The sequence below is a fragment of the Cryptomeria japonica genome, chromosome 2, assembly GCF_030272615.1.
Source record: "Cryptomeria japonica chromosome 2, Sugi_1.0, whole genome shotgun sequence".
In the NCBI taxonomy this organism is placed as follows: domain Eukaryota; kingdom Viridiplantae; phylum Streptophyta; class Pinopsida; order Cupressales; family Cupressaceae; genus Cryptomeria; species Cryptomeria japonica.
The window spans coordinates 259210747-259282835 of NC_081406.1; positions in this window are offsets into that span (position 1 = coordinate 259210747).

Here is a 72089-nt window from a genome sequence, read left to right on the forward strand (position 1 = left end):
CTCTGCCGACAGTCAAAGAAGTCATTGGTCGAAAGCTTGGTATTCGTCGTAATTTCGATGATGATCATTTTTATAAAAAATAAAATAATTATCATTGATATAAAAGAGCCATTGAAGGAAGGAAATGCCGAAAGGACTCACTGAAGATCGACAAAAGATATCGAAGAAACCAGAGAGGGTCTTCATCAACGGGAAAAGTTCTCGAGGAAATAATACTATCGGTACAACATAAAAAGGACCCACCAAAAGGAGCATTTTCATCGAAAGAATAATATCGATCAGACAAAAAGAAGCCACATCGATAAAAGATATCAATGAGGATATAGGTTTCGAGGAGGTTAAACTTCATGGACAAAAGATATCGAAGAAAGTAGAGAGGGTCTTCATCGACGGCAAAAGTTCTCGAGGAAATAATACTATCAGTGCAACATAAAAAGGACCCACCGAAAGGAGCGTTTAATCAAAAGAATAATATCGATAAGACAAAACGAAGCTACATCGATAAAAGATATCGATGAGGATATAGGTTTCAAGGAGGTTAAAAGGCATGTTCTCGATATGCGTGGTTTTGCCAATGTAACTTTATCGATGAAGAACGATAAGGGAAAATAAAGAAAAGCTTTGGTGAGATAATAGACTCATTCATCGACGGGGCATAGTGATATCGATGAAAGAAGTATTTCGATGGAAAAATAAAGGAGGAAATCGAAGCCCAAGGTTTCTTCGACATAAGACCCAATGGATATCAGATATGTTTCAATAAGGAGACAACCATACTATCCGAATACAGTATTTCGATGAAGGGAAAAAATACATGATCAAAGTAATATTCGAAACAAAAGTATTGTCGATAGAAACAAAGAGATCGATGGAATAAAGAAACAAATGATTGAAAGACATATCCTCATCGAAATGATTATTGATTGCCACAAAAATCATAAACAAATCCCAGGGAAGGTCACATCACCATTAAATTCAAATGTGTGCTCGAGTGACCATTGTCCAAAGCACCATTACTAACTGATTAAATATGCCATAAGTAGTGGATTAACCATCAAAGGACACAACATTAAGGAATTCATAGGTGATGAACTGAAAGCAGGAATTGGGTGAATTCACAGATAAAGCTCAGTAATTCCAAGTAAGTTGTTTGCACAGAGACCTCTTTTTCAAAATTCAAATGGAATCATCATCTAAAACTAATAAGACCAGAAAGGGAAAAGAACCTATCGCTGAGAAGAAAAACCTAAAAGACAGAAAAGGGAAGGGTGTTCTTTGGCCTAGGACCTGATTGACCAATGCCCATCATCCAGTTTGAGGTCCAAGAAGATTAGAGCTGATGAGGAAGGCTTGGAGGACCGGTTTGAGGATCTTGGAGACATATGGATAGAGTTGAGAGGGTATGAATTATTCATATATGGGTACAATAGAACTGTTGCCCCTCAACCTATCAACAATTTATGGCAATTGAACTTAGGAAGGTTAGCTGTGGCTAATGTATTCATGAATGTGGAGCTCATGAAGGCAGTGGCAAACAATTATGACCCTAAAACCAGGACCATATATAACTACATGGGTGAGCCAATTCTTGCAATCACAAAGGAGGTTATTGACACCGTGTTTGAGTTGGATTGGGGATTTGAATAATTGATTTACCTCAAGAAGTTAACAAGTGAATATTTTAACCTAGAGCACATTTACAAAATGTGGAGACTCCCTATACATAGACCTAGGAATGCAGGGTCCTTAGTGCCACTAGGTCAGGATGACAAAGCTCCCTATGATGTCAACTCTTTCCATCCATATTTCAAGTATACCTATTATAGTGTTGCCCAAGTGCTAGGGATAAAAGCCCATCCTTTGATGGATATTGCAGCCATGGTGATTTGTGTCGATTTGCAGTCTAAGGACCCCCGCTTCTTTGATTTTTCTACTTATTTGGTTGAGGTTTTGAATCATGGGTTAGAAATGTTAAAGGGGGATATCATCAATGTTCATTTCAAGAATTATTCCTTACTTATGCACATGCTATTGTATGTGGGCCAAGATGAAGAGTTATGGCCAGAAGAGTTATGTGTGAGGACATATGACAATGCTGGAATGAGAAAACCAGTGCAAGTATGGGTTTCTTCATGGGACTAGAGGTATGTGAATAATCAATATTGGCATTTTGAGGAGTTCTTTGTCAAGCCATTATATAGACTATTGGGATGCTCGTGCGATCATGCCCTTGCACCAAAGGTTCAAAGATTCCTAAGACCAAAATATTTCGCTGAAGATCCCTCAATTGAACACAATTGGGGAGATTGGTATTGTTTTTCAGACTACACACAAGTCAGGGTATATGGGTTTGAAGGGAGACCATACTTACTACCACTTACACTCCCTAATAGAGTGGCTTGTCTAGAAATTGTGAGGCAACTATCAATAGTGAGTACATAACATTTGACAAGCCATGGAAAACAATCAATTGTACCTAGGTTGTTAGTATTTTTAGATTTTATTGTGAAAAGTTCAAAGAGTTATGGCCTACTGCAGACAAAATTGGATTATTATGGCATGGCTATGGGGGGTCCAAGGCCCAATTTTGATCCTGAAGGATACATAAGGATAGCCCGGTCATCACAAAAGTTGAAGGCTGGAGAGCATAAATCTTACCTACCAGATGACCTCATTAAGAACATTGGCAGAGAAGAGGCCAGAGTGAAGCGAATAAAGTTTGAGAAAGCAATGCAGGCTTATAAATGGAAGCTTTATAGAAGGAAAATGGATGAGAACGTGCTACAAAAGATTAAAGACCCCTTGGAGTTGGCCAACAAACTTGTGGAGCATGAATTGGAAATACTTGAGGGAGTCCCGCCTCATGTTTTTAGGGATTACATTGATACTATTAGGAATACAAAGCCTTTGGCTCATATTTCTCCTGCTTCCACATCTGGCATCGTTCCATTCACTCCTCGAGAGGATTACCCCCTGGTTATGCAAAGGATTGCCCCCCTAGTTATGTAGAGGATACACCGATAGACCTGACAACAGGACAATTGAATGTCTGAGAAGTGGCTGACATCAGATTCCTAGAGCATGAGGATTTCATTGTTGATAGTGACTTCATTTCTTCCAAGGAGTTCATTGCATTCCTCTATCAACATAAGGGGTCTCAAATTAGGAATAACATGAGAAATAGTGAAGAAGAGAAACAACTTCAAAAGTTACAAGAGGAGATGGATCTTGTGATGAGAGAAATGACACCTTAGAAGAGAAGACAGTTGCTTAAGGAAGCTAGTGTGCTATTATACTCTAGATGGGACATGAACTCTACCTTGTTGTTTGATGGATTCCTCAAGAAATAGGACCCAAGTAGGCAAATGATGCCAAAAGAGATTGATAAACTCTTTAGAGGATTAGGAATGATCCAGATCAGAAGGCTCTTCTACAGTGGGCTATCTATCCCAAAGATAAAAGACCTATATTGGTTGATACAGAAGAAGCTTTTGGACATTTGATGGTGCAGCAGGTTGGAAAGACTGACCCTAGAACAACTGCCAAACTAAATTTGGATGTCGCTAAACTGAACCAAGATCAGATAGAGTTTCTGGTCTGAGAAAATTGTACATACAAAAGCCTATATGAGAAAACCAATGAAGAAAAATAGAGGCTGCAAGCAAGATTGCTTCAGATTGATACAGGTACCAGTCAAACAGGGATGACATACGGTGTTGACAGAGATGCCATGGAAGCCTTGACAAATGCTATGTATTGGAGGAACAGGGCTAAAAAGACATCTCGACAACCAAAAAAGGAACAACAAAAGATGGATAAGTTAGTTCTTGAGGTCATTGACCATAGATTCAAAAGTATGATGTAGGTTGCATAAATCTATTGGAAGACATACACTGGAACAGTCAAAGCTATGAAAGAGCATGAAAGGCTCAAGTCTCCGTTGGAAGGCTTGATGAATGACAATAGTCTGATGAATCCAGGTGAGAAAATTGAAGTCGAGGCTCACTTGAAGTCCCATGATGAATTGGCAAATCAATTAAGGAAAGAGCATCAGAGGCTAGACGATGGGAATACCCCTAGGGTGCCCTCTTTTTACAGTAATGGTGAGTTAGTATCGTTGGAACAGTGGAAACAAGAGTTCAGTGATGAGAAGAATCGAGCAGTAGTAGAGTTGGATCAGGACAAAGATTTGTCACTTTGTGTTAACAATATTCTATCCAATCATTTCCAGATAGAAAGCGACATGAGGACACTAGACAATGATGTTCTAATGTATAAAGATGATAAGTACATTGAACACATAGGAATGCTGAACTTGTTTATCTTCCAGTTTGTTAACAAAAGTTATAATTAATAGTTATGTGCTGAAAAGCCACGATGCTTGATGACAATGTATACCCTCATATAAATGAGGGAATTTTTGTAACAATAAGGATCATTAGAGAAGAAGTAGAATATAGCCTCAGGCTTACTATTGTACTATTTTGCGAACATACATAATATAATCAATCGTCTTTCCTTTGTGTATATGCTGTGGATTACTGCATCTTTCTGTAGGTAGTTACTTGTGATATTATCTAAAGGAGATAAGGTTAATTGTGTTCTTCCAGTAAAACTCTGTGTTTCATATTGTGGATTTTAATAAAAGATTTACTTGTGAATATAGTTTTGTATATAGTGCACATGCATATTATCTCAACAATGGTGCGCCTGCATATGTATATAGTTTTGTTTATAGGTGGAAAGACTGAAGTTCAATGTCGAACTTGGTTGCTCTGATACCATATGTAATATTCCATTAATTCTATACTTAAAGAAAATAAATTGTGATCTATATTAAGATAAAAAATTGAGCATTTCAAAATAAAACATAACTACTTCAGTTGAAGGAGAAAACTAACTAAATGTTCTTCAACATTATAAGAATCTAACTAATTTATCTAAAAGGAAGGTAATCTTTTAATGATTAAAAACATTGAACAAATATTATTAAGCTAATCAATATGAGAAAGGAATTCAAATGACAAGTTTCATTTTTGAGGGAAGAGATAAAGGTTCAGAGGTTACTATTATCATTGTTTAAAAAATGGGTATTCTTTTCCATAATTGGCCAAGTCTATGAAATTATTGGGTCTTGTATGGCCTTGTGACTTCTATTGCTTTGGGTCCTAAGGAGGGTTTAGGGTTTAGGTTTAATCACTTTCAAAATGTTTGAGAAAAAACCCTTATAATTCTATTTCCATGTTACTTTATTCACATAAGTAATGGGTCCTTTTGTCATGCAAAGTGTTCCCCCTGTTGCTTTTTACCTAGGCAGTCCTTTTAAATGTTTTAATTTTTATTCGCCTTTAAATTACCTTTTCTAATGACTGTTGGGCCTTGTAATTGTCGCGCAACTCTTAGTCAATCGGATGGCCCGTGTGGATTCGCGAACTCAACATGCCCGAAAGTTACCTATCGCGAAGTAGCAAAAAGGTTTGGTGGGACCCAATGATGAGGACTTCTTTCTTGGCTAAAGGGCAATCGGTTTGGAAAGAGATCAATGACCTGCATTGATTCGCAACCTAAAGATGCTCGTGGTTTACAAGTTGTGAAATGGCAAAAAGATGGTGGGCCCAGGTGAAGTGGTTAGTAGAAAGAGTAACATCAGTGCAAGTCCTTGAGATCTGACGCCCCGCATTGTTTCGTGAGATAAAGATAACCGAGTTTTACCCTTCTACGAAATAGAAAAAGGGTTTGGTGGGCCCAACATCCAAGCTTCATCTGAAGATTAAAGACCGATCATGTTCTATCTGATCGGATGGCCCTTGTTATTTCATGAGATCAAAGCGCACGTGTTTTAACTATTGCGAAATAGCGAAAGGTTGTGGCAGGTCCCAGAAGCCTGCGGGTTTTCTAACGAGTAAAGAGTGAGTGGTTCAGAGAATAATCAACAGCCTACGTTGATTCGCAACCCAAAGATGCTTGAGAGTTAGTTTTCGCGAAGTGGCGAAATGACATGGCTTTCTAAGTGAGCAGTCCAGGAGGTAGGGATCGCAAATCAAAAGGTTACAGGTGTCCTCCAGATCATGTAAAACAAAGAACAAACTTGGCGACCAAGTGGTGGGCCCAACAAACAGAATGATATAAACTAAAGACAAAGAGGTGACCTGTCAGGCACAGGTGGCATTTTAGAAGTGGATCCCACTAAAGTCTTTCAGCGAATAGGAAGTAGACACGTCAGTTCAAGAGGGATCGAATGCCAAAGTGAATGGCACTAATTCAGAGGGCCCACGTCTGGCGGTTCTAACAGGTTGTTAAAGGAAGGGCATCTCAAGAAAAATCTAACAGCGGGCATTATTTCACAACCTTTAAATGCACGATGGTTACCATTCACAAAATAGTGAAAACAGTTAGTGTTAACCATTTTGAATGCGGTTAGTGATATAAACCACCAGGTTAGGACAATATAAAGATCGATCAAGTTTCAGTTGATTGGATAGCTAGTGCAACTTCATGAGGTCAAGATACAAGATGGTTACCCATCGCAAAATAGCAAAAGGATTTTCAGCCTGTTGCCAAGCAAGGAAGAGTCAAAAGGGTAAAAGTGGTGCAAGTTCTATCTGATCCAAAGGTTGGCATCTTTTCACTAGATGAACATGCAAGAGCTTTATGCTCTGCGAAACAGGGAAAGAGCAAAATGAAAAATACTCAGAGCAGTTTTGATCCGTTGGAGCCAAATTTTTGAATTCTTTCATGAATTCAATTCTGAAGGGACAGTCGAAGCGTGCGGTGTTAATGTCACAGTTAAGGAGCCAAATTGTTGTATATATCCCTGCATCAATTGAATGAGGGTATCATTTCACATAAGAATTTGTAGAGAGAGCTAGTATAGAGAAGAAGTTTGCAAACTAAAATCAGGTTCTCTTGCTCTTTGTTTACCCATTGCTTAAAGATTGTTGAATTGTGGTCTTGCCCTATTAGAAAATTGCTTTGATCGATAATTGGCTTAGTTGCATACTCCTAAAATGGGACACAGAAGAGAATTAACAGGGAAGGTAAATTACCAGGACCGAAGTATTTGTGATGACTTTCTTGAGCAGTTAACCATGTCGACCAATTTCGGGGCTAGGGCCAAGGAGTTAGTGCCAAAAAACCCCCATTTGAAAATTGGAGATGGTTTATATGATAAAGGAAATTGGTTGAGGGACCCTGAAATAGGGATATCCGGTCTCAGTTTGTTTAAAGTGGATTTTGGTAAGAGACATGCCCCTTCCCCTATGAATAGTATCTAGAATTTAGATGTAGGGAAGCTTGTGGTCCCAGGTGTTTTCATGGATGTAGATCTGTTGACCCTAATTGCGCAGAATTATGACCCTGCTGCCAGATGCATTAGAAACATAAAGGGATCAGCCCTTGTCGAAATCAAAGATGATGAATTTAGGAATGCCTTCAAGCTTGGTGAAGCTTCCAGCTACCTTTAGCCTATTGATTTTGAGGCATTAACCCAAGTTTACAATGCCCAAAGAGATCATCTTAGGAGTGGCCCATTGAGAGAATTTTTTATCAAAATAGGGGATTAATAGTCATAGGCCCTAGCACAATGGAGCCATTTTCCCTGAATTTATTTACCTTGAGAGCTATGGGTATGTACTGGACACTGTGTCAAATTTTTGGAGAAGATGCTGAGAAAAACATGCCTTTCCATTATATGTTAATGATTGCCCAAATTTTGAACCCTTCCCTGGCCATAACATTTGACTTCGCTCCTTTCCTCTCTAATGCTATCCATGCAGGCTTAGTAGGAATAAAGAATGGTAAGGTAGACAAGCCATTTGGATGGTATTCCAGGTTGATGCATATGTTTCTATTCAAAGGGGCTGATTATTTTGCAAAAGAGATGAACTTGGTTAAGGTCAAGGATAAAGAGGAGATACCAGTGCAATTGTGGAGTACTATTCTATCTTGGGATAGAGATGATGCAAGTTATCTGAAGTTTGATAGATGCTTTGCATCTAAAATTAGAGTTCTCTTGTGTGCAGAAAACCCTAGGATTCCCAAGGCTCTTTTGGAATTCCTTAGGCCCAAAGAATTTGCAGAGGATATCAAGATTGTTCATAACTGGGGAGATATGTATCTATATCCTATTTCTACTATTTTTAGAGTGTTTGGATTTAGGGGTACCCCTTATCTACTGCCCTATCAAGTTCCATTAAAGATAGGGATTGCAGAAGTATTAAGACAAATTGGAGGAGTGCAGGAGGCTGAGTTAACTAACAGGGGTAAAGGGACAATTTTCCCAACCATCACCATGGCTCATCATTTTGTAATTACCAAAGGTGGATGGAAGTATTTTGAAGAATTATTTAAACCATACATGTTATCAGCTGCAGTGTCAAGGTGTGCTGACCTTGAAGATTTCTTCAACAACATGTTCAGGAAGAGAGCAGTTTGTAAAATCAGGCCTCACCAATTCCAATTCCCTGAAGATTTGATCATGAATGAATTTAGTCTAGATGAGCAAGAGTTGAGGAAGGAGAAGTGGATTTCATACAGAAGAGCCCTTGACTTTATCTATCAATTTGATTCTAGTTATGATCCTCTCTCTAGTTTTAACCCTTTTGAAGAAAAGGTTAAATTCTTAATTCTTTATTTTGAAGATTTAATGCAAACCCTGAAGGAAAAAAGAGAAGCCATAATGCAGAATGATCCTGATAGGGCTAAATTGGTCCTAGCCAAGTCTGCCTTTGCTAAGGCTATTCCACCAGGTGATTATATAATGCATAAGAGATCTCAGTATACTGTAATGATGCCAGTAACAGGTGAACCTTCTACTTCTAGAGGGAAGAGGGCCATTGAAGATACTATTGAGATTTAGGATTCACCTAAGGGATAGGGGACAAGTAAAGATATTTAAACTGATGACCCTTAGTACTCTCCATCTTAGTCCCCTATTCATATAGGAGATGAGCAAGTGGTGGCTGAGCAATTGATACAATTGGGGAGTCTGGGTGAAATTGCCTACACCTACAATGAGACTCAAGAAGGAATGCCAAAAGAGTAACCCTGTGCTAAAATGGATGTAACTGATGGTGAGATACAGGGAAAAGAATTTGACATTACTGTCAAAAAAGCTAGTGAAGAATTCCTAGCTGACAGTAGTTTTGTCGCATCAGGAGCTTTTATGCAGTTTCTATGGAAGAAAAATATTGATCAATTCAAGATCAGATGTGAGCAAAGGGTAAATGAACAGCCTTTGAAGGATGCAACCCAAGTGGAGGAAGAGGTTAAATAAGAAATGATGACTGAGTTCAAAGCTATCACTCCTGAGGTTGGAAGAGAGATGGTGGATAAGGCTGGTGTGCTAATCCTCCCTAAATGGGATATAGCTGATGCGTTGGTTCTTGAAGCAGTCAGAAAGGAAAATAAGCCAATGAAGGGAGTGGTATTCAGCAAAGATGATGCTTCTCTAGTTATGTGGTCCCTTAAAAGAAATGAAGATAGAAGAAGGAAAGATACCTCATAGTCTAACCTTCTAGGAGATATGATAGTTAGAAGAGTTCAGGATACAGGGGTAGTGGAAGCAACTAGTACTGTTTTAGAGACTTCTAAGTTCAATGTAGTAGTAGCAGAGAAGGAAGCAAAAGAAAAGGATGATCTCCAAATTAGGTTGGAAACAATTTTAAAGGCTTATAATGAAGCCAAAAAGGAGGTAGCTAGCAAGGACACTATCATTGCCAAACTTCAAAGTCAGCTAATGGGACAATACCAAGGAGGTGAGTCCTCTACCTTGGCAATTTCTTCGTCTCCAGCAAGGCCCCCACCTACTAGTCCCATCATAGAATTCCCTCCTTCTCCTATGCCTTCTGGTTTTCAACTAGCTGAGACTTATCAACATGAATTGGAAAAGTTGAAACATGCTCAGACCTTATTTGCAAATAAGTATGAGGAGAAGATAAAGGCTACAATTTTGAGTTTTGTTGATACCGTTGATGCTCCCATGGTACATATCAATATGAAGAGAATTTTTGACACTCTTTGTGAGTTAAATGAGGACAAGGCCATTCTAGAGCCTATTCTAAATAAGTGGATCCTGAGGGAAGTAGATTTAGAATTCATGTGTGTATCTTATGATGAAGCTGGATCCGATGCCACTATCAAATCCACATGTGAATTGACCAAAGGTTTGACAAAGTTGGTAGAAGGGAAAGCCAATGTGGAAAGGAAGGATAATTTATATAGAAAAGAGTATATTGAGCACAAATTTGAACTGTTTCCTGGAGGTTTTGTCAACCAAAATCAGATAAAGGACAAACAAGTATGGCTGGATGAGTTAGGAGCTAATCTGTCTCTAAGGATAAATGAAATAATCAATAAAGATGACACCTCACTGTTTGTTAAAACAATTGAGGAAATAGAAAAGATCAAATCACATTATGGTTTCTTGGAGTCAGAAGTGAGGAAAATAAGGAACTCTTGGAAAAAGCTATTAAAGTTGAAGAAAAAGATTATTGGCTACTCATGGCCTACCGATGATGTTTTTCAAGAGTGGTCCAAAAAATATGCAGTGCAGGAAGAAGATGCTTTGGAGTAGTTACAAGAGGTTGCAACCGATCAAAAGTGCAAGAGGCCAAAGATGCTGAAAAGGACTTGTAACCGTTTCTTGGGGAGTATTTTTAGTTTGTAACAAACTCTTTTTGAAAAGGGGTCTGAAGCTTGTATGCATTCATGATTATATAAATGGATACCAAGACTAATGAAAAGGGGGATTGCAAGAATTTGTAAGAAAACTCTGTAGAAATATATCTGGGATTTTCTAGTCTTATGGAGGATACTCCGAGTTTTGTAATACTTTTCAAAATTAATATCAATATACAAACTATGAACTTTCGAGCCTAGATTTTGTGTTGTCTTCTAGTTTACTTTCAATAGTTTATTAGTTTCAATTTTGAGTAATTTTAACATTGCAAGCACCAATGCGTTGTTAGTGTTCACCTCCCTTGCTCGACTTGTACATCCAATTCTTGAGCTCAACAAACTCACTAGTTACCAGCCATCTAAACAAGCCATCTGCTTAATGTGTACTAACAATAATGGTTATTAATGACCATCATATGATAAATAGCATACACTTGAGCCAACTAACTCACTAGTTTACTAACCAACTATCTAGTGAACTGCTTAATGTCTACTAAGAATAACGTTCATAAATGACCATCATAAGATAATTAACATACACTTGAGTCAGTTGATTCATTGGTTACATAACTTCTAGGTTTAGCTGATCCAATTCGTTACATAATAGTCTCATGTCTACTGACATTAACGGTTTACAAGGACCTTCATGGGATTCTGACATAACCTAACAAGCCAACTACTACAAATCCCCTATCTCTAACAAGCTTCAAATGTCATCATGGAATTAAACCTAATACAACATTGGTTCCCTTATTTAGCTAAATTAACACATCAGATTATGACTCAACAAAAAATACGGTTCTAATATATTTTTTTGTCTTTCTATATTCCCAAAAGTATGTATCTAATTGATGATAAGAATCCTTCTTCAGGTCTTGCAACCATGGAGACTGATATAATCTGATTATAACCGATGTGCATTGATTCCAAGATGAACCATATTTGGTTGAACTATGAGTTAAGAGTGGAAAACAAATAAACATAGAATACCTACAAAATATAGCAAGGTATTGTGACTATAAGATAGAAACCATCCTAAGAGCCTCCAATATATCAAAAGTTGAGAAAGTAGCAAGCTTACTGTACAAAGAGACTGATCACTATAAAGTTGTAGTCAAGTTCAAAGCATTGATTTGTGGGAACAAAGGGTTTCATATGGGATAGAGCAGTCTCATGAAATATCATGACAGTCATAATCATAATCTAAAGAGTAGTCAAATCTTCAAGATAGATTGGTGATAGTGCAGTCATTCTGTTGAGCATCAAATCTGAATTAAGTAAAATATCTTGATTTGAGAAATTAAATCATAGAACCCATCTCTCTTTGGAAGAAATCATTATTTTCATTGATAGCATAATAACCCATAAGTTATCGAACAAGTCTAAAAGCATTCTATCGAAGTATCTAAGATTTAAACAGTATCGTTGAGACCCAGTGATGTCTCATCGATATAAAAGGGGCATCGAAGAAAGCAAACATCGATGAACTTCAGAAAGGACTCATAGAAGACAGTAACTCCATCGATAAAAGATATTGAGGAAAGTGGAGATGGTTCACATCGACAAGAAAAGGTCTTCGAGGATATAACACTATCGGTGCAAAAAGACTCACTGAAAGGGACGGTCCCACAAACAAAAGGTATCGAAGAAAGAAGAGGTGGCCCCCACCGATGAGAAAAGGCTTTCGAAGAAACAATATCATCAATGCAAGATAAAGAAGATTCACCAAAAGAAGCATTCTTATCGAAAAAGTGATATCGATAAAATAGAAGAAAACTACATTGATGAATGATATCGATAAGGATATGAGTTTCAATGGGAGGACAAAAGAAGTCACCGAAGTCCAAAGTCTCTTCAACATGAAACCCGATGGACAACAAAATGATTTTGATGAGAATGAGTTTCAAGGAGACTAAAAGGCATGTCTCCGATACACATGGTTTCATCGATAGAAGCCATCTCTCTTTGGAAGAAATCATCATTTTCATTGATATAATAACCCATAAGTTATTGAACAAGTCTAAAAGCATTCTATTGAAGTATCTAAGATTCGAACAGTATCGATGAGACCCAATGATTTCTCATCGATATAAAAAGGGCATCGAAGAAAGCAAACACCGATGAACTTCAGAAAGAACTCATCGAAGACAGTAACTCCATCAATAAAAGATATCGAGGAAAGTGGAGATGGTTCTCATCGACAAGAAAAGGTCTTCGAGGATATAACACTATGGTGCAAAAAGACTCACCAAAAGGGATGGTCCCACCAACAAAAGGCATTGAAGAAAGTAGAGGTGGCCCCCACCGATGAGAAAAGGCTTTCGAAGAAATAATATCATCGATGCAAGATAAAGAAGATTCACCAAAAGAAGCATTCTCATCGAAAAAGTGATATTGATAAAACAGAAGAAAACTACATTGATGAATGATATCGATAAGGATATGAGTTTCGATGGGAGCACAAAAGAAGTCACCGAAGTCCAAAGTCTCTTTGACATGAAACCTGGTGGACAACAAAAAGATTTCGATGAGAATATGAGTTTCAAGGAGACTAAAAGGCATCTCTCTGATACCATGGTTTCATCGATACAACTTTATTGGTGGAAGATGACAAAGAGAGGATAAAAGGGGCTTCGGTGAGACAATAGACCCATTCATCGAAGGAGCATAGTGATATCAATGGAAAACTATAGGAAGTCACCGAAGCCCAGGGTTTCTTTGACATAAAAAGGGACCAATGGAATATAAAGAATCTGTAGCCCAAACAACAAAGAAAGGCACTGGTCATCTATAGAATACAATTCATCAGTTCACATTTCATTTTAAAGCAATAGGAGTAGTTGAGTAGGAAATATAGAGTAGACTAGAAATAGTGTATATACATAAATTTGAAGCACATAAATCGAATAATTTCTACAACAACAATCTTGAACTCATCTTCTATATCTCCATCCTGGGAATTTATGCAATTCTGAGATAGGAGGAAATCAGATCAAGATACTTAATCTGCTATAAAAAGTATTAGTCATTGAAAACAACTAGCGAGTAGGTATACCCTCCTAGGTCCTGCAGAGCCTAAAGTGAGAGAGTTAGTAACCAAGTAGGTTCACTCTATAAGTTGGCCAAGTCAATTGGAGGGTTTGATCATAGGAGTTGGCATTTCCTTAGAACCTATCCAATCTATTGATTTAAGACCCAACACATTCATTAATTGTTTTGGACATTTCAAGCTATGTTTTCCTAAAAGATGGTCAAGTATAGAACAACAACACTCAGAAAATACAGTCTAGAGAGATTACAGTCTACAGTAAAGCCAGTAGGCAGTCATACCTAGTACCAAATAAAATGACAGTAATCAAGTCTATTGAGTGAAAAAGAGCAAGGTATAAGTTTCTAAAAGGTCTTTTCAAACCTTAACAACAAATAACATGTTATTGTTGCAGCATTGTCAAAACTTGACAAGAACAACACCTTATTACCTCAAGAGGCATAGTAGTCATAGGGCAACTCATGTCAAATGTGTAACTCAATACAATAAATAATCTTAGTTTGTATCCCTATAGCATCATAATGCAATCCTTGACCAAGTATGCATACAAGAAACATCTAGTTCTATTAAGGCACAAGCATCAAAGTCAGAGGTTATGACAACTAGTCGAAAACATCAAGTACAAAAAGTTTAGTCTCAGTCATTGGAACACAATTTGCAACATGCATTAGGAGTTGTCCACCTTACAAATAGTGCAACATTAAAAAGGTATTATCAAAGCTACAACCACAATTCAAAGAGGAAGCTTACAAAGATACGACAAAGCTAGGTACAGTCATAAGTCAAGGCAAATACATAGTTGAAACTCAGTCCAAAATAGTGAAGAAGTGCAACAAATGACATGAGAAGTCTAAAGAAGTATTATAGAAATCATGAGTCAAGGATTAATGAATAGATTTTTTGCATCCATGATACAATCCTTAAAAGCATCCATGATACAATCTCAAACACACTTTTTACCATTCTCTTGGTGATTGTGCCCAATTGTGTATGTCTTGCTTATGTATGAAAATGGCATTTTGCAGCTTTCCACCGACCATGTATTTGAGATGTCTTTGATTTACATATGGCATGAGCTTAGTTGTAGAGTGAGACTAGGGAGTTGGACCATCTCAACCATGGTGCGCCTGCATGTGTATATAGTTTTGTGTATTCATTAAATATTTTCATTTAATTTTAATCAACTAAAGAGTAATATTCATGACTTACAAGTAATAAAAAAACTTACAAGGATGAGGCATATTCAATACAAACAAGTAATAAAAAAACTTACAAGGATGAGACATATTCATAACTTTTGCAGTCCCACCTTGGATATCAACACTAGAAGCAACTCATATTGTTCATGTACAAACAAGACAATATGGGAGTTCATTATACCCAGCAACTTGTGGTGTTGTTGTTCATGTTGGCTCTATTGGACCTTGCAATTAAGATTCAATATACATTATTCAATAAGATTAACTGTGCAACATAATAAAATATTGAAAAGTGCGTTACCTTGTTGAGCTTCGCTTGGTTTCGAGAATAGTTTAATATTCTCTACTTAATAGGGCCAACCATGTGAAGGTGGAAGCTCATTTGGTCCCTCCTCCCCCTAACATCACTCTAAATTCCCCATTAACATCTTATGACATTCATTCATTCATTCTTTCTAGCATTAATAAAATATAGCATTCATTCATTAATATCACATAACATTCATTAACACATAACATTGATTAACATTCATTAACACGAAACATTCATCAATATTAATTAACACATATCATCCATAACTGTTAATTAGCACATAATTACATTCACTAACACATAAAAATCAGTCATTATCAATAAGTTAGATTACAATCCTTTCTTTCTTTGTTTTTTCTTTGAAGCTATGAAAAGACTAAGTGGAACATCGGTTTCTTCATCATTTCCCCCCTCTGCAGATGTTCTGCCAACTGCTCATGATCTCAATGTATGCCTAGTCCTATACTGAGTACAAGGACGCTGAAGCGAAGGGGGGTCCTCTCTAATAACAAAGAAAATGGTTAAATTCAAAAAAAAAAAAAATTATTGTTACAAGTATTTCATTAATTTAGAGAACATAATTGTTGTCCTCTTTACCTGATGGGGCCACATCATTTTGTGTAGCCTCAACCTCAACATACTGAACACCCTCTAGATCATCTGGAGTTGAAATAGTAAAAGTTACATTAATGTTGAACACCAATAGCAATTATATTTGTTTAAAGCAATAACAGTGGTCCTCTTTACCTAAGTGGGGAACATCACATTCTTGATGTTGTGTACATAGATCATGCTCAACTTGCTCACCACCGACTACATGCTCTAAAATATTAACAAAAAAGGTTACATTAATTGCTACTCTAATTACAAATTAAGATGTTTAATTGTATTAATAGCTAAATAAATAAATTTGAATAGCAAATGAATACCTCCACTACTGGGATGCACATTCGGACCTTCATGTGCAAGTGGTGTTTCACAATTAGCAGGTTGCATTCCAATGACATGCACATTGTTATCATTGCTTGCTTATTTAAAACAAATATAGTCACTTTATGTTGGAACTCAACATCAATTAGATTATTGGTAAAGTATTCAATTTGAAACAACTTCCATTTAGCATATTTACCTGTGTGACGGATGCACTCGAATGTTGTGTATGCCCACTCAATTCTCGTAGCTGATTAGCCATAGCTGAATAGCCTTGCTGGTAGCCAATTATCTTGTCATCTTCTGTGGGCCCTCTATTGAATTCAGAGCGCTGCATTTTTGCTTGGTACCGTGAATTTTGCTTGCATTGTTTGATAAAAAAAAAACATTTGCAATTTATTAATATTTTGATGCAATATTTCGTTTACATGAGATACTTACAATTCGTGCAACAAGTTTCATGTAACCACCAGAGCCGAGTTTGTGTTGCCTGTGCTTTTCTTGCCTTGCCTTGGTTTCCTTTGACGTGTCACTCAGTCTATAAAAAGTTTGAAATATGTTAGATTATATAAATATAAAGAGTAATTAATTAGTACATAATTACATTCTTAATAGTATCTCATACCTTCTTTTGGCGTCTACTGGTGTATTTCCTTTTTTCCTTTCAATTCTCTCCTTGGCATCCAAAATCAGGTCCTTCCACTCCCTCTTTGGAATCATGGGGGTTGCTCATACTTTAGGTTCCTCTCCAAATGGATCTTGTATTGGTCCCTCACATACTTTAGATATGTGCCAGCTTTTTCAAGGAGCTTGGTTTTGTCAAAGGTGTCATTTCCAAACCACTCAACCATTTGGTTTGTCAATTCATCTTTTAACTGTTTTTCTTGGTCATTCCACCTTTTAAAGCAAAAACAAACCTGTTAGATTTAGAAATGAACTGAAGCTACATTTATTACACTTCAAGAAATGGATCAAAGGAAAAGTATTCTAGCAATGATATGAAATCAAAAGTGGATTAGGGTTAGTTCACATATGATGTACCACCTTTTACATATGGTGGGCCCAAATATCTGCAATGCAGTGTCACTAAGATGTTTATAGAAAATATTATTGCTTGCAAAAAATTCATGGGATCATTAGTCCAAAACGAGTGATCATAAAATAATTTACAATTAGGGTATATATAATAATAATTTTAAAGTACCTGGAACCTTTTGTATCTTTAAGGGAAGCATTTCTTCATCGCTCACCACCAATGTGGCTTGCAACGTTCCCGTACTAGCAATATGAGAAGATCCAGGAAATGATGGTATGTTATCAGTAGTAGTCGCCTCTGACACATCCTCATGTGCATCTTCTCCTGCAAAAAATGAATCCACTATGAAATGGCGTAAGAATTCAAGAAATAATGGTTGAAGGAAAATAAACACATGATAGAATATAGAGCAAAAGAGGGATCTACCAATGGTGGGCAGGCCAATATGACGTGCAATAGAGGATGTTTGCATGCTACATGTTGCCGACATTACAATTGGCAATACAGGTGAGGGTAACCTTTGATGAGGCGGCATCGACATTTGCACAATAACATTGACAACACCTAAAGAATAATAAATTAAATATATCAACCATTAAATATATGAAAAGTGCAAGAATTGTAAACAAGGATGAACCTTTATTTTGAAAATTGACAGTATCAAGTATGATGTGTTTTGGGTACTCAGAGTGATAAGCCAAGCAAATGATAATACAAGAAAATCGTCATCACCTGAAGATCCTGCAACACCCTGATCGTGGGAACGACTTTCATGAGGGCGGATAAATTTCTGTAAAAACAATATGTACATATTTTAGTTAATGACATAAAAGAGAATAAAATATAAACCATCATTGAACTTTTATTATAATTAAAGCTTTCATTACTGCTTACTTGCAAGTTTTCTACTGTCTGAAACAATAATTCCACCCTTTGTTGTATCTCATCAGTGGTAGGATGCACGATTGCCAAAGAAACAATCTCTTTTCTAATTTTTATAAGAGGCATTTTAAAGAATTTCACAAGGTCTGTGGGATCTTTAGGGTCATCATTGCTTAACCCTAATGATTCCACATCCCTAGAAAGGTGTCCAGGTACTGCAACTCCCTTTCCCTTTCCTCAAACATTCATCTGTGTCAAGAATATCATTAACAAATACAAAATTAGTATATATCGCTAAAAAAAAGAACATAATAATGTAATAGTTTTCTTCTACCTAATTTGTACAATTACAATGAGGTTTACCTACTATGTAGAAGTGTCACAAGGTATATCTCTGTCTGCGATATGTGATGGATCCATGTTGGCCCGTGACAAAGAAAAAATATAAAAACGTTAGCGGAATTACATCGTACACAACATGAACAACATGAACTTTGTAGACAAAAAGAGTATTAAATAATAAAAAGATGTTGTCATCAAAATCATTGTAAATTTTTTAATTCCTTACCTTTAATTTATGTAGACTATGCAGGATCCTCAACTAAATGGTCACATAAATAGTCACATAGCTAATAAACAATCCAATTTCCATAAATAAACACAGTTTAAAAATTGTCACATAAATAGTCACACTCCCTATCTCCATCTCCATATTAAAAGGTGCATCATAAATTAATTATGTAATGGCATTAGAATTCAAAATAGAATGAATTAATTATGTTAAAAAAATTCTATCAAGAAGTCAATATTAAATAGATAATATACTAATCGCATACATCATACATTTCATTCTTCATCATCATGAACATCAAGGTCATCATCGCCATCATCATCATCATCATCATCATCATCAGTAGGTCCCGGAGACAATTGAGAGGGGGGGGTGAATCAGTTGTCTAATAAATTCAACCCAAAAACTTATTAACCAACTTAATGCTTAATATCGGTAAATTAGTTAAGTATGCCGGTGGACAATGTTAACAGAAAATTGCTGTACCGGTAAGAATTAATGCATGAAACATAAGCACAAAGTCATCCACAACACATGACACTAATATTTGTACGTGGAAACCCTGTAAGGGGAAAAACCATGGTGGGAAACCTTACCCACAATCAGATGATACTACTGCAGATAGTAAGTGTACAAGAGGGGTCTGCACATGCAGAAAGGCCAACAGCCTAGAGCTCACTGCTTAATCACAAATGGGAGTCACACTGACTACAGTTAGATGGTTAAATCCAATGAGAATGTACTGCACAAAATAGCATCTTCATATGCTAGATTCAGTACCAGTGTAATGCTGATATGCTTCTACAAAAACCTAACTTCACCTTCAAATGATGTCTTCGTGTATATCCCTGATTGATCTTGCATATACCTTTCCTTAGATCTTTTTTGCATTCCACACTTGATCTTACAAATAAGATCTTACATTTATACCATACCCTAAGACCAATTTTAGTAGGTCGGCTCTACAAGATATTACAATAAAAACATTTTACAAACAATACAATATCCGATGCAATAACTGATTGAACATGTTGGCTTAATGCATTTACAACAATAATAAATCATCTCCATAGCGTGCCATGCTGATCTGGAAAAGATAAACCTGCCGGTGTAACCCTAGATAACCTGGACCTATTTGTCGGTAAAAGAAAATATGCAAATGAGAATATACCAATGATTATTACTTCAAATTAAAGTGTCCACATGATGTCTTCGACATTACCAAGTGTCTTCCATGTCAATGCAAGTACCGGTGAACATTATATCCTACCGGTTAACCATATATCGGTAACTGTTTGCACAGTTTACTGTTTGCCAGTGAATGTTGGTGGATCTCCAAAGTAGGTGTATTTAGCAGGTGTTGACATTAATGACAAAACCATACCAAAATACCAACAATCTCCCCCTTTGGCATTGATGGCAACACAAGATGGAAAAACCATCAAAGTGCCAAAACAGAAATGCCAAGTACAAAAACCAATTCTCCCCCTGGGAGTAATATGTGTTTATACCAATCTCTCCTCAAAAAGATAATGCATTTTTCATACATCTCTCCCTAATGTTTTTCCATATATCTCTCCCCCTTTGACATCAAATGTCAAAGTCACAAAAGGTCAAGTTCATACAAAATACCAACCAAGTCAATATACCAACTACTCCCCCTAGGAGGTAGCTTCCTCCTCAAATACCGAAATAAAAGATTTGTCCATTTATTTCTACCGGTTGATGACAATCATCAACTATCTAAGTCTCTACCGGTGGAGGTAAGACTCCGAGCTGATTTCTGAGATACTCAAAAGTTTCCTTAGGCAAAGGTTTTGTTAAAATATCTGCAAGCTGTTCTTTAGTATTCACATAAACCAGTTTTATCTCTTTTTCTTCAACTTTTTCCCTTAGAAAATTCAGTTTGATAGAAACATGTTTTGTTTTAGAATGTAATATAGGATTCTTAGATATATCAATTGTTGCAGTGTTATCACAATATATAGTAATAGGTTCCTTGCATTTTACCTTTATGTCTTTCAAAATTTGCTTAAGCCAAAGTACCTGTGTACGGTTTGTTGCTGCTGCAACATATTCTGATTCTGCTGTTGATAAAGATGTACAACTCTGTTTCTTACTTAACCAAAAAACTAATCTCTTTCCAAGAAAGAATGCTCCTCCAGTGGTGCTTTTTCTATCATCCACATCTCCTGCCCAATTTGCATCTGTGTATGCATATAGATCAAAATTTTCATCTTTAGAATACCATAATCCAAGATTTGTTGTGCCTTGTAAGTACCGAAAAATCCTTTTTACTATTGATTCATGATTTTCCCTAGGATTACTCTGAAATCTAGAAACTATATATATTGCATTCATAATATCAGGTCTGGTTTGTGTCAAATACAGTAATCCTCCTATTATAGATTTGTGTCTAGTTGGATTAATAGGTGTAGATTCATCCCTTTGAGATAATTTGTCATTTGTAGTCATAGGTGCGCTTACTAGTTTAGAGTTCTCCATCCCAAATTTCCTAAGTAGTTCTTTCAAGTACTTAGATTGACTTAAAAATATGTCTTTATCAGTCTGTAAAATACTTGCATAATCAAGATGTCATCATTAGTTACTTTGTAGTATAAATTGCTATCTGCATTTCCTTTAGTAAAACCAATCTTTAAAAGATACTTATCCAGTCTTGCATAACAAGCTCTTGGAGCTTGTTTTAATCCATACAGAGCTTTTCTTAATCTGTGAACCATATCATTGTCATCTGTCAAGGAAAATCCATTAGGTTGTTCAATATAGACTTCCTCTTCAAGATCTCCATTCAAGAATGCACATTTAATATCCATTTGATAAACTTTGTAATCCTTGTGAGTTGTAAAGGCCAAGAATAATCTAACTGCCTTAATTCTGGCTACCGGTGCAAAGGTTTCATTGTAATCAACTCCTTCTTTCTGAGAATATCCCTTACACACTAGTCTTGCTTTATTTCTGACAACCTTAACATCTTCATTGAGTTTGTTTCTAAATACCCATTTGGTTCCAATTACATTTTTATTTTCAGGCTGGGGAACTAATGTCCAAGTATTATTTTTCTCAATTTGTCCTAATTCTTCTTCCATAGCTTTAATCCAAAATTTATCTTCACATGCCTCATTGATAGATAATGGTTCAATTTGAGAAATAAGACATACCTCTTCATTCACCAATCTTCCTCTTGCCATGACTCCTTTAAGTTTCCTTCCAATTATCCGATCTTCAGAATGATTCAGTCTTACATACTGGGGTGTCTTAGTCTATTGTTGTTCTTCAATTACTGTGGAATCCTCTGATGATACCAGAGTAACTAGATCATCATTCTGTATCGGTGGATTTACTGTTGGTTCATTTTTCATAATTTCTGTTACCAGTTCAGAGTCTATATACCTTGAAGTTCCTCTGAATTGTTCATCAATCTTTACATTTGTACTTTCAACAATTTTCTGTAATCTTTTATTAAAACATCTATAAGCTTTACTCTTAGATGAATAACCAAGAAATATTCCTTCATCACTTCTAGGATCAAACTTGCCAATATACTCATCTCTTCTAATATAACATTTACTTCCAAAAATTCTAAAATACTTAAGAGTAGGAGTATTACCAAACCCTAGTTCATGAGGGGTCATAGTGGTTTCACCTTTGATGTGAACTTTGTTGAATGTATAGACAGCAGTGCTTACTGCCTCTCTCCAGTACACATGTGGTAGATTTGCTTTAGATAACATACTTCTTGCTGCATCCAAAATAGTTATGTTTTTCCTTTCAACAACTCCATTCTATTGTGGTGTCTGAGGTGCTGATAACTGTCTTTTGATTCCATTTACTTCACAGAATATATTAAAATCTCTAGATGTGAATTCTCCTCCTTGATCTGATCTTAAACATTTAATTTTCTTACCGATTTCATTTTCAACCATTGCTTTGAATAGCTTGAACTTCCCAAGTGCTTCTAATTTTTCTTTGAGAAAAGTAACCCAACACATTCTAGAATAATCATCAATAATTAGCATGAAATATCTATCAACTTGTAAGCTTTTAGTTCTAGCTGGACCACATAAATCAGTGTGAATTAAATCAAGAGCATTATTGGATTTTTCTGGAATACTTTTGAAACTAGCTCTAACTTGTTTCCAAACTGACATTCCTTGCAAATTGTATTATGAGGTTTCACAATTTTAGGTGATCTCTAACTGCCTTAGAAGTACTGATTTTTATCATGCAATCAAAATTTACATGACATAGTCTTTTATGCCATAACCAACTTTCATCTATATGTGCAATTAAGCATGCCTTTTCACTATTATTCAAATGAAAGATATTACCTCTAGTCTGATTACCGATTACAATTTCCAAACCAGTTCTATTCATGATTTTGCATTTTCCATTTTTAAATTGTAACTAAAAACCTTTCTCAACTAATTGACCAACACTTAAAATATTGTGTTTTAATCCTTCAACATAGTAGACATTGTTAGTGTTATGTTTACCATCAAGAGATATTGAACAGGCTTTGTCATCTCCGAATCTTACTAAACCTCCATTGTATTCTTGAAAGTTCAAGAATTTACCTTTGTCTCCAGTCATGTGATGTGAGCATCCTCAGTCAATAATCCATTCATCCTTGGATTCAACTTTAGCTGCTAGGGCTTGTTCTACCGGTTGAGAAATAGGTACTGGTTGATCTTCTGTTATAGCAACAAAGACCCATCCATTGTCTGCTGGATCCTCATCAGAATCATCAGTCACACCTTCATCATCAATGTAACAAGATTTATCTTTGTTTTTCTTAAATCTATATCTCTGATATTCAAGATTATGTTTGTGTGTCCTTCTAGCTTCTTCTCTTAGTCTAGCATGTCTATCAGGGCATCTTGAAGCCATATGACCAATCTTATTGTAGTTGAAACATTTAAAGGGTGCTTTACCTTCATACTTACTTCCAATTGGACCTTTTGGCATTTTTCTTGCAAATAGTGCTTCAAGTTCTTCAAGCTCTTCATTCTCCTTCCTAGTTTCTTCAAGTTCTCTTGCATAAAAGGCTCTCCAGTCTGATTTGTCGAAGGATGGAGTAGATGATGTTGATGCTTTGAAGGCCAAATCAGTTTTTATAGTAGCAACAGGACCAAATTCTTCAATTTCAAAAGCTGAAAGTTTTCCAATCAATGTATCCCTAGTTACTAATGTATTAGGCATTGTTCTCAACTCATTTATAGCAGTAACATTCATTTTGTATGCCGGTGGTAAACCTCTTAAGATTTTTGAAACAATCTCATCTTCACTCAAGGTTCCTCCACAACATTTGATACCCAAAACAATTTCATTTACTCTTTCCATAAAAGCAGAAATCCTTTCATCTTCTTCCATTTTCAGATGTTCATACCTAACTCGGAAGTTTTCAAGTTTTGCAATTTTGACTATGGAATCCCCTTCATTTAGTGTTTCCAAATGATCCCAAATAGATTTTGCAGTGGATCTATCTAATAATCCCATGATTTGTTGATCTAATAATGTGCTCAAAAGTGCTTCTCTTGCTTTGCAATCATTTTCTTCATCTTTGGCTAAAGTAATGGGAGCAGTCTGACCAGCTACAGTAGCAATATAACCATTCTTAGTAACTTCCCAGATGTCTTTACCAATGCAATTCAGATGTGTCTCCATTCTGATTTTCCATATCCCATAGTTGGTTCCATCAAGTTTAGGACTATCCTTTCTGAAATAATTAGTAGACATTGGATCTCCTCAAGTTGTTAAACTTCTGCAAAAAGAGGACTAGGCTCTGATACCAATTGTAGGTCCCGGAGACAATTGAGAGGGGGGGATGAATCAGTTGTCTAATAAATTCAAACCAAAAACTTATTAACCAACTTAATGCTTAATACCGGTAAATTAGTTAAGTATGCCGGTGGACAATGTTAACAGAAAATTGTTGTGCCGGTAAGAATTAATGCATGACACATAAGCACAAAGTCATCCACAACACATGACACCAATATTTGTATGTGGAAACCCTGTAAGGGGAAAAACCATGGTGGGAAACCTCACCCACAATCAGATGATACTACTGCAGATAGTAAGTGTACAAGAGGGGTCTGCACATGCAGAAAGGCCAATAGCCTAGAGCTCACTGCTCAATCACAAATGGGAGTCACACTGACTACAGTTGGATGGTTAAATCCAATGAGAATGTACTGCACAAAATAGCATCTTCATATGCTCGATTCAGTACCGGTGTAATGCTGATATGCTTCTACAAAAACCTAACTTCACCTTCAAATGATGTCTTCATGTATATCCCTGCTTGTTCTCACATATACCTTTCCTTAGATCTTTTTCGCATTCCACACTTGATCTTACAAATAAGATCTTACATTTATACCATACCCTAAGACCAATTTTAGTAGGTCGGCTCTACAAGATATTACAATAAAAACATTTTACAAACAATGCAATAACTGATTGAACATGTCGGCTTAATGCATTTACAACAATAATAAATCATCTCCATAGCGTGCCATGCTGATCTAGAAAAGATAAACCTATCGGTGTAACCCTAGATAACCTGGACCTATTTGCCGGTAAAAGCAAATATGCAAATGAGAATATACCAATGATTATTACTTCAAAGTAAAGTGTCCACATGATGTCTTCGACATTACCAAGTGTCTTCCATGTCAATGCAGGTACCGATGAACATTATATCCTGTCGGTTAACCATATACCGGTAACTATTTGCACAATTTACTATTTGCCGGTGAATGTTGTTGGATCTCCAAAGTAGGTGTATTTAGCAGGTGTTGACATCAATGACAAAACCATACCAAAATACCATCATCATCATCATCATCATCATCATCATCATCATCATCATCATCATCATCATCATCATCATCATCAACGTCTTCGCCATCATCATCACCATCATCACCATCACCGTCATCATCATCATCATCATCATCATCATCATCATCATCATCATCATCATCATCATCATCATCATCATCATCATCATCATCATCATCATCATCATCATCATCATCATCATCATCATCATCTTCTTCTTCATCGTCATTGTGAAACTGTTGATCGTGATCATCATCCACTTCATCTTCTACTTCTTCAGTATCTTCTTCTTTAGTATCTTCTTCTTCCATCACATTATACTTTCTTGGCCTTCCTCTTGGATCATGTCTAACAATAAATGACCAACCCGGTTTTTGTGGAACCTCTGAGTAATATACTTGCTCACATTGGCTTGGAAGAACATAGGGCTCATCCCCAACTGGTTCAAATGACCTTGTATTTAGTATTATAAAACCATTGTCATGTTCAATAATAGTTCTATCAGGATCATTTTTATTCAATCGTAGCCTGTACCATTTGACAACGAACAAAACTAATTTGAAGGAATTAAAGTCACACTCAAGTATATCATCCAAAATGCCATAGTATCTATTTTGAGACTATTGAGGATGAATGTCATTTCTCGATGAAATATTTGTCACCTCAAAGACTGCAGTGATGCCAGAATCACAAGTTTTCTTCGTGTCATCCAACTTTTTTATGCGAAATTTATGACCATTGCAGCACATAGCATTGTGGTGTTTTACCTGCGATATGTCAAGCATGTAAAATTTATTGCATTGTGAGTTGATAAACATATGGGTGATTAATAAATTTATTCATACTTGTTTATCTCTTAAACCATATGCTAAATCAATTTCCCTTTGCGTAACATTGGAATCTCCATTCCGATGTGCTTCTTTAACCAATGAAGCCACACCTTCCCATGTTAATGTGCATCCAGAATGTTGACAATGTTCAATCCATACCATCATCCAATTAAGATTGTTTGCAATATACAAATGTAGTGCATCCCACTCTCAACCAACTGTACAAAAAATAAATAGACGTCTTACAATCGATTTATTTTAAAGATTAAGAATTAATTAACTACAATAACATCTTATAATTACCTCTCACTTTCCTCAATCTACCTTTCCCCATCAAGTACTCCCCTTCAAATTTGTTAATGGTGTTGGGATCCCAAATGCAATCCACATGGATCTTTGTTGCAAACTTAGGAAGATATTCAGAAATGTACACCATAGTCTGGTATACCATATATACCTCCACCATAAAACCCTCAGGATGTGCTCTTTGTCGAACCAAAGCCTTCAAAAATTTCAAGTGCCTCTCAACCATCCACATTGACCTAGTGTGTACAGGTCCACACAATTCAATCTCCTCAACTTGGTGTATGAGGTAGTGTTCTTGTGCATTGAAAAAAGTTGGAGGTAGACACTTTTGCATTTCACACATTAAATGAGGAATTTTTCTCTTCCAATATTTTATATCATCTTTATAGATTTCTTTACATGACAACCACCTACAAGGTATTCAAGATGCAAAAAAATATATGACATAAGAAGTAAAACAAATCACAAATATAATATCTATACAACGAAATAAACAAATATCACTACTTACCTCATGTATTTTCCAAGATCATATATGACTTGCTTGACATTATTGTCAAAGTCGTATGGGAGAGATAGAGGTAGAACGTACTGCAACAATTATAAAATTATCTTTTCATTTTTTTGTAACATAATGAAAAGTACACATACACGTAGTACTTAAATACATACTAAAAACACAAGAACATGAATTACCTTAATGAAGGTATGCCAATCATGCATTTTCATCCCTGGCCCAAATTCATTTTTCTTTGATATGAGATTGTTTATGTTCGTAGCAAATCCTATGGGAAATCGAATTTTTCGTATGACTTCTTTTATAGCATTGCTTTGCTAGTCTATTAATAACAAAGGAAGCTCACTTATATTAATCTGGTCTCCATGGCTATTTGATTGAATGACATTTATCATTGCATGATTGGAATCCTGAATGTCACTACATATTTTGACAATTTTTTCTTTGTCACGCCTTCCATCCAATATTTTCCATAATGTCTCTGTTATATTCTTTCCAATATGCATACTATCAAACAAATGAACAATTTGTTACTGCTCATAGTAGGGCAACCTACTAAATTGTTGGGGATAACTTTTTATTCCCTTAGGAAGGTGGTCATTTATGCCTTCACGACCTTCATGATCATCAATCACATCATCAGTAAACAAAACAAAATAGAAAAGATGTTTTATGACAAACCAATAGATGGAAGGGCATTACCTTGATGATTAATTCTATTATATTCCAACTTCCATAGGTGAGGTGTCATTCTTCGTGTCTTTGATGTATTCTCTTCTTTCCCATTGAAAAGATGTTTTTTCAGTATTTCGATACTTGTGATTTTTGTGCAGAAAGTGCCTATACTCATCAAACACCTACTTTCCTAAACTTTTTGAATGACGAGATTTCGTCTTTGGACCACAAACAAGACATGCAAATTTTCCCTTTATTTGAAGACCTACAAGATAATGTATAATTGGATTAAATATGATAATTTTTTGAATTATAATGTTCATGCACAACTTAAACACTATAACATACCACAAAAATGTGTTAGCCCTGGGGCATCGTGTATTGTCTATAGAAGCATCGCATGGAATTGAAATTGTCTTTGTCCTATTGGTCTAGAGACATCATACATAGTGACACCATTCCATAACTCCAACAACTCATCGATAAGAGGCTCAATATATACATTCATATCTTTAACTTGGTACTTACCTAATCGAATGAACAAAAACATTACATAATTATTATGACCATTTTATTGCAATATTTATAATTAAATTTAGACGACTATATTTAACTGATAAAATACCTAGAACAATCATTGCCAACATTATGTGCTCCCTCTTTATTGACATCCATGGAGGAATGTTATTATTGATAACAAAAACAAGCCACACTGAGTAAACAGATCTCATCTCTCCAAATGGATTGACACCGTCCACTGCCAATGAAAGCCTAAGATTACGAGGTTCTTCTTTAAAGTGTGGCCACTTTTTCTCTATGTCCATAAATGCTGAACCATCCACAGACATTCAAATAATGTCATCTCGACTTCTATTGCATGCATGGTAATCCATAAATTGTACCAAGCTAGTGCGCTTGAATAATCGTTGCATCCGTGGAATAATGGGCATATAGCGAAGAACCTTGCGAGGAACCCTTTTTGTTATTTGATCTATTTGATATCTACTGATATGACATTCAGGGCATTCAGTTCAAAATTCATGTTGTTTGTGCTATATAATATGATCATTGGGACAAGCATCTATTACTTGATACTCCATTCCAATATCTTTCATAACGGCAGATAATTCTCGGTATGAGCGAGGTAGAATATTTGATGGTGGTAACAAAAACTCACCTATCAATCTACAACAACAAAATATAATTTGTTATAATAAAGAATATTAATGGTACAACATGATTCACAGTTTATTATGACATATATGACATGCCTTAACATACATGACATTGTTATGTTGGATAAACCATTCATAACCTTCAATTTCACCAACAACAATACAACAAAGAGAAGAGTTGCCTGTGAGCCTTCGTAAAGGGCCTCAGATGCCTTCTTAAGTAGAGGGACATCATGAACAACATCAAGGTCATCTTCATCATCATGATCAGCTGTGTGAGTGCTAAATGAGTCATGGATCAATGTATTTGTACCATCATCTTCAATTGTGTTTTCTGGCTCATGATCGTCATCTTCCATGGGATCATTATCTTCAGCTTCAATATTCACACCTCCATGTTTGTCCACTTTGAAAACCATATTCTCAGGGTTTTGTTGATCCATACCATGTGCTTCGGGGTGCTCAACCTATATAAAATTGATATACATAAATAAACTGTGATCATGATCTCATCATCACGTGATTTATTATGTATATAAATTATCAAAACAATATAATGAAAAACTCACCAATGGATGATAATCATGTCCACCTTCAATGTGACCATGTAGCCTACAATGTTTCTTCGCCGTTTTGATTAGAATTCTTCTAGTCTTTAACCCCTTACAAATTTTGCACGGACAATAACATTTTCCATCACCTTTTCTTTTCAAGTTAGACCACAATCTAGCAATTGTCTCCTTATTTTGTTGTCCGTTGATATTGTCTGGCATGGTCTTTCTTCACAAGCAAGAAAATAGAAATTATTATCTGACATGGTCTTTCCCTCAGGAGCTGGCAGATCTTGCTTCCATACTTTAATTCTGTTTTCTCAAAGGACAATCCTAAAAATCCATGCATTGAAAACAACTTTTTACACCTTTGTTGGTTATGGTGGCATCACAGAGAGTTTACATCAATAAATGAAGAACATGCCAATGCTTTTAATGCAGCAGTAGAAATCTATCTCTTATTCAATATCTCTAGTGAAACCCCCATGATCTTTTGTTGGAGTAGAATTTGTTATATTCTAGAAAGGGTCTTGTCCTTTGTTGATGGGATAGTCATCTACCTCAAGAAATAACTGTTCTTTTCTCCAACAAGAAGTGGAACTAAATGAAGATCTAGCACCATGAAATGAATCCTCAAAAGGATTACTATAGTTAGTTTTGGTAGATAATGATCTGGGTAAAATACTAATGTGTCTTTACGAAACATTATGTACTAGCTTAGCATACTCTAACAACTTTGATGCAACATGCTACATCCAATTAAGTCTCCATCGGTATCTCTATTGTGTTTATGGATTGGGATTCAATGTACTCTTTTTATACACAGATTTTACTTTCAACTGAGGAGGTTTGTATGTACTTACTTGTCTTTCGATTGTATCCCTATTTCAAGAATTTCTTCTATCAACAAATCATTTGTTTTAAGTTGTACAAGTGGAAGCTTGAACATGCCTTCCATGCTAGCCTTGTTGATACGTTCAACACCATCTTGTGCAACAAATCTTTAGAACTCCATTTTTCTGAATTGAAGAGTGAGTAGTAGGGACAATCTAGGACACTTACAAAGGTTTTGCAAGAGAGATAAATAGACCTAAATATTATGGCTTAATAATGATCAATAGGTAAATAGATAAGAAACTCTCAATATCAAAATGACTTTCTCAATTGTCTTTACTAGAAATGGATAGATCTGCTAATAATGGCTTTATGACTATATGCCAACTTTAGACTCAATCCAAGAAGAGCTAGAACTAATATGTGATATCTAGATTTATGATCTCTATAATATAACGATCCCATAATTATGTTTCCACGCATCTATACCACAACACAAACATCATGCTAGTGTTCAGCCATAGCAATTGATATCCTAATTATAGAATGTGAAATATGCACATAACTATGAATAAAGATTAAGAAAAACAAAGAAAGATGCTTATTGCAAACATAAATGACTAATGGACAAGAATTGAATTCATTGTAGATAGTTTTGAATATCAAATTCACTTATTTGTGTGCATTTAGTAACTCATGTACTTGTGGCCAACCATTTATCTCTTTCATAAATTCACACTTATTAATAACATTAAATGGCTGAGTAATTATGTTTTAGTTGAAATTGAAAATAAAATATTTTTTTTCAGGACAACTCACACTATTCCCTATCATATTTTAGACTCTCGGTTTTGTTAGTAGTAGTTTGATGTCTTTGGAGCTGATCATTGCATTTCTTTAGTTATGTTTGCTAGCCTACTGCCAGCCTGTGCCAAAATGGGAGGTTTGGAACAGGGTATGGACATCCATCAAAGCATAAAAGATAGAGGAATTTTGTCAGATGTAGTTGCAACTGCACAAAATGGATTTGTTGAGAAGACTCTAGAAACTTTCAAGCAAATGCAATCAATAGGTGTAAAGCCAAATTCCACGACTGTTGCTACTATCCTCCCTGCTTGTGCGAAAATGGGAGATTTGGAATAGGGTATGGACATTCATCAAAGCATAAAGGATAGGGAAATTTTGTCAGATGTTGTAGTTGTAACTGCCCTGGTAGACATGTATGAAAAATGTGGAAGCATAGACAAGGCACGTGAATTGTTTGATAGAATGCCTGAAAGAAATGTTGTCTCGTGGACTGCAACGATTGTTGGATATGCACAAAATGGATTTGTCGAAAAGGCTTTAGACACTTTCAAGCAAATGAAATTGGAAGGCATAAAGCCAAATTCCACAACCTTTGCCAGCATCCTCCCTGCCTGTGAAAAAATGGGAGCTTTGGAATAGGGTATGGACATCCATCAAAGCATAATGGATAGAGGAATTTTGTTAGGTGTTGTACTTGCAAATGCCCTGCTTGACATGAATGCAAAATGTGGAAACATGGGCAAGGCTCGTGAATTGTTTTGATATGATGCTGCAAAGAGATGTGATCTCATGTGAACAATCAACATGCGCGTATATGGGAGGAAGGGATTGCTGATACAAAATTGAAGGCTCACTCCTTAATCACAGTTCTATGGTTTAACGAGATTAAACTAGGACAATTAACCACCACATTTATATTTTTTGCAACAAGAAATTAAAAACTAGGGCAATTTGAATCTGCCTCCTGCATGGGATTGCCTTCGACGCGGGTTTGATGTTCTTGGGGGTTGAAGTATCCACGGATGCCTACGCAGGATTGCAATTCACAAATGAATTCCTCACCTCTTTTTTTATTTTGTAATGGCCGCTTTCGTCAGAATTACGATGAACTCAAGCACTTTTTTGAAAAAAAGAAAATTCTCATTGCTAATGCCTTCTTTGTCAAAACCAAATGGGTAATTTCCGTCAAAATTATGACGAATGCGAGCATTTTTTCAAAAAAAATCAAATTTGGCCACAATATACCTTCTTTGTCGGAAACCTCAGTCGAAAATCTAGTCCAAATGTATTAGTGTCACTTTAATCAAACTCTGTTTAGCTTCATCGCTTCAAATCAAGCTAAACACCTCGATCTTTATCTGGTTCATGATCAATCAAGTTCAGAACTAGCATTTCCTAGACATCAACTATTCTTTGAACCAATGCATTGTTCACACATTAATTCAAAGAGGGGCAAATGTAATACCCTAAAAATGGTCATCTAAAACATGGGCCCCTAATCTCGACAACATCACCAAGGTCCTAATCAAGGGCAATTAAATCAATCTTGAGCACATTATTAATTCTTTAATCATCAAATGTCACATGGCAAATCAATTACTCAATATTAATTAAATATTTATTTAATTAATTGAATCACTCCAAGAATATCATTTTGATCAATTATCCTATTTATTTTATTAAATATCCTTGCATATTTAATTAAATAAATAAATTTTCCATTTAATCATGCAAAAAAGGAATTAATTTATTACAAAAGATGAATTAATTACAAAGCAAAAGTTAAATTGAAAATAAAATAAAAGAACTGAATTGAGAGAGAAATCAAACTTGAGATATGATTTCTTTTTTCTAAATTTAGAACTTGAAACTAGAAAAGCAATTAATTGAATTATTGATTATTCTCTAAAATTGGAACTCAAAGCTTTTTAGAAAAAGAAGTTCAGTTGCATTGAAAAGACTCTTTTCTTGAATAAATAAAAGAATTATCTATTTTTATCACAAATTCATGGAATTAATTTAATATTATTTTCTAATGCAACTTGAACTTCTTATCTAAATGCATTTCAATTAAACTATAATTGGAATCTATCTCAAGGTTAACCGAACCTGATTTCTCAATTATTTAAATTAATCCTAAATTGTGCTTTTTCATCATCTCTCTTGAGAATTCTCTATAAATTCAGTATTCAGCTCTGATTCAAAAGCTACCTCAGAGATTTTTGAGAACACGCTTGGAGATTATTATTACGCTGATTTTTGCTCTGGAGTCATCGAATATATTGTGCTTTTTTAGATTATTTGCTTCCATATTTAGTTTATCATTATTGTTTGAATTCGTTATTGCTTGAATTTTTCATCCATCTTGCATCCATTTTAGCTTAATATCATGCTCATATAGATTAAATCCTTCGTCTTGGTGTAGTCTATTCACTGGTATTGCTTATAAAAATCTGAGAGTAATCTTATACTCGCATCTTTTAGAAGGCAATTGGTCGATTTGTTATGGTTTTATTATTTATGCTTATATATGTCTAACCATACATGTAATGACTTAATTGAAGTGTTGTGTCCTATAGATACAGATCCTTATTTCACTTTTTCACACACACAGGTTCCTTATCTTTTGTTTATTTTCAGCTTTTGAATTTCTTTGTGTGTTTGCTTCACGTTTGATAATGCCTTCCGAGAGTTGGGTAGAATGTTCCATTTTATATAGTTTTTTAAGGTGGTATTTAGATTAATATATGGGTTTAAACTTTATAATAAATAGGTGTTTGTATAGTGTATTCAGAGAAATATTTAGTCTCCTGTATATTGCCATTCACGGTATTGAGAAGTCTAGATTCATGGTTTGTTGTTGTGAATTCTTTGTGTTTTTTTTAGGGTTGTGCATATGGTGTTTTTTTGGTGTGGTATTGATTTTATTTGTTGTTGGTAGTGTTACTTGTGTGATTTAGACTCAAATGGAGTCTATGTGTGTGAGTTCTGGGTCTCATAGCTATGGGATAAGTCTTGAGATTTCTCTTAGTGATTTATTTAACTTTAATCTATTTATTCCTTCTTGCTTGTCGGGTCTAGGAGACCTCTTCCATATGATTTTCATGGTCTTTCGATCTGAGTCCAATTTTAAATTTTCACTGCAAGTTTTTCATTTTTTTTTTGTGCACATGCGTGAAACTAGAAAATGCGTTAACCCTGTAGAGATATGCGTGAACCTATTAAATGAATGAGTGAACCTTTATGACAAATGTGTTAACCGAATTTATATATGCATGAAACCTATGGTAAATGCGTTGTCTTGTTAGTCAAATACGTGATCCAATTAGACAAACGTTATCCAATCAAGTAGAAGTGTGGTTTCAGATTGTAAACGCATTGTCCAGCGTCACAAGGGCGCGACCCTCCCCATCTTAAGTGTTTTCGTTGTTTTGCCCCATCAGATTTGTATTTTTGGGTTTGGTTTTATTCTAGAGGCATTTTGGGGAGTTTGTAGATGTTTTCCAATGATAGTTATTTATTAGTTTGTTGCAATTTTACATTTTCTATGCTTTGGAATTCTTGCTTTGATTATTGTTGAAGATTTGAGTTCTCTTTATATTGATACATTGCGATTGAGAAGATTGCATTGTTGTTGAGACAACAGGTTGATATATTTTATAGATAGAATACTTCATATTTGATATTCTATGGATTTCCACATTGAGGCTCATATTGCTTTGTATTGGATGTAAGCCCTTTGCTCTCTTTAGCCATGGTTTTCCTTGTATGTTTATGTATTGCGTGGCTGCATGATGAGGTTGTGGATCTCTTCTTGTAACTTTGAATTGGAGCCTCTTTTCCTTTGTTTGTTTTCAGAGCATGTAGGGGGAGTGGGCTTTCATATAATGACTGAAGTCACGAGAGATAAGAAGTTAAGTTTATAAGCCTTCTGTCTACACTACTAGGGAACATGGGAGTTTTACTTTGTTTAAACAAGTGATAACATTAATAATGAATTAGTTGGGTTGCGTAATTAGGAGTCATTTAAATAAAATAATTAATTGGTTGGACCTCAAGACTCGATCCTAGGGAGGATGTTTTAGGATGGGCTTGAGAAGACCACTACGGTGGTAAGTCAATCTCCCTTGGTTCTCTCATAGGGAGATGACTCCACATGTATATCAAGTGATTTTTTTCCTAGAAGGGTTGTTTTGGCTATTGGTATTGGAGGATGGCATGTGATAACACTCCACTCCTACATGTGTCCTTTGTTTACTGCATTTATCCTTGTTCATTGTTATGCCTCTGGAAGTTTGATTTGTGATTATTTTGTGATGGTTATTTAAGCTAGTGTTGTGATGTTCTTGAGATTGAGTTCCTTTGGTAGATAAGTGTCAAACTGGGTCTAAAGTACATGTTGGGACCTTGTGTCATCTCCTAGCACGGGGGGTGGTTCCTTGTACGTTCCACATTGGTCAGGTGGTTGGGGCTATTTGCCATTGGGATATATTCTTGTTGGTGTTCTTCATGTGTGGATGTGGACTTCTTCTCATATGGATGTATTGCAACACTTGGATGTATCATATTGCAGATTTATGTAATTGTATCTTATGGTTATGGGATGTAAATACTTGTAATGAAAGTAGTTGGAAACTTTTTATGTATGTAAATGGAACTTGTAAGGAGTTGAGCTACTCAAGATGTAATATTAATGTGATTGTAAATGTATATATATGCTAGTTAATGCCTTAGAGAATTGATGTAGGAATATAAGTGTTATGATAGGTTATGTGATGAGACTATCTTATAATGATTGTTGATGTGAATACAGATTAGATTAATGATGCTCATTTTGTAAAGTTTATGTAATTCCATGGTATTATGTGTCTTAAGGAAAAGGTTTATGATTTGAAAGATGAATTGAATAGTATAGGAATATATGTATTTATTTTCAATGAGAATGCTTATTTGGTGATCTCATTGTGATTTACCTTGCATGGTTTCATAAGAAGTACAATCAATATTGTGAAAATAGAATGTATGTTCATACATAAGATAGGATTTGATAGGAAATCTAAGTTGGTAATTAAGATGATAATTGAAGTAAGATTATATGGTTTGCATTGTAATTGAGTATTAGGTCTATAAGTAGTATGATGAGATCTTATATGTTGTGATGGTGGAAATGATTGTGATGTAATGAATTAGTCATTGAGATAGATATATAATGCACACATTGTATGAATGGCTTTAATAAAATTATTGATGGTCTTGGCAATGGTTGATACTAAATCCCAATAATAAATAGGTAAATAGTAAGATGAATAGATTATCTTAAATATTAAGGGATGAATTTTTATTATAGTATTGAAATAAGATATAGGTACCTCTTTTAGTATTCATGTAATACTTAGTTAATGATGTTATTGCATATTAAGTTGGAGTAGCGTGCATATCTAAGAAAAGAATAAGTTTGACATTTAGTCCTTGCAATATGAATTTAGTATTCATATTAAGGAAATGGTCATATTAGGCATAAAAGCTAATATGTGGTTTCGATGCATGATAAAGAGTAAAAGAAGAATTTTATAATGATGTACTAAGGATTAATTAATCATGTTAGTTGCAAATGCTCAGGTGGTTTATGTTTGGTTAAGGGTTTAGGAACATTTATAATTAGAGTTAAGAATGAGCTTTAGCCAATGGTTTAATCTTGAATTTCTTGTCATGTGGTTTAATGAATTTGATTGTCTGCATATCGTCTAGGAAAGTGTGCATTATTCATACAAAGAAAGTGATTATCATGTGTTCATATCCTTTAGTAGTAGAACATTGATAGAATAGGATGCATCAATGAAATTGTAGTTGCCTATCATGCCAAGTAAAATAGAATAGAAAGAGATGCATAAGTGCATGTTCATGGATTCAATGGATCAGTAGTAATTGTAGATTGGATAGAAGTGCTTGAATTGCTTTTGTGCTTGGTTAAATGGATAAGTGCCAATGAATGCCATTTGCTGAATAAAATGTCATGGTTTTGGATAGTTGAGTAATTAATGACGTTAAAATACCCTAGGGAGGTAGTTGTAATGATTGTTGTGTTATTTCTCTTGCGTTTTGATTAAGTGAAAGGTGGTTTATATGATGTTCACTTAGATTTATTAATTATTGTATGTTAGTTACACTGTTTAGATGATGTTTGTATGTTGCATTAATTGATTCTAAGATAATAAAAAATTATTGTCTTCATTAGTGAGTTAGATAACTTAATTTTCTCTAGGGTATTTTGGCGGGTGTTACAAGAACATTTATGGAAAATTTTCATAAATTGATCAACCATACATACCAAGTGGTAAGCATAATAGTTTCAGACATTAAGAGACACTTTCCCACCTATAACTATCTTATCAATAGTCAAATTAGTATAAAATTACTCTTTTGTACATCAAAAAGAGATTCAATTAGATTATTACTTTTCAAAGTAGATTACTATTATGATGCATGTGTGTTGTCAACATGCACAATTGGATTTGGATAGTGTTGATATTTCATTTGAGGAACAAATCATTAAGAAATAATTCCACTTCTATATTAGTGATGATAAGGAGAATGACACACATTTTGTAGAACATTTCTTTTAGAAGTTTTTTGAATATTTGGTAAACAAAGGCATAAAAGTTGATAAGAAAAATTGTTTGGTTGATGGATGTAAGTTACAATTCAAATCATCAAATCCATTTTGTGCACTATGTAGATATCATCAAAATGGCAAAATACCACATGTTTCAAGTTTCTTTGAGATTGGGCATGGAAAGGGTGAACATGATGGTGTAGGAGCTTGTATTAAACATGCTCTAAGATAGAATCAAATCAATTATATAGGAGATTGTATAGATGATGCACATAATATTGTTGAATGGTGTAAGAAACAATTTGCACCAAATGATCCTAGTTCATCATCAAGAGCATATAGGTCCATTCAATATAGGGTGTTTTGGGAGATATTAGATATGTGATCTTTTGAAAGTTTATTATGGTTGAATCAAAATTTAAAAAATATTGCTTAGTATTAAATTAAATATGTTTAATTTTTTTTAAAATGTACATTTTGAAGGTGTGGATAGAACAACTTGATGCATGGATGCAAGAGGGTAGGGAATACAAGATCTTTGTATTATGTCATGAGTATAGATAATTGCCCATGGAAATTGTACATTAGGGATTAATCATGTTTTTGTTGTGACTATGTTTTGGAAAACTATGAAAAATGCATCAACCAAGAGCTTGGATATGTTAGTGAATGGAATATGGTGCCACTAGTTGTTACTAATGCATACGATGAAGATGAGGATAAAATATTTGAAGGCATTCCCCTAATTTCTAGTGATTATGATCATATTTCTGGACTAGTTAAAAAAGGTATGTGCACACGTATATAACTTTATATATCTTCAACATGTTGCAAGGTATGCACCCTTTGTCTCCTTGTGTTGTGCAGCGCAACACTTGGGTTTGAGACATGGCTTAACCACGTCCTGTGAATTCTATAAGTCTAGTGGTTGTATTGAGCATTAACAAGTTGATCTTTTGGTGCAACGACAACCGCACTTGTAATACAACATGAAATTTTTTAACAAGTACATTATATTTAAAATTTTGAATTTTTTATGTAAATTCGTTGTGCACGAGATATCTTGTAGTCACAACAAAGGTTGTAAATATAGAAGGTGATAGTTATTATTTATTACATTGCACAGAAGAGAGGAAGAATTTAACAAAATTTGAAATGAGTGATGGAATGTTATTTCCACAAGTTCACTAATTCATGTGTAAATTTATTGAATTTATGCATATTTTGAATTTATATTTTACAAGTTGCCACCTTGGAATTTTTTATTTCACATGCAAGCTTAATTGTAGTGCAAGGGAAATATTTTAAATAAATCAAAAATTTTCAACATGGGATTCATTTTACTGAATATCAAATTAACAACAAGGTATATTAGTACAGCCACCTAGTAATTGTTGTTAGCCTAATTCTTCACCCAGTTCCATGTTCACATGGACATCAAAAGTGGAGACTAGATAGTGAAGATCACAAGAAAATATTAAATGTAATTGAAGATTGAGTTGAACCACTTGATATGGTATGAGTATTTAGTTCTCATAGTATAGTTCTTGAACTCATGAATTGAATTTATATCTAAAACTTAGTATTTGAACTCATAAATTATAGTGTTTGAACTTTTCATGTGATATGGCTTAGAAGGGGATTTTATATTTCTTATGTTATATTGTTTAGTTTTATGAAATTTGAACATTAGAATTTCTTATGTAATCTATTCCAATTATAGTATCTTAACATGTATAACATGATTCAAACATTTTAAAATATCTTAAGGAGATGTACAATTAGGATGTATGCAAATTATGCATGTATGATATTTATATATGCTATATTGATCATCACTTGAGTTTGTAATTGTTTTAAAATAATGAGACCTATATTTCAAGTCAAATCCTTGAAATGGCTTAAAGGGATAATATTTCTTATGTGTGATCTATTTTAATTAATATTGTATAGATTAACATGTTTAACATGACATGTTTAAATGTTTGACTAAGTGGGGATGTACAATTAGGACATTGCCATCAAACTTGAATTGACATTAAATTGCTTAATTGACCCCAAGTAATCTACATAATACTCCCTAAGACCCCTTAAGACTCCTTAAATTGACATAAATTGAAAGTATTTAAATGTATGCACATATGATATATAATTTATATATCTCTTGATTTTGTAAATTATGCATGTATAATATTTATAATTTATTTCAAATGATATATTTATGATCAATTGAGTTTGTAATTGTTTCAATCGAATGAGGTATATTTCAAGTCAAATTCATGATGTGGCTTAAGAGGATGATATTTTTTATGTTGAATAATATTGTTTAGTTTTCTGAAATTTTTATTGCAATTTCTTATGTGATCTATTTCAATTAAATTGTATCTTAAAATGTATCTTAACTTGGGGATGCAATTGAAATGACATGTTTTGGGATGTAATTGAATGACTTAAGGGGATGCATTTATTGCATAATATTCTCAAGAAAATTTTAAATATATTAGATTAAGATCTATTTAAACATAGATATTTACATCTAATCTATACACATGGACCTAATCTATAAGAGATATAAACATATAACATATAAATATATAATCTATCAACTTGATATGAAAAAATGTCTAACGATCTGTAAATGTATGTATATATAAACATATAATGATCTATAAAAATGTATGTTAGACAATTAAAATAACCAAAAGACAACTAAGAGGTGGGGAGATGAATTGGTTGTCACCAGATTACTAGAACCTTTAACAATTAAAACTTTAATACCAAAACCCAAAATATCAATACCGGAATGCATAAACCAATTACTGAAATAGCAGATATACCAATTAAGCATAAACAATAATTAGAGAATAAATACCATCCACATGACACACATATTTGTACGTGGAAAACTCGGTAAAGGGAAAAATCATGTTGGGAAGCCTACCCACAATCAGATAATACTTCTGCAGTAAGTATGTGATTACAAATTGAGGGGCCCGCACTTGCAGGAAGGCTAACAATCTAGAGCACACTACTCATCACAAAAGGAGTCTCACTAACTACATAAAAATCCAGACTACAATCCGGAAGGAAGAATGAAGTGCAATGATAGCATCTCCTATGCCTTAGTATAGTTTTGGTTAAGCTCAATACCAGAGGACTTAATCCTCTTACATAAACCCAATTCGATCACCAATGATCAACCAAATCCTTTGCATGAATGATTATTACATTATTCGCTCCTTACATATGATCTACAATGAGATCTTACATCATATATATACAAACCCTCGACTACAAACAATAAGGTCAGCCACCAGACAATAAATCAATTACATAATTACAAAACACGTCGGCTTGATACCAAACAAATAATATCCAACCCATAAGACATCCCGGAAACACATCGAGAAGGTCAAACAACACGTTACATTAAGCCGGTCCATAACCTTGATAATATCGAATGCAATTTAGGTCCACAGATGCTAAAGCAATGATCCCAATCAACCAAGTCTTGAACACGATCACCATCATCATCCTGAATCTCTACTAGAAGTCGTACCAACACCACTTATGCATAATATCAAAGGATCTTCATCAAAGCTTTATCGATGAAACCCTCACCGGATCAACAAACCAAGCTTACCAGCATACAGGATAGCATTCGATCACCAAAACAAAACCAACTGATTAAACATGAATATGAGTAGCATGAATGGAATATATAAGCCAATTCCATAATTCAAAACATTCTAGAGCATACCGGATGATCATAATCTAATCCAACTAGAAATCAAACAACCTACCTAGGCCAGAAGGATACTAGTAAAGCAACCAAAACAACTAGTGTTGACATCAATGATAAAACATCAATGCAACACATAATAAATTCCTCCAAATGGCTAACAATGTATATAAGTTATAGATTCTAAAATATATATAAAAATGTCTGATGTACACATACATATAAACATCTAACCTATATAAAAATGATATCAAATAAGACTCTAATCTTGATCTCTCTATATAAATAGATCTATCTATAAAAATAATTGTTGTCATGAAGGAATGTGCCTTGGTGCTAAGTGTAAACTGAACAATCCTGTGAAACATGGAATGACCCTTGGGCCTGTGGGTTGCCTAACCTTGAGGATCAATCTCCAGAGAGGGTTGGTTCCCTGATGAAAACCTCCTACAAACTAACTCTCTTGATGGGAAAAAGGATAGAAGGAAATTTGAATTGAAAACCTATCCTAAGAGGAAGTGATGCACCAAAATCTAACTGAGACCTGTACCATGCTTAACTCACAAAATATTTCAACAAGTAGACCCGAATCACTCACAACTCAACTAGATAGGTGATGCAACAATATTTCATATAAAGGATTGAATTTAGAGCTTGTCTGAAGGAAAACAATTTGTTTTCACAACTACAAACTACTAAAATTATCTAGAACAATCTATAAGCTACACCCATCCTGTAATTACTCACACCAATCATATTTGAATGAGACACATTTAAAGGATTTATGCATAAATCACAATAATAACATCAAATCATTCATCCATAACATAGTACAAGAAGTGATGTGAAGGAAAATTCTTCTATTTTATTAAAAAATAAAGGAGCTTGTTGTTACAAAACTCAAAAAATCTGAGTTACAATGCTTCATGCTTTGATGTTGAATGAAAAAGGTAGATAGAAAAGAACTAGAGAATAAAGAGATGAATAGAACATTTTATAGAAGAAGGAGTTGCATTCTCAATTGATAGGTACATGCAAGATGAACTCCACCTCTTAATTCTTGAACTTAGCTTCAACTGAGTGCTTCCATCTTAAAATTATCTTCATCTTTGCATGAAGAAGCCCTAGGTCATATTTGGAAGAAAATCATGCATAAATTGAGGTGGAACTGCTGCAAACTAAAGTCTAACTGTTGGAAAAGAAACCTCAAGTGATAAAGTGTTCATGTGGGGTCTCTAATTGACTATGAATTGTTGTGTTCACTCATAGATTCCCATTCCCTATTTATCAACTCCAAACTAAATGAGACTTAGAAGACCAACTCTTTCAAGATAAAATCAATCTCTTGTTCTACTTGCATGATGTTGAAGAGCATGTGGTGAAATAGAAATAATTTCTTACAAAAGAACCCTTTACACCTTTAAAAAATGAGATATTTTTCTCCAAATTGTTGGTAATATTCATGTTAATCCATAAGACGCCCTTAATTTGTGTTGAAGATTAATTTTAGACCCCAAAATTACTTTATAATTGCTTTATCCCTTCAAAGGCATGCAACAAATGCATGAAGACTGATTACACTTTCTATTACTATCTTTTGAAGACATAGAAGAATTTCTCTGATTCAATGGTTGCATGAAATCTATCACACGACTCTTGTGGACTATCTCTTTGTTTCTTCAAGCTTGTTCGTTGTGATAGAGACCTTTAGTCCCCTTTTCCTTTTGCATGAAAATAACTTTTGTATTCTTGTTATCTTATGCTATATATTGTATGATTGCAACTTTAAGGATCATATAATTGTGTAAGGCTTTTCTCTAGAACCTCTTTGTAATGTTGCTCTACAACCTTAAGTTGCCTTTTAAGTCCTTTTGCTAACTATGTTCTCTTTACTATTATGGGGTTGCCATCTGATTTGATGAAGGCTTTAATAGTTCTTGAATTTGAACAATAACACCTATTAGTAGCAATCAAGAAGGAAGACTGAGAGGCGGGGGGGTTGAATTAGTCTTCAACTGATACACAAATTAAACTTACAAAACAAAAACTAATAAACCACAACAATAGCAGATAAGAAAATTAACAACACAACACACAACACCAAGATTTTGATGTGGAAAACCTGGTTAAGGGAAAAACCACGGTGGGAACCTACCCATAATAAGATGATACTCTGTAGTAGTATGTGAAAATATTACAATGGGGAATGCACATGCATTCAAGCACACTACCTAGAGCTCACTGCTCAAAAGATATATGTCAAGAAGGCTACAACCCTCAGGGAAGTCTCACTGACTTACAATATGCTTCAGACTACAATATGAAAGGAATGAATTATAATAATAGCATCTACAAATACCTGATGACAATTCTGGTTAAGCACATTTGTCTTCCCTGGAACACCAAACTCACCACAATACTTCATTGAATGATATATCCTTGTTTGCACATTTACCTCTCTCTAATAATGCAAACACAATACCGACACCAAAATTAGATATTACCTATATATACAAATCATCAAGGTTGGCTAAACTCTCAACCCTCAACTCATAATTACAAAAATTACATAACACAATACAAAGATTGACCACCAGACCAATATTATGATTTACATTACATAGCATGGACCTAATTCAAATACCCAAATGGTTACATCCATTGGAAATCCCACCAAGATCAACCGCAACATGCTACAACACTAGAAATACTACATAACATGCAAATTATCACCAGTTCAAAGAAATCACCAAAAACTCGCTCAACGATCAATGCAGATCACCAAAACAAATAAGAAATGACTAGGAAAAACCATCAAGCACATTAGAATCATCCGGAATAGTTGTACCAACATCTCTTTATAAATATTCATCGGTCAATGTCTTAAAGCTCGAGAACACAACCAATCAACAACTGTCATGAAGAAAGATAACTTGTGGCACACCAAATCATAAACCATCTGAAATGAAGATACACAAGATCATCCCAGACAATAATCCAAAATATCACCACAAGATCTTGTAGTGTCATACAATTGAAACCCTTGCAATTTTCGACCGCATTTGGGTCTTTGCATTGGTGGATGAATCCTTGAGCCTGATTGGAGACCCGAGACATGCTCAAAACATCAAAAACTTGCATTTTCCAACACCCCACACTGCCTGCCCTAAATTAGGGCAGGACAGTAGCATGGCGCCCCTGTCCCAGTCCTATTTTGGGCCTCCCTTGATCAAACTTTGCATTGGGCTTGTCAATTGTAAGCGAGAAAAAGTTTTCCTATGTCGGCCTAAGTCAAAAAATCAGCTAAATACCCCTAATTGGAAAGTATATAAGGAGCATTACCCCTTCTATTTGCATAAGAGAAATTAAGTTCATAAGCGAAAGTAAGGTGAACAAGCAAGAAGTCTCCATTATTGTCATCAAGAATTCAAACATTCAAGCATTCAAGCATCCATTGAGAATTTCAAAGTCTCCTTTCAAGGCTAGGTGTTCCATTCAAGTCAAGGATTCAACCATTTAAGAGGAGAACTCTATCAACATTTAAGATATCCTATTCCACATATCCTTTGAGGCAAATTCATCAACATTTCAATTGCATCCCCTCCTTGAGGTGGATTTTACTTCAGACATTTCCTTTCATTTACTTGCAACATTTTTCAATCACTTGGTTAATTGCAAAACAGGGTTTGACTTGAAGGCAAACTCCCAATCCCAACAACATTTTCCTCTCTTTTTTGTGTGTAGGTTGCAGATGTGCAACTATAATTGCAATTTTAGGCTTCATTTTTAGAGACGAAAAAACCCTTTTTCGATGTGTGGATTTTTTCAAGGACCAAGTTCAACTTCAACCCAGTCCTGACAACTTTTGCTTAGATTTGCATGGAAGCTTCATCTTGACATTTTACTGCTAATTCCACATGCACAACTTCATCCAACATCTCTATCTCAAGATATAATCACTTCTTTGTCATCTTTACACTTAGTCTCAATTTGCTTAATTCAACTTGTCTATTTTAAAAGAGGGTTTATTTACTTTCCAAATTCATTGTCAATCCCTTATAATTCACTTAGCATTCAATATCTTTCCATTGGGATTGGATCTAGTGAATTCAACCCCTCTTTTAAATTTAATGTGCATGAGAAGTTGAAGGGAATCCTTTATGAAACTTTCACTCCTTTCTTGAGGGGTCTAAAGATTTCCACTTGATCTCCCCTATCACTTTTCACCACATCACATTTTGGTGAACCCGACGTCTTACATGCTTTACATTGAAAATTATTGCATATTTTTCATTTACAAGTTTAATTTTCTTGCAATTTATAAACTTAGTGGTTGATTCAATCAAAACCCTAGTTGTTAAAACTGAACTTGTGTTTTGCAAAAAATGCTATCTATTATCTTAGATCTGAAAATTTACATTGCTTGTCAAATTCAATTCTTTCATTGTCTTGTTCAATTTGCAAATTGAAATTATAAAATTAAGTGGTTAATTGTCAAAACCCTAATTTTCAAACATCATCTTGAACTTGTGCAAAAAAATTGGATTCACATTTAATTTTCAGATTTGTGATTATTTTCAAACTTGTCTTCTTGCCTAAAATTAAAATTTTCAATTTCCCTCCTTTTTCAAAATTTAAAATTTTAAAATTCAGTGGTTAGGTCCTAAAACCCTAATTTTCAAATTTAAATGGATTTTGTGCAAATTTCAATCAATTTCAACTAATTTTAGTTTTCTAAATATTATTCAAGGTGGCCCTATCCATTAGGTTTGACATTTTTCAAATTTGCAATTAATTTTTTTATCTTTTTCAAAACCCTAATAGGGTCCTATTTTGACATTCAAACCTTAATTTGTCTTGTCTAGAAATCGTAAAATCAATCAATTTTTTTGGGTTAGCTCTCAAATCATCGTAGCTTTCATCCCTAAAAAAATTCCAAAAAAGTTGGGAGGACCAGGTACACTTTCAACTTGGTCCCTAGCATTTTTCTTGAAATTTTGTGAGACTGTTATGACTATTTTTAATTTCTTAAATCCATTAAATTGGCTGATTTTGTCGAGCTTTTATCCCTCTAAAATCAAAAAATACTTCCCAATTTCAACATCACAACTTTCAAAGAAACATTTTAAAATTATGTGGTTAATTATAATATGCCCTAATTTTAAGATCTTAATTTTGTCAATTTTAATTTCTAAATTAAGTGGTATCCCATTGGCCCTAATTTTAAATTTCAATCTTTTTTTATTAATCATAAATTTTCTTGGAGATTTTGTCATTCTTCTTTCCACAAAGTTCAAATTGTATAATCATTATTTTCTTGAATTTTGCATTATTCAATTTTGCAAACTTTGTTCCCAAAATTCAAAATTCAAAATTCAAAATTTTCCTCTAGTGCATGACTTTTACAACTATTAGTCCTATCTATATTATCCCTATTAGATGAAGCATTCAAATTAAGGCTTCCTAAGGCTTAATTCCCAAAGAGATGGAGCCTAATTTAGGTAATTTCTATAATGAGGATATTGCCAATTCTTCCCACCCTAATAACATCCCTATCTATCCAATTGATGATTCCCATGATGAAGAAGAAGATTTGACTAGAGTTTCCATAGATCAACTTTCAAAATTGGATAATCAATTTGACAACTTCCAACAATGGATGTGTTGGCATATGGACACTCCAATGAGACATTGTATGTGATTGAAGGTTTTGTCATTGATGGCAACCTTGCAATCCTATGGCACCGACAAGACATCATATCAGCAAAGCATTACTCAGGTAAGACAGTGCACCGACATCAACAAATCACTCTACACTGGCATCGGCATAGAAGAAAACATGTATACCGGCATAGAGGCCGACAAGATTTTTGTTATGTAATATTTTGTTTATTATTGTAAGCTGACTTGGAAAATTGTAAAATGACTCTTGTATATAAAGGAGATCATTATAGACATTTAAAAAGTAATGTAGTGAGCATAAAGAAAACTATTAGGCAGACCTAATGTGCGAATTATAGGTCAAGGGTATATGTATAGAACAGAGCAAGAACTGGTACTGAATTTGGCATTGGAGATGCTATTGTAAAGAAGTACAAGTCATTGGATTAGTATAATCCTTATTGTAAGTCAGTGTGACTTCCCATTGAGTAGTGAGCTCTAGGCAATTGGCCTTCCTACATGTGCAGGCCCCTATTGTAAGTAATATTCTCTTATTGGCCAGTGAGTGAATATTGTGGGTCACAAATCCCACCGAGGTTTTTCCCACACCAGGTTTCCTCATTAAACATCTTGTGTTATGGTGTGCTTTTCATGTGGATATTTCTGATTCTATTTATTGCATTATTTCTTGCATACCAGTACACTATTATTTTATGTTCTTCATGTTTTAACTTAAGAAATTCTTACTACCAGTTAGATACTGATTCACCCCGCCCTCTTAGTATCTGTGGGAATCCTAACAATTGGTATTAGAGCTTGGTCCTCTATTTTCAGAAGCCTAACAACTTGAGGAAGATCTTGACACCGGTAAAGATGAAAAATCTGATGAAGCAACTGGAAGGAGCTCTTACAGACTATGATGCAGAGAAGTTGAAAAATATCAAATTAGAAGATGATTTAAGAGCAACTCAGGATATCATTGAAAATCTCACTGTTGCAAGAAGTAAGAGAAGAGAACTTTGTGAAAAATTGTAAAATGAGAATGATGAAAAGGAATCACTTAATGATCAGATAAGCAAGCTAAAACAAGAGAACATGACAACAAAAAATGAAATGCAAGATATGACTATGAGATTTTGCAAAGAGATTGAGGATAGAAAGAAGAATGAAGAAGAATTGACCAGAAGACTAAGTGATGCAGCAAATGAGAACACAAGACTTAGCTATGAAAATGACATGTTGAAGATAGATCTGATGCATACTCAGAATGACTCAAATGAACTGATGAGACAAAAAGAAATCTTGGAAAGGGAACTAGAAACTGCAAATCAACATAAAGAAAAATTCAAGAAAAGCTCAGAGGAACTTGGTACCTTGCTAAAGAATCAAAAACCTAAAGGTGACACTTCTGGAATTGGCTTTGAAGTTGGTGAAAGCTCTGGTACTGCAAATACTCAGGATCATAGCAAACTGGTAAGACAACCTAATGCTTATAAATTCAATGGAAAATGCTTTAACTGTAATAAGTATGGTCATAGAGCAAATGAATGTAGATCTAGGAATTATCAGAATATCAATACACCCACCGGTCAATGTTCAAAATGCAACAAAGTTGGTCATAACTCTGAAAACAACAGAATGAATGTGAGATGTTATGTTTGTGGAAGATTTAGACATTTATCTAATCAATGCAGAACACAAACTGGCATAGGTTATGGGAAAGCTATTCAGAAAAATAATGTAACTTGTTATGCATGTAACAAGATTGGGCATATTGCTAAATTTTGTAGAAGTAAAGGAACACCAGTAGACAATAAAAGTTCTAGCTTGAAAGGTAAGGAAAAAGTTGAAGAGGTTAAGCAAGAATTCTCAAAGCAATGGATTAGAAAAGTTGATCTAAATATTGGGAATACTCCTCCACCGATAGAACCAACAAATGCTCCACCGGTAGAACCAACAAATGCTCCATCGGCAGGACAGAGCAGTGCTCCACCGGTAGGAAGTTATTCATCTAATTGAAGAAAATTTCCTTGAGGGTTTGGCAATCTAATGACACATGTGCTATTATTCCCTCGGTTAGAAATAAGAAGTTGAAAATTACTTATTACCGGCAAACAATGTTAAGTGAATACTTAACCGGCATGCAATTAATGTGGTAGATGGCGAAAAGACATTATAAAAGTAAGGTTTTGGCTCCATTTCATTTCACCGTGATTTCAAATTTTCAGAGAGCGCAAAGATTCTGAGCTAAAGCATTTTGAGCAAGAAGCAAGCACACTCCAAGCATTCATCCATCCAAGGTAGAAAAAGGTATTTAATCATGGCATCCACCTCTGCAATTGAATACATAGCAAACCATACTATTGTTGAAGTAATTAAAAGACCTAGGCCCATATTACTTGTTAGTCTTGATCCATCAGTGTCTATGAGTTTTGACAATGGCTACTCTATACCCTTTCTTGGGACTATAAAAAAATATGCTTAAATTTATCCTAAAGTCAAAAAGATTGTTCAAAAGACTGCTACAACCCCTTTGAATGGATTATGGTTTATTTCTTGATACTTCTCATTGAACTTTACCAAATCACTACACTTGTCTTTTAAATGAATGACTTCCCTAAACATATTATGTGCTATGAATATGCTCTGCTTTTTGGACAGATGATTGTCTTTTGTAGCTTTGTCTTCTTCCTAATGCCTTATCACTATTATTTAGGATTGTATCTCATGTCTCTATAAAACCTTATTATGATTACACCTTCATTATATTAGCATCAAATCCTCTCTCAATCATTTTTCTTTTCCATAGTGCTTCAAGGGCATCTCTCCTCTTTTTATGTGTTTTAACGTTGGAGTAACTATGAATCGGACTAAAAAATCTTAAATCTCTCCTTGATAAGCTTAACCTACAATTGCTAAAAGTATTGCTATTCTTTTCTTGCACATTCTTTAGAAAATCTGATATTTTTGAGCTTTGTTCATAGACTCAAATTTGTTGTTGAATGATATTTGTGACCCATGTCATGATGATTGAGGTTTAAAGGCTACTCTCAACAATTCTCGGGACTCACAGAGATTACTTTTATTCTCTATCTTATTTGTAGTCATATATTGCTCCATTGTACTTTAATTAACTATCCATGCTATATGATGACCTTCTTGCTTTCTAATGGCAGTGATCCCTGAATTTGGTGAAGGTTGATGTGTGCTTTGAGCTCTATTCACTGTCTAATATGGTCATTTACTATTTTTCCTTCTTGTGATGTTGGCATGAGCATCTTTAACCCATGTGTTGGCCCGAGACTATGATCTAAGTGGATGCTCTCTGAATCTCTATGAAATTACTATTTTATGACTATTAGGACAATCATTTTTTACTATCATTTTCTTATTATCACTTCTTTTGAATGCTACAGACCTATCTCTATCATAAAACCATACACACTACTCTTCTATGCTCTTTAGAAGTATTGATGCACTATTCTTATGCTCTATTGTTGTTCCTTTTGGGCCTTTGGCTGCCATTAACTCCTTATTCTTACTGTCAAATTTGTCTTTATGTGCTATCATGCTAAGGGTTGCTCTATTACTCTTTGGCTTAAGCCTTAACTGATCCCATGGTTTCTCACTGTGTATGAGGCCCGCAATTCTCTCCTTACTACATTTTCCATGATTGATTGTGCTTACTCTATCTGATTTAGATCTGTCAATGTGACTTTGCATGATTGTGTCAAGGGCTTTGAATCTTGTGGACTACATTAAGTGTATTTCTTCAAACACCAACATCATTACCTTGATCACTCTAAATTTTTAGCTCTGTATATAACTATAATAGTGATTCTTCAAGGATAATTGTTACTCCTTCAAAATTGTGGGTTTTGTGTAGTGCTACACTTTTGGTGCCAAAAGACTTTTGATGGCTCTGCGGTTGTAATTGTCTTTTCACTTTCTTTAGTACAATGGTGAATGCCTTAGGAAGAATTCTCAAGATTAGTGTACTCTTAATAATGGCTCAGTCAAATAACCTTTCATGGATTTTCATGCTCCGAGCTTTTCTCTAATTTGCATCGTCGACTACCATAATGTATTATCCTCTATCTTAGGACTGCTAAAGAACATTTCTATGACTATGAATTCTTAAAGAATACCTTGTAAAGGAATACCTCTACATTACAAATCATTACTTGAATGTATAGAACTTTACACTATTGTAGTAACCTATCTTTCACCGTCATAACTTTTCTATTGCAATATTCAATAATCTTTTAAGACTAAAACCCTTTAATGATTCAATAAGGAAAGCATACTAAGACATGCCAAATTCTTATAAACACATATAATAACAAATCTTCCTTAATGTTTGGGAATCATTTGTAATTAAAGGACCCCTTTTCTGTGCATTGAAACCCTACCTCACGCATTGGCCCTTGCATATGTTTTGCATGACTGTCCACAAGCTCGATGATAACTACTTCATGTTGCTTTCCTCTGTCAAATTATAGATTTTACATTCCAAAACTCCACATGTGTTTTGCATGACCAACAAAGTGTTCTTGGAAACTCTTGTTCACTACACCTTTCATGTGCATATCTTGGCATGGTTCAAACCAGTACTCCTTGGCAAACATCTAGTGGTGAGATAGAGATATAAGATGGTTTGCATATAAAATTTTAGTAGGAATTCTCCATATTCACAGTGAAAGAAAAAGATAAGGTGAAAACCTAATGAATAACTCAAACAAACCCTAGTTCCACCTAAAGCTTGAGAAGACATTGAGTTTTAAAACTTGAACGTTTCCCTCTTATATTCCATAAGAAAATATTCTTGATGTCTCTATGTAGAATAAGGTCATTATGTACTAATTGTACCATGAGCTACAATTTGATTATATTCCATAAGAAAATATTCTTGAATAACTCAAATATGATTGTAGTAGATGATCGAATTATAGCTCATGATAAAATTATGAATTATTTATCTATTAAAGTGATATAACTTTTAAAACACTTTAAAATAGTATTTTGAGCTCTTTTGATCATCTAAACCCCTCAAAAGTTTTACATAAGACCATAAATTTATTGCCAAGCTATTTTTCACCTAGGAATGGAAAAATAGGTAACAATAATCAAATAAACATCAATAACTAAATCTCAACAAATGTACATGATCTCTCATCAAACATGTATAAATGTCAAATATAAATCATATCAAAAGTATATAGGCATGTAGCATCAAACATATAATCAAGTCCCTAGAAATACATGTATATATATAACCTGTACAAACTTGTCTAAGAAATATTATATAAAGGTAAACAACATGTATGAGAAAGCCTATATAAAAGGTAAACATGTAGAGGGGCACACTCTAAGTGTCATTTTGGTCATCATGTTGTCTATGAATGGAGTGACCCTCTGAGTGAGAGTCCTAGTCTAAGGGATGCCCAATTGATCCTTGAAAATAGTAGAACACATTAAATATCAATTGATCTTATCAAATGGATGAATATATATAAAAGGAATGCACATGAATTGTGTTTATAAGAGTTTAAAACTCACATGTCCACTAGCGGGTGTCACATCAATAGAATCTCACCTACGTACATGCTTTGAACTTAGGCTAGGAGTAACATGAGATAATTGTTACATGTGTATATGTTAGGACTAGTTTAATAATTCAAGGTTACAAAAATTATGAATTAGATATAACCACAAATATTTTTAAATTATTAATTATACATGTACCTTGGTATCATGAGCTACAATTCGATCATCTACTACAATCCTATTTGCCACAATAATTGCATCTGCATGTCTATTTTTGGCATTAGAGTTGTCATTGATGTCAACATGTGTGTGTGCAGGGCTACTGAAGTTGCAAAATAGTTATTGAGATCAAGTTGATTGATGTCATAAGTTGGAGAGACTTGTAGAGATCATAGAGATTAGGTTAATGAAGATGACAATGTTGTTACAGACTCCCACAATGCCTATTAAGTCTATAATGTTCTTATTGGATGTCCTAAAGCTAGGGTTGTGAAAACAATAAATCATGTATATCGACAACACCCCACTATGTTATAACGATCACATTATGGTCTGATAAATATTCCTCATGAGTCATATCAGGATAACTAGGCCAATATCGAGTTGTGTGGAGGAAATTGCTATTGATGTAAGTCAGGTTGATGTTGGGTCATGAGGAGTCTCTTTTGTGTTTTGTCGGATCAGGATAGCAATGCTGAATACCAAAGAAAGGCAAAACATCAAAATAGTTGATAAAGGCGGGGTAACAAGTTTAAGTTATGATGATAGAGTAAACTACTCCAATATCATTGTATTGAAATAGTTATGTCGACCAGGAGACAAAGGATGTGTATCGGGGTAGTTATTGAAGATGAAATGACAAATTCCCACTATGGTGATAGACCAAACTATTCTGACATTTTCTTATCGAAATACCTTATACCAATGCAGACACCATTAGGATTGCATACAAGTTCGGGACAAGTCAAAAATGTTATCCAGATAGATCAAGCTATTTCGATAGAGGAGAATGAAGAGAAGACCCCTTGATAAGTTTATCAGAATAACATATGCCGATATGTTGAAGGACCTTGGAGTTGTCATTTTTAAACAACTATTCCAATGAAGTTTATCATCATGGAGTTGAGCTTTGGAATACCTATTTCGATAAAGGGAGGTTGATCGTATGTCATAGAAATGACTTATACTATCATTCTAGCATGTTTTTCTTATGTTTATAGTCATGGTAATTCTGATGAGTGGTTGTTTGGTTTGAAGTCTTTCAATTCGAGGTAACTTATGTCAATGAAGTGTGTCAACATGGAGATTGTGTTTCAGGATAGCTTATGACGATAAGAGAAATCAAAGGTGAGGTTCTCGTCAGAGTAACCTATGCCAATGAAAGGACAAAGGAAAGAATTAGGCTTCCCATTATTCTGTATCATCAAAAATGAGGAGTGATAGTCATGTTGGGTAACACAAGGGGGAGAAAGATATGCATCCTGCTATCCCACACCATTCAAGGTGGGTATGTGATGTCATGCAGGATAAGACAATGAGGCGAAAGAAGGATCCTGCTATCCCTCACCTACAAATGAATGTAAAGAGGAACTCACTGGATAAGTTAAGGCAGAAAGATTATGCATCATGCCATCCCACAGTGACAAAGGTTAAGGTCATCATGACCATTTGAGGCACAAGGGTGTTACATGGAAAGTTGACCTATTTTGATAGAGTGACCTGGACAACAAATGTGAAGACATGTGTACCCCAAGTGAGCAAGTAGGCATGTAAGGATGTTGATTAGGATTAACAGAGCATAAGGTCATCAAGTGGATTGGCATGATAGTTGGTTCTAAGGTCAATGTGTGTTTGTAGTGCTAATCGACAAGGATTGTGATGCCATCTTTGCATGCAAATAGGTGCAAAGATGTACATGGCATTTGACAAGACTTGACTAAGTGATCTGGATGTCGAATATGATGACATGTGTAATCCAAGTAGTCGAATAAGAGAACTGAAGTCTATGAATGAAGAGTGGGCGCACATAAATGTGGTGGTTGTCAATCAAATCTGAGTAGGTTGACAGAGGATGAAGAATGATTTAATGGGGAACTTGCAAAAGATCATGTGAGAAGATCGAGAACATCAGAATATCTTCAGTCAATAAGATGTCTAGGCTAGATGCAGGTGAAGATTACTAAAGATAGTAATCTAAACCCAATGTTTGAACTGAAGAAGGAAGTTCCTACAATTAATTATGATGGGTAGAAAACCTATGGAGCAGATTTAGAAGATCAAATGTACCTGATCTATTAGATGTACATTTGAACTTCAGCTCTTGATGGGAATGTATGCATTCTCTCAAGACAAAAGGTGAATGTGTATATGGATGAGGTGGTTGATGATGTGGTGCATGAAACCACCACAATTCTAGTAGTAAAGGTTGAATCTAGCAGATCGATGACTTAGATTCATAGATGATGAAGAATACAGTTTGGTGTGTCTAGTAATTTGAGTTACTTGCTAGAAAGAGGTAAACTGACTGAATGAACGATGGGATAGTTGACTGAATCAAGGGGGAGTTGATGATATTTGACAATGACAACTGAGGTAGTTGAGTTGAATGATCTGTGAGGACACGTGGAATATCTCGTAGAGATATTAAAAGCTAAGTGCAATGTGAGAGTGAGAGAGCATGTCTGTGTGCAGTATTTCTGATTAGGGGAGGAAGTTGTTGCCAAGAATGGAAGTTGTAGAAGCACATAGAGAGGTGAACAGAGAGGAAGCACAAAGAGAGAAACAAAAACTAGAGTGTGTAGAGCCAAGATAGAAAGGCAGAGGAGGAAAAGTGATCTAAGAAGAAAGTAAAAAGTTATCTGCAAAGACAAAGAGAAGAGTGTAGAGATAGAGACCAACTAAGACCAGTGTGTTAGACAATTCAAATAACCAAAAGATATCTGAGAGGGGGGGTGAATCAGTTGTCACCAGATTACCAAAACCTTAGGAAATTTAAACTTTAATACGGGAACCCAAAAGATCAATATCGGAATGCATAAACCAATTACCGAAATAGCAGATAAACCAATTAAGCACAAGAAACAATTAGAAAATAAATACCATCCACATGACACCAATATTTGTACATGGAAAATCCATTAAAGAGAAAAACTATAGTGGGAATCCTACCCACAATCAGATAATACTTCTGCAATAAGTATGTGATTACAAATTGAGGGGCCTGCACTTGCGGGAAGGCCAATAGCCAAGAGCACACTGCTCATCAAAAAATGAGTCTCACTAACTACATAAAAATCCAAACTACAATCTAGAAGGAAGAATGAACTGCAATGATAGCATCTCCTATACCTGATTATAGTTTCGGTTAAGCTCAACAACAGAGGACTTAATCCTCTTATATAAACCCAACTCGATCACCAATGATTGACCAAATCCTCTGCATGAATGATTATTACATTATTCTCTTCGTACATACGATCTACTATGAGATCTTACATCATATATATACAAACCCTCGACCACAAACAATAAGGTCAGCCACCAGACAATAAAGCAATTACTTAATTACAAAACATGTCGGCCTAACACAAAAATAATAATATATAATCTCAAACACATCGAGAAGATCAAACAACACATTACATTAAATTGGTCCATAACATAGATAATACAAAATAGGTCCGTAACCAAATTCAATGATCCCAATCAACCAAGTCATGAACATGATCACCATCACCATCCATAATCTCTACTAGAAGCCACACCAACACCACTTGCGCATAATATCAAAAGATCTTTAATAAATATATGTTGGTGAAACCCTCACCGGATCAACAAACCAAGCTTACTAGCATACAAGATAGCATCTGATCACCAAATCAAAACCAACTGACTGGACATGAATTTGAGTAGCATGAATAGAATATCTAAGCCAATTCCATAAGTTAAAACATACCAGAGCATACCAGATCATCATGATCTAATCCAACCAAAAACCAAACAACCTACCCACCAGGACCAAAAGGATACCTGTAAAGCAGCTAAAATAGCTAGTGTTGACATCAATGACAAAACATCAATGCAACACATAATCAATTCCTCCAAATGGCCAACAATCTCCCCCTTTGGCATTGATGGCAACATTAGATGTGAAAAGAATCCAAGTGCCAAGAAATGCCAAACAAATCTCCCACACAAGAATATAGCAATGAAGTTCTGATCCATATTCTTTGTAAATGATATCATAATTAAGTTCTGCAAATTTCTCCCCCTAATGTATATATCCCTTAAGTTTTTAACATAGATATCTCTCCCCATTTGACATCAATGCAAAATATCTGGCATAAATATCAAAGCAAAAATCAAAAACCACTGAACCACAAGCCTAACTACTCCCCCTGAGTAGTAGCATCACCACATCAATCTGAAATGAATAATATCATTGATAATGCATACCAGAATGATTCCAAATAGCATCAATCATTTTTTTGTCAGAGGGGCAAAAACCCCTAATCTATCTCTGAGGTACTCAAATGATTCTTTAGGCAAAGGTTTAGTGAAAATGTATCCAATATTCTCTTTAGCATGCACCTAAACCAGTCTAACTTCATTTTATTCCACCTTCTCCTTCAAAAAGTTATACTTGATAAATATATGCTTTGTCTTAGAGTGAAATATTGGATTCTTTGATATGTCTATTAAAGCAGAGTTATCATAGGGAATAACTACCAGTCCATTGCAATGCACTTTTATATCCTTCAACATTTTCTTCATCCATAGAACTTGTGTACAGTTAGTAGCAGCAGCAACATACTCAGCTTCAGCAGTAGATAAAGAAGTACATGACTTTTTCTTGTTAATCCTTGAAATAAGTTTGTTTCCAAGAAAGAAAGATCCATCGAAAGTACTTTTTTGGTCATCAACATCACCTACCCAATCTGCATCCGTATATGTGTTGGTAAATAGATTTGTCTCTCACAATTCATTTGACTTTTATGCTCTTTAACCCAAGAAATGAAAGACAAATTTCACCATACAGTTGGAAAACCATCGTATTGATTAACCTCTGAACTAAGGTACAACTCCCTTTAATAAGTATTCAATCAGCTCCAAATTACATACAACCAATATTATACTTTTCCCCAGAAAGTACAAAAAGGTAATCATATTCACCAATCAATACCAAATGAACACAAGCATTGATTCATATATTATTCTTTGTGTAAAGCCGACAGACTTCACATGTACGCTAAAACAAAATGAAAACCTTAAAAGATTAATCTCACTGATATTTTCTGCACATATAGAAAGCTATGACAGATTCTTTCTTGAAATAGATTCTCACATAAATCAAATTTTAAACACCAAACACACAAATTTGAAGCCAAAGATAATCTGTCATTAGATTTTCATTCATAAATGATCATCAACTTCCCACACATACATAAATTATTTAGCCAAAATTAAAGAGATAGTTTTTCAAAAACTTAGCGGACCCGCCTAAAGTCATTACAAAGCTTATAAATAGGCCTCCAAACAAATAGTTCAACCAAAGGTAAAATTAACTCGAAATGAGTTAATGAGAAACTGTCCTAACATCATAAATGAAAATAAAAAGAAAGCTAGACATGCTGGCATACAACTGCTAGCAGTGCTAGTCATGTTGTCGATTCTGTTTCAATCGGATTGCTCGGATTGCTATTCTGGGCGGACACCATAACCGCTTTCACTGCCCTCCACTCTCAATGAACCCTTGAGAATTCCTAGATTACCGCTACATGTGGCAGGCTGATATGAATTACCCTTTGCTTCCAAAGTTCCTTCTTTCTTTTCACTAGCTACACTTTATTTCTGTGAGAGTCCAAGTGATCTAGACATACTATAAGCATCGATTCCACTTTAGCAATCTTTGTAAAATCTTCCACAGCAAAGGAATTTTCCACCTTAATCTGTTTAATGCAACTACTGAATTGATTGACCATTTCTGTTGTATCTTCCAAAGTCTAGCAATCCTCTTTAAGTAACTAAACATTTACACAACGCAAATCCTTTTGCATGGTTGTTCTCAGGGTTGTTAGTTCACTTCACAAATTAGTAGACTCACTATGACCTTTCTCAATGATTTGGTTATGCTACTTTATACTTTCTTTGCATATGAACATTATATGTTCATCTAATCCTGGCACTTGTCTTTCACCAAGAAAATTCATCTAGCCATAGCGCTAAATATCACGCATTTGCCTTGAAATCACCGCCCATTTAGTCTTTTCATTCTGCCATATGATTAAGTTAGCATCCAATTCCTTGGTAACATCATTGGAAACTTTGAAAATTTGAACTAAATCCAATATATAATTAGTTCCTTGATGCACAATTGATGCAAGCCACTCAGAGAAAATCTCTGTGGTCATCTTGTTCCTTTGAACTTCATCCAAGAACTTCTAATTACTACGGGATTTTAAATTAAAGGGAATAGGGCTTTGGGACAATGGCAGTGGACTATTCTGTAGAGCATGGATGTATTAAGCCATTTGCATTAAAATTGTTTCAACTCTGGTTTATCCTTTTCATCCTTCTAGTTGTGGGAGATAATCCTTTTGGTTGAAGTTTCTAAATGTTTCACATCAACCGCTCTAGTTCCTGCCCCCAGATCAACTCACTCAATAGTATAATCAGCCTCTGAGGCAATGGAAACATCCTTGTCGGATGTAGGCTTAGCAATATCTACAGTCCAATGTTTTGTGCCCTCATCAAAACTGATCATGGTTTCCACTTTTAGCTGCTTAGGCTTCATGGCTCTTCCTAGACATTTACTCACGACATCTTCCATTGACACAAAAATAGGCACAAAATTCCTCTTCTTGGTAATTGAATCACTCAACCATTTAGGAGCCATAGTTAGATCTTTGGATTGAATGGGTGGAGGCCCTCCTAAAGTCAGCAACATAGAATTATTTGTATTAGACAGAACATCAAGCACCTATGAATCTTGGACATTAGCATCAACATCGGTTAAAACCTTGTTAGCATCAGAAACAGGGGTTGTCATATTGCCTTGTACTTCCTCAATGTCCAAATCAAGAATGAGATGAGCGGTAGGTGGCTGGAAATTCTTCTTGTGTCTTGATCTAGTAACTCGGCCACCAATAGAATGAGCAACTTTAAAGTCAAGTTTTTCCTCTTTAATATTAGCTTGCTTCTTTCTTCCAATAGAAATAGGAATATTAGTTAAAACAATGGTTTTGCTTACAATCTTCTTTTTGCCACCCTTATTTCTTGAACCAGTTGCCTTTCCCAGATGAAATCTATAGTTCCTTAGCCAATTCTCCATTTTGTGAATTATACTGAAGGTGTGTGCCTATACATTATCCTCCATCCTTCTACTCCAATTAGCCTCTGGAAGAGGTTCATTATGTATCTGTTTCATGAATTTTGGATCTAGTACATCTTCATTATCAATAGTCACACCAGAGATATCCATTTGCAACTTCATGTCAAGAATCTGCTTTAGAGTTAACCTGGACCAATTTCTTTTTCTTACTTCAAATTCATCTAAGTATTCTTCCCAGTAATCTTCCAACTGTGGCACATGTTGATCAGGCACTGTTGTTTTCACATAATGAGCAATAAAACCTTTGCTGTCAAAATTATCTCTGCTCACGAAAGTTTTCAATTGAAACCTTTGAAATTCCAATTCAAGATTCAGTGCATCAGAAACAGACTTGTAACTGTAATGGCCTAAATCAATAGGAAAAATTCCACTTGTGCCAGAATCTTCACCAGAATCCTTTACAACATAGGCTAATTGCCTAGAAAATTCAATCAAAACATAGTAGGTTCACCTTTAGAGCCTCCAACCCTTATATAAGTGAAGTGATTAAACTAAGTAAAGAAGCTACCATAGTTGTTGATTAGTTCAACAGCTTCAACCGACATTCTCCTATGCAAATTACCTTGTAACTCAAAAGTTAACCTCCCAAAAAATATATCATTCCAATGAAGGTAATTGTCAACATGTCCTTTTTGGGTCAAATGGGGGTGGTATTCATAGATTTTTACACCCTGAACCCATTTTGTATGGAACAGTTCTCGCCACTCCCTCACACAGGCTAACATGTAGAACATATATGAAGACATAAAAATTTGAAACCCCAGCGTAATTACTCAAACCCTCATGCAACCTTTCTGCAATTACTGTGCCCTAGTCAATGAACTAGCTTTTGTCGAGAGCGACTTGGATGAAGAAATACATCCAGTCCTCCCAATAAAAGGAGTGTGAATTTCCCCTAATTCTGATTAACATTATTACCAAATACCTAATTTTAGGAATCAAATGCTCTAGGGTTAATTGCCTTGACAGCCTTGAGCCACCTTTTTGGTACTTCAAAAGCCAATTTCTTTCAATAATGGTTATGTAATACTTTCTTCTTGGAATAAATCTTATAAGACTTTCCAATAGTCCAATCCTCATAGGATTCCCGATGTGGGATACCCATGGCCGCCATTACTGTCCCTCTATCAATAGACAATAGAACCTCACCATTATTTCTCCTAATGCACTTGTTAACCTTGTCATAGTGATTCATGCTCTCTAAAACCAACTCAGGACAAGGGGCAGCTGTGGGAAATGCTGCTGCTTCCAATAAACCACTTTTTGCAATATCTTTCAGCATAGAATCAGCAGCTGGGTTCCTCACTCTTTCTAAGAAAACATCTAAATCTAAATGAACTAGAGTCGTATCAACTAGCTTTGGTAAGGAACTCACAAGGGAAGAAGAGTTCGCTAATTTAGGCAAAGTCGGCCTCATGCTTAACTGATAATATTTCCCAATCAGCTCAGATAAAGCAGAAAATAGGTAAAATAGAAACATGCAGCTAAACAATATACCCAGATCTTTTAAAAACTGCAGCAATTAGGAAAGTCGTTGAACATACCTTCCTCTGTCATCTGTAAAAACCTTGTCATAGTCTATTTTCCTTTCGCTCCGAAAATTCTCCTAAAAAGTTATGTTTCACAAATGAAAATCTCGACTAAACAACTGCTCAATTTAAAATAGCCGAGAAAATCCTACTCATGATTTCCATAAGTTATCATCATTACTCTTCACTCGTGCGACATTACTTTGAAATGATTGAAATGATCATGCATTTAATAACAAGCCACTTCATATTTGAAAACACGGATTCCCACACCATACTTGCTATAAATAACAACTTTTAAATCATTAAGAAAGAATATTCCCTTTTCCTGCCACTGTTAGCCATTCCTTAAAATCTGTGCCGCCACCTTATGAAAAGTCATATGATTTCCAAGAAATCAAACATTGAACTTTGAACCTTGAAGAACAACGACAACGAAAAAAACATATACATAACAAATGTTGAACTTTGAACCTTGAACCCGAAAGGTTCAAGTTCAAGGTTCAACCAATGCTAAACACCGACAAACACTGAAACAGACTTATAAAGCTGTGCAGGGAAATAAACTTTAACATGATGCCCACTGAACTTTGAACCTTGAACCCAAAAGGTTCAAGTTCAATACAGTGAAACTTAGATAAAGAAGACTGTGAAGACTGAATTTGCACAAAAAATTCAAGAAACACAACCCGACCAAAGGACCAGTTAGGGACATGACTCAATAAGGTGATATTAAAATGTAAATTTATATGTACCACCAACAGTGGCTCTCCATGGGGACTGGAACTGTAAAGTACCAAGCAATGAATCCCAGAATCCCTGGTTTCGTAAATGACTTAAAAGTAAGGTCCGACTCACACGAAAACTCACACACCTAAGCTAAACAGAATAAAATCTGTATGCACAAACTAGTAGGGGACTCCTGCTTACAATTGATACAATTTTAAGTCTTGCCCGTTAAAGGAAAGGGGTAGTTCAAAACCATCCTGATAAGCAAGTTTAAAGGGACCTTTTACCTCATGAATTACATAAGGTCCTTTCCACAATGACTCAAATTTGCCATGGGTGCCTTTTGACTCCCTCCTTTTATCCCATAATAACACTAGATCACCTTTCATGAACTTCCTGGGTCTTGCCTTCTGATCAAAATTCTTTTTCACCCTCATCTGATGTTTTGTAATCCTGTCGACCAGCTTTTCCCTTTCTTTCTCGATCTTAATTAAGTACATAATTCTCTTCTCAATAGAGCTTTGAAAGAATGTGTCTTCTACTACAGTATGCAATTTAGAAGCCCTTAATGATAGAGGAAGAGAGATTTGGGCACCAATGCCATATACCAACTCAAAAGGAGACATCCCTATAGCTCGCTTAGGTGAGGTTCGATCTGCCCACAGTGCTTCATGCAACTTCTTATGCCAGTCTCTGAAATTTTCACTAACCAACTTCCTCATAATGTTAATCAAGTTTTTGTTACTTGAATTTGCTTGGCAGTTACCCTGTGGATAATAATCAAAAGCATGCACCAAAGAAATTCCATGATCATAGAAAAATAAAACTAATTCAGATGTAGAGAAATTTGATGCATTATCTATGACTATTTTCTGAGGAACCCCGAACCTGACAAGAATATTGTCCTTAAGGAATGCACACATAATCTCTGAAGTGGTCTTTTTCACAGGGATAGCTTCCACCCACTTAGTGAAATAATATGTTGTTGTTAATATGTGAGTGTGTCCTGCACTGGAGGTTGGGTTCAAACAACCAATGAAATCTAATCCCTATTGTTTAAAGGGTTCCTCAATCACTATAGGTCTTAAAGGCAAGGCAACCAACTGGGGTTTACCTATAAACAATTTGCACTTTTCACACTTCACCACCCAAGCATACGCATCTTTGAACATTCATGGCCAACAGTAACAGTTCTTCAAGATTCTATATGCAGTCACCGTAGAAGAGAAATGACCACCACACGCCTCATCATGAAAAGTGTTCAGTAAAGCTTCTTGATGTGGCTTATCTACACACCTGAGAAAGGTGACATCCAAACCCTTCTTGTATAGTATATCATCAAAGATAACGTACTTAGAAGCTTTCAGCTTCAAATTTTGTTTCTCCCTAGGAGAAAGATGATCTGGACAGTCTCCATAAGTGAGATAATAGGCAACATCAGTGAACCAGGAATCCTGATGACTAACAAATAAAGTTAAGGGAAGATTCTCCTTCTCTTCAAACTTGCTCTTCACCATTAGTTTAAAAAGGCCTTGTCCTCTGACCAGCTTAGTGGGCTTAATGTCTAAATTGAACTCTTGAATCTTAGAGACCCAAGATGCTCTATTATTGATACCAACATCCTGCTGGGTTAAAATACTTTTCATTGTAGAGTTCAGAACAAAGACAGTTGCATGTGAATGAAGTATATAGTACTTGAATTGTTTTACGACTTTCATTACTACATAAGCTTGTTTTTCTATCTGTGAGTATTTTAACTCATGCTTCTTCAGAGGTACACTCATGAAGGAGATTGGGACTTCCTCATTATCTTCACCTTTCTGCACTAAAATTCTAGACATAGTATGCTCTGACGCATAACAATAAATAATAAAATCCTTACTAAAATCCGGATTAACCAGAGTAGGTGCATGCGCAATTGCTCTTTTTGTTTCTTCAAAATCCCTTTTACCTTCCTCATTCCACTTAAAAACCACTTTCTCACTCATCATATTTACAATATATTTAGTAGTCTCAGCAAAATCAGGAATAAAACGTCTTAGAAAGTTCACCTATCCAAAGAAGGACCTCACTCCATTTCTGTTGGAAGGAAGGCTGAGTTGTTGTATTGCTTTTACTCTCTTTGAATCCACCTTTACTCCCTCCTTTGAAACAATATGTCCAAGAATTTTTCCTTCTATGACGCTAAAAATAGACTTTTTAGGATTTGATGACACTCCATGCTCTCTGCATCTCATCAGAACTTTCCTCAAATCTCACAGATGATGTTTTCTCTTCCTAGAGAAAACAGTCAAATCGTCTAAATATATTACAATGATCTTATCCCTCAAATGCCCAAAGGAAATATCCATCACCCTCTGAAATGTTGCCCATGCATTAATCAATCCAAAAGACATCCTATTATATGCAAAGGTGCCCCAGGGAGCTATAAAGGTCATCTTGTGTTGATCTTTCTCCAAGACACTGATTTGGTTATATCCAGAGAAGCCATCCAACATGGACATCATCTCTAATCCTGAAACAGTTTGTAAAATATGATCCATTGCTAGCAGAGGATAATTATCCTTCAAGCTTGCTAGGTTCAAGTTTCTGAAATCAACACAGATTCATATTTCACCATTTTTCTTTCGAATAGGGACAATATTAGCAATCCAGGTAGAATGATGTTTAGGATAAATAATTTGGGCCTTCAACATCTTGTCTACCTCGTGAAAGATCGCTTCTGCTACCTTTGGATTAAATTTCCTCAACTTCTATCGAAAAGGATTGACACCAAGTTTCAAAGCAATGTGATGTTGGAACTTACCATCTCTGAAATTCTTTAATTTAAATCATCGTAGCACGATGCAAAAACATCTTTGAGCTCAATCAACAGGTTGATGAACCTCCTCTTCTACTCTTCAGAGCAACATTTTCCCAAATTAACAAATCTAGGATCCTCCTCAATACCAATGTTGATTCACTCATACTCACCAGAGTTTTGAATTACAGGAGTCTCTTTCTCTCCTTGTTTAAAATACCCATCCTTTCTATCAAAAAGATGTTCGAGAGAAACCAAGACTTTTGGGATTTTATTTCCTTTCAACTGTAACACCCCATTATGCAGTTCCTATGGTGAATTGGGAGAAAACTCTTTACAACTTGCTTCTGATCCTTCATAAAACAAGGAAGTGAAAATCTCAGCACCCCGTAAAAAATTCTGAATCTGCTTATCATTTTCGAACACCTGCCAAGATTCAGAATTGTCAGGAATGCTCAGTCTATAAACCAATTCTACCCTATAGGTATCAGTTGTAAAATTAGGATGAGGCACTAATAAAGCTGCAGATACCGCCAAAGAATCAGCCTTCGAGTTGAACTCCCTTGGTACTGCTTCGATTGAGAAAGCATCGAATGCTTCAATCTCATCCCAAACGCAATTTCTGTAATGTCTCAGTCTCTCATTTTTAATAGTGAATAAACCTCTCACTTGCTTCACAATAAGTTCAGCATCACCTTTAACTTTCAACATTTTGATCTGCAATTTCTTCGCTTTGGCAAGACCTAATTATAGAGCTTCATATTCAACCGTATTATTAGTGTTTTGAAACTCCAATTTGAAAGTATAAGAAATAACTTTACCTTCAAGAGGTATTAATACTACCTCAGCCCCTAAACCAGAAGATGAACAAATCCCATCAAATTCCACAGACCAAAGTTCATCAGACATACCTGAATCTACGGTCTTATCGACACCTTGAAAATCGGTTAATATCATATAATTTCCAAAGCCACAATCTTGATACAAAATTTGAGCTTTTGGATCATTTGAAGGAAAGACTGTGTATTTGGCTTTTGTTTCAGGATGTAGGACAACTCTTTGTTTTCCAACTGTGATCATTGCTTGAGACCAATCCATTCTAATTTCCCCACCCATGTCTTTACAAAAGGTACGTCAACTTGATTCTCTTGTCAAGATGTGCTACTAAAGCCACTTGTGCATCCTTAATTTACCCTAACAAAGGAAGTTGCTTGGAATCCATGGAATTAAATTTGCCAAAGGTTTTTGTTTAGGTTAAACCTAAAGCTTTTGCTACTACTGAGGGCATGACATTGTCTGATACTCCAGAATCTATTATACAATTACTTAATTTATGCCCATTGATAAACAAGGACACGTAGAAAGGTTCAGGCTTATCTTCAAGACTAGGTTCAACCAATTCAGCTTGTTGAGGAATGGTATTTGATGAAACTTCAGGGATTACTAAAGCAGGGCTGACATTTTCCTGTGCTGAAGAATTACAAGTCACGAGCATTTGGGTTTCACTTGCTAAAGCCTGAGTATCATTTCCCTTGACAAATTCAAATAGTCTATCTAACTCCTTAGGGTTCAACTTTAGATACTCAGCTGGAGTAATCTGAATACATGATGATTTGCAAAATTCAATGATATCAAAGGACCTATTAGATGAATTAGAACCTGAAGAAGCAACTTCTTCAACAACTTTTGAAACACTTCCAGGATGAGTCAAAATTTCCTTACCCTTTGCAGTGCTATGGACAGGTGTTACAATGTCTTGAGGCTTCAAATTTCGTTGAGTTCTAGTAAGAATTGCATATGAGGAATCCTCCAAAGTCACCAACATGTTTCCTCCCCTTTCTGAGTCAGAGACATATTCCATATAATGAATTCTAGAGTTGCCAGGCATACTTTGGGAACCTCCTTCATCAGCTTCTAAGATTGTTTCTCCTTTACTGATCATTTGAGAAAAATGAACCATCTCTCGACATGAAGAAACATCATGTTCATCAGTTAAATGGAACACACATGTGTTTGTCTTAGGAGGTGGTGCTTCAATAGCAAGTCTTTGTTGTGCAGGAGGTAGTTGTAATTGTCTTCATCCATTTCCTCCTTGTTGATTGGGATATTTTCTAGGAATGTCCTGATACAGTTGAGAATATGAACTTGTACTTTCTTTAGGAGCCTTTTCTATTTAGGGCAATCACAACATTCATTAACCGTTGAATCATAGGGTCAGATGAAGTAGAGGCACTTGTAACTTGAGAAGCAGAAGTTTGCACTTCTCTTTTCCACTTGCTTGCTGTGATTAAATCATCTTCTAGACTCACAGCTGAGACTTTCATAGCATCAAGGGTTTGTAACCACTCGCGCCTCATCAAGAAACTTATTTCTATAGGCATGGAGTTCATGAAGAAACATTTCATGTTTTCATCAGAGGTTTTTTGTGTTGTTGGAATTTTATGACAAAGTTTATCAAAACGGGCAACAAAGTCCCTCATAGGCTCTGCTATTTCTTTCTTTAATTGAGCCAACTGAACAATGAGCGAATGCTCATCCTCAACCAATTTAAATCTTGCCTCAAAACTATCTATTAAAACCTACCAATTTGTAATAACTCCATCAGGCAGATGGTAGAACCAATCAGCAGCAATGTCAGTAAAAGTTTGAAAAAACAACCTCACTGTCACATCTTCATGTTGTACTACTAACACTCCACATGCAACTTTGAAATCATTTAAGTGTTCAGTGGTGGTTACTTTGCCATCACCACTGAACTTGGGTAGATGATCTTTTTCTCCCTTAGGAAGGTTATGAATTGCCTTGAAAGCTAAAGGTCTAATAGCAGCACCCCAAGGATTGTTTTCCATTGCTCTAGTAGTATTCAAAGGGGTAAGGTTTATAGCAATTGGAGGCACAACACCATGTAAAGTTAAGGCTTGACATATAGGTGAAGCAGTTTCTCTTGGTGGTGATACGGGTCTACTTCTATCCCTTCTAGGTGTATCCTGAGAAACAAAACCAAGGTCTAAGAGTTCTTAGAAGGTGTGATCAACAATTCCCTCCCTCCGTTGTGACTGGGTATAAGGCTTAGACTCCAGTGTGAAAATCAATCAGGTTAACAAGCATCTGGGATACTGTGGTTGATTATCAGGGATTCTAATAAAGAAGACTCTAGGAACAATCACCCTCTCAAAAACTAACACAGGATGATCTACTTGTCTTTCTACTTCGTTGAGGAATACACTTATTCTATCATATTCAACTCGAATTCTTCTATATCTCCAAGCTAAAGTATCCAACTCAGAGATAATGTTTTTGATTAAGGTAAAAGCAGGTTTTGAAGGGGCCCCGAAACCCTTTAAAATAGATCCTTAAGATATAAAAGCATTAAGCAACAAAAAGGAACAAACTGCTAAAAAGCCAGCACAAAAACGATCAAAATCCAGCAAAAAACCCCACAAAACCAGCAACATCCACCAAAAATAGACAAAGACCAGAAAAAGGAACTACTTGATGTTTTTTAGACCATTAGCCAAATTTCCCCTAATCCCATGCAATTCTTTAATATTTTCCCTAAGTTTAGGGATATCCTTAGGAGAAGCCACATCAGCTTTCTTCATGCTCGCCCTTGTCCTCTTTGTAGCTCCACTAGGTGCACTTTCCGCAGTCCCAATCTCAATGGCATCTTCATCCATATCAAGGTCCACAACTGGCTTAGGAGTACTGGATCCCTCAAGGACCTTAGAGATTTCCTCTAAGTTCTTAGTCACAACAGTCAACTCAAAGATAATGTTACTTTTCTCTTCTTGCACCCAATTTAGATTTGGTTGTAAAATAGGTAAGAACCCTTTGCGAGGTAGCACCATTTATAAAGAACAAAGCATCACCATAAAGATGACTATTTTTAAAACCACTTTTCTCATTCATTCCCCAGCAGAGTCGCCAAAAATCTGTTGGTAAACAGATTTGTCTCTCACAATTCATTTAACTTTTATACTCTTTAGCCCAAGAAATGAAAGACAAATTTCACCATACAGTTGGAAAATCATCATATTGATTAACCTCTAAATTAAGGTACAACTCCCTTTAATAGATATTCAATCAGCTTCAAATTACATACAACCAATATTATACTTTTTACCAGAAAGTACAAAAAGGTAATCGTATTCACTAGTCAATACCAAATGAACACAAGCATTGATTCATATATAATTCTTTGTGTAAAGATGACAGACTTCACATGTATGCTAAAACAAAATGAAAACCTCAAAGATTAATCTCACTGATATTTTTTGCACATATAGAAAGCTATGATAGATTCTTTCTTGAAATAGATTCTCACATAAATCAAATTTCAAACACCAAACACATAGATTTGAAGCCAAAGATAAAATGTCATTAGATTTTCATTCATAAATGATCATCAACTTCCCACACATACATAAAGTATTCAGCCAAAATTAAAGAGATAGTTTTTCAAAAACTTAGCGGACCCGCCTAAAGTCATTACAAAGCTTAAAAATAGGCCTCCAGACCAATAGTTCTACCAAAGGTAAAATTAACTCTAAATGAGTTAATGAGAAACTGTCCTAACTGCATAACATAAAATAAAAAGAAAGCTAGACACACTGGCATACAACTGCCAATAGTGCTAGTCATGCTGTTGATTCTGTTTCAGTCGAATCGCCCAGATTGCTATTCTGGGAAGATGCCATAACTGTTTTCACTGCACTTCACTCCTGATGAACCCTTGAGAATTCCTGGATTACTGCTACATGTGGCAGGCTAATATGAATTACCCTTTGCTTCTAGAGTGAGTTCTTTCTTTTCACCAGTTGCACTTTATTTCTATGAGAGTCCAAGTGATCTAGACATACTGTAAGCATCGATTCCACTTTAGCAATCTTTGTAAAATATTCCATGGCTAAGGACTTTTCCACCTTAATTTGTTTAATGTGACTGCTGAATTGATTGACCATTTCTGCTGTATCCTCCAAAGTTTGGCCATCCTCTTTAAGCAACTGAACATCTACACAACACATATCATTTTGCATGGTTGTTCTCAAGGTTGATAGTTCACTTTGCAGATTGGCAGACTCACTATGACCTTTCTCAATTATTTGGTTACGCCACTCTATACTTTCTTTGCATATTTACATTATATCTTCATCTAATCCTGGCACTTGTCTTTCAGCAAGAAAATTCATCAAGGCATAGCACTGAATATCACACATTTGCCTTGAAATCACCGCCCATTTAGTCTTTTCATTCTGTCATGTGATTAAGTCAACGTCCAATTCTTTGGTAACATCATTGCCAACTTTGAAAATTTGAACTAAATCCGATATATAATTAGTTCCTTGATGCACAATTGATGCAAGCCACTCAGAGAAAATCTCTGCGATCATCTTGTTCCTTTGAACTTCATCTAGGAACTTCTGATTACCAGGGGATTTTAAATTAAAGGGAACAGGGCTTTGGGACAATGGCACCAGACTATTCTGTAGAGCATGGATGTATTGAGCCATTTGCATTAAACTCTATTTCAACTCTGCTTTATCCTTTTCATCCTTCCAGCCGCAGGAGATAATCCTTTTGGTTGAAGTTTCTAAATGTTTCACATCAACCTCTCTAGTTCCTGCTCCCAGATCAACTCACTCAATAGTATAATCGGCCTCTGAGGCAATGGCAGCATCCTTATCGGATGTAGGATTAGTAATATTTGCAGTCCAATGTTGTGTGCCCTCATCAAAATTGATCATGGTTTCCACTTTTAGCCGCTTAGGCTTCGTGGCTCTTCCTCGACATTTACTCATGGCATCTTTCATTGACATAGAAATAGGCACAACATTCCTCTTCTTGGTAATTGAATCACTCAACCATTTAGGAGCCATAGTTAGATCTTTGGATTGCATGGGCGGAGGCCCTCCTGAAGTGAGTAGCATAGAATTATCTGTATTAGACAAAACATCAAGCACCTGTGAATCTTGGACATTAGCATCAGCATCGATTAAAACCTTGTTAGCATCAGAAACAAGGATTGTCATATTGCCTTGTACTTCCTCAGCATCTAAATAAAGAATGAGATGAGAGGCAGGTGGCTGGAAATTCTTTTTGTGTCTTGATCTAGTAACTCGGCCACCAATGGAATGAGCAGCTTCAAAGTCAAGTTTTTCCTCTTTAATCTTAGCTTGCTTCTTTCCTGCAACAGAAATGGGAATATTAGTCAAAATCGTGGTTTTTCTTACAATCTTCTTTTTGCCACTCTTATTTCTTGAACCAGTTGTCTTTCTCAGATGAAATCTGCAGTTCCTTAGCCAATTCTCCATTCTACGAATTATACTGAAGGTGCCTGCCTGTACATTATCCTCCATCCTTCTACTCCAATTAACCTCTGGAAGAGGTTCATTGTGTATCCATTTCATGAATTCTGGATCTAGTACATCTTCGTTATCAATAGTCATACCAGAGATATCCATTTGCAACTTCATGTCAAGAATCTGCTTTAGAGTTAACTTGGACCAATTTCTTTTTCTTACTTCAAATTCATCTAAGCAGTCTTCCCAGTAATCTTCCAACTATGGCACATGTTGATCAGGCATTGTCATTTTCACATAATGAGCAATAAAACCTTTGCTATCAAAATTATCTCTCCTCACGAAAGTTTTCAAATGAAACCTTTGAAATTCCAATTCAAGATTCAGTGCATCAGAAACAGACTTGTAACTATAATGGCCTAAATCAATAGGAAAAAATCCACTTGTGCCAGAATCTTCACTAGAATCCTTTACAACATAGGCTAATTGCCTGGAAACTTCAATCAAAACACAACAGTCTAAAACATATCTAGGTAACCTAAAGGGTTCACCTTTAAAGC